We start from the raw sequence: 69,728 nt of genomic DNA on the forward strand, positions 1-69,728 counted from the left end.
TTGTTATTTTTTTTTAATAATTATTATATTTAATGAGAAATCATGATTATAATAATTAATTTCTTGACAGAAAAAATTAAGAATTTTATTTAAGTTTTAAAATACATTTTAGTAATTAATTTGTTGGCCGAAAATGTGCATAAATAATTTATTAATTAACTTCTTGACGGAGAAATTAAGAATTTAGGGACACATTTTTAAATGCAATTTAATAATTAGTCCACAAAAGGAAAATTATAAATATATTTAATTGATTGATTTGGTGACGTTATTTTTATTACATTTAAAAAATTAATTTAATAATGGAAAATTATGAACACAATAAATGTAATAATTACTTTTTTGACGGAAAAAAGTATTGATATAGGGAAAATTTTTAATACATTTTAATAATTAATTTATTGACTTGTGTATGTCGTCTTCTCCGCCAACCTTTATCAACAACACTCATGTACGACGTTTCTTGCAAAAGATCTTTTACATGATTTGGAAGCAGAATAGAGAGAGACAAAACAACCTGAAGATCATGCACTCAACAACCGTACACCTAGAAGCTCTCTCGACCTGGCAGCAACAGCAAAGGGCAGCGAAGCTGGGGACCTAAATTTAAAGTAATCATGTGATTTTAAGAGATGATGACACCAGTTAAATTGAAAATTTTTCTTTGGACTTTTTGATCTTACATGCTAAACATGTTGATCTTTGGCTATGAGATCCTTTGATTTGCCGTCCTCCACATCATACAAATGAAAACATCTCAGTAGATGAAGAAAAACTTAGACGATTCAATTGGCATTTGGATCGGCCAAGAATTGATTTGGGTCTGAATTGACTTCTTAAAAAAACAGTTTTGATGTACAATCATGCATATGCAAACTCACTGGGGATGGCATTTTAGGAAAAACATTCCATTGATGGTGAAATTCCCATGAAATAAATCCCAGAGGTATGCTAGCAATCAGTTGAAAACAAGCATAATTCATGGGAGACTTTTATTTATCGAACTTCGTTTCTGATTGAATATCAAGAACTTGAAAATAGTAGCGTAACACAATTCAAGACATAAAACATAGAAACTCAATAAAATCAACCCAGAGAAACCCAAATCTGAAAGCTAGTCTGCGGCTGCGGGTTGTTATCAGACGCAGATTGACAACAAATTGAGATGCCAAAAGCAATTTTTAACGCACAATTTAGATGGATAAAAGTGAAATTCGAGTAATCATTCACAGCCCATTGGTACTTGGACTGGTTCAACCCCAAGTAGTGCGCAGGATTGCGATTGAGTGTAGCTCTAAAAAAAAAGATATCTGCGCTCGGATAAGGACAAAAGACATGGATCGGGCTAGAAGAATGGAAGATACAATTTTCCCAACGACGATCATCATAGCTGCAAAAAAATTTTCCAATAAAATTAACTTAGAAGATTGGACCGATAGAAGTAAATTAAGAGTAATGACTTGCACTAGTCTTTGTCGTCAGAAAAGTCATTCGCACTATCTCCATCAAACAGCTGAGTATTCTCAGCACATAACCAACACTTGACTATGACCAGGAGCTCAATGCTTTCAATAGTAAGACGTGCCCGCTTGAAAGTGACGATTGCACGTCCTACGGAGAATAAACGTTCTGCTAGGGCACTGGTTGCACATACTGAGAGAAACTCTTACGCAAGGGTAGAAATTCATGGGTAGGTTCGTGCACCTATGTGTGCCCACCATCCCAGTACTGTCTCTATGTCCTTCTGCTTCGTTGATTGTAGATGCGTCTCCAATTCCTCGGATGGAGTTGGTACTCATCATTCCTTCTCTCTAGCTGGCGCTACGACATCGATGAGTTCTGTGAGCCAGTCATCATCCTCGGGGTCGTTACAAATTATGTCTTGCTCACCATGTAGGGGCATAAGTTGACGTACAAATGCCAATGCATCCTGAATGCCACTAGGATCAAGTGATGCTCCCTTGTTGAAAGGGTCAAGAATTTCTGTTGTTGTCGTCGCACGATTCTTCGAAATCATCTTCTCATATTTCAACATATTACACTTCATGCTCTCACAAACTTTACGGAAAGACGCGATTTGAGCATTGGTCATCCTTCTTCTAGATGTGCATATTGTAGACATATCACACTTGAGCAAGATTGTGTCGATATGTCGCATCAGCGCCTTCAAGATGTGAATCACTTCCACAACTCTCACTATCTTCGAGCCACTAACATAGTTTGGCATCCTGTAAAATGGCCCTAGAATGTTGCAGAAGTCTGCCAACATTTCCCACTCTTCACGTGAGAGTCTCATGTCCTTCTCTGTTGCCGACAAGATTTGTAAAGCCATAAAATTTATGACTTCTCGCTTCTCCAACGCGGCATGCAACATGTCATGTGTACTATTCCACCTCGTTGGACAGTCTAATGGGATTTGGTTGTGATTCTTCTGCATGTCTTTGCACGTCTTCACGTACTGATATCGTCGTTGTGTCAATGCTCGGATGTTTGTCACTAAGTGCCTAAGACAGGCAACCGCGTCCCCCAAGGACAAGGCCAGTATCATGAATAACCATTTCTGCATGACTTGCCGTAGCCTCCCGCATGGTGTCCAAATCATCTATATAAGCATCGTAATCAGGATCATATGTTGCGCCCACTGCGCAGTTGTCCGTAGTCCTAGGAGGAGGTGTGATGCAGAATGTCATCGAGGACATCGTCTAATCGGTACCAAGGATGATGGGTCCGTACCTAGATAAGGGTGTCAGACGTCGACAGTGTCATCGTTCGACGGATAAAACCCTAAAGGATAATGTGTAACTACGATGTAATGAGTGATGCGTCCTACATATCGTATGTGCATGCTCCGACTCGAGGGAGGTGCCGAGCTCCGTGCTCCGAAGAGGTCACCGATGACAACAACGGTGGCCTCTTGATAAACCAAAAATAGGGGTGAATTTTACAATTTTAAACCCCTTGTCGTTGTTAATTTTAGCTTATACAATAAAATTTATAAAACCCTAACTTAAGATGTATAGTGATAAGTAAAGGGTATCGTCCAAGGGGAGCTAGTAAGTTAATTCAATTGATGGTCTAATTGAATAATTTGACACTAGTTAAAGTTAATTTGATCTTCAATGAATATCAAAATCCCCCTAATTAAATGAGAAATTTAGAAAGGTATGTAGGAGAGATGAGAGGAATAGAAGAATAGGGGGCTCTAAATTGGCTTCCTCGATCCAAAGAAAAGGGTCTAAGGGGTCAATTAGAGAGGTTGAGAGGAGAATATTTTGATTTGTTTTGGTTGGTTCTGTAGGCTTGATAATTCACAAATAACTACTCCATTGGATAATAAAAAGGGAAACTTAATCTCCTAGAAATTGAAGTTTTTTTTAGTTTTGTTTTAATGTGCACTTGGAATAGCTAGGTAAATCTCTCAATTTCTCCTCTCAATCCTGGCAAGGGCTTGTACATGCCCCTCAAGCCAAGAAATTTAGACGTTCAGACCAGAATCAAGAAGAACAATCAAGAAAATAAACTAACATCATCCAAAATACACCAACAATTCAAATACAAAGAAGGAAAATGTACCAAATAGGTTGATCCAAGCTGGAGCTCCTCTCTATCTTGTAGCTGTGATAGAGCGCCATCAAGAATGAGCTCCTCCTCTTGAAATTCGACTTTTATATTTAGGTTAAATGATAAAAATTATCAATTTACCCCTATTTACTAATTAATTTTTATCCATCAATGTAGGCTTGATATGATGATCCAATCATAAAGATAGAAAGAGGGGATCAAGACGAGCAAATCAATAAAAATGCATTTCTTCCTCAAATAAATCTCAGAAAAATACAATAAAATCCTAACAAATCTTAGAAAATTCTAGAAAATGCTATAATTTTCTAGAAAATTCAGTAATTCATCCCCATACTAATAAAACTTAAAATAAAATATTAAACCTGCCATTTTCATTTAAAAATAATTATTTCATGATCAAATAAATCCATAAAAATTCATAAAATTAGAGAAAAATCAGAAATCACTTGAAAACATGAATTTCATGTAAATATATGATAACAACCCTATTTAATCTAGTTAAATGCATAAAATTGTGCAAAATTACTTGAAATAAAGAAAAAATTTAGGGTGTTATCACCTCTAGATCTTCGTCGGAGGCACGAAGACGTCTACAACCAAACAGAATCAATCTGTATGGCTCACACGTAATGAACAGACTCATCCATAACAGGAAGATGCTCATTTGTGTTCATAGTTTTCTCTCAATTACCTCCTTCTCCTACCTAGCCCGAGCGCAGTGTAGTCAAGACAAAAGTAAACTACGAATGATAATGTAATAAGCAACGAAGAGATGACATACCTCGTATGCGTGCGGCTTACTGTGCAGAAATTTCATCGACGGCGGCAGTCAGAGTGGGTGTGGCGGAGAGGCGCCATCGAGCGACGGCAGCTCAACTAGCGTCAGGTATAGGAGCAGTTGGAGGGGAAGAGAGCAAGGAGGAGAAAGGATGTCAGCCCCGAGGCAGGTCCAGCTTAGACGCTGATAGGTTGCGCAAGACAGGCACAACAATCACCAAGCAATGGCACCAAGCAACGGTGGCACCCACGAACGACACTCGGCTTGGGCACTCCTGATGGATGCTTGCGGAATTGTCCTAGTTCGGGGTACACAGACGTAGTGATCCTAGGCGAGGCAATGTCTTGCGAGCCTGCTGGTATGATTGGACCTCGTACATTCACAACAACGAATTTGTACTGCTGGGCGGCAACCACCCATAGGAACATCGTAGGGGCATCGCTCGGGGCCACAAGGCACCCTTGAGCACCCTCATGGTGATCTAAAAGGCTGGTCGGGGATGCCCTCTTGGTCAACGCGGTGTCCGCGTGTTGACCATGCGGCACTGGCTGACCCAACCGTGAAGCAGAGTCTGCAATCAGTGCAAGCCTCAAGTCTGGGGGGGGTGACCTGGGGGACCCAACAATGACCAGGTGGTGGTGCGGGGATGATCACCAGCCAGCCTAGATCCATGTCGTGGGTCTAGGAGACGGTGTGGGGCGATCCGGAGCGGATGGTGGCCGGGGTGGGAGCCGTGTGGTCGAGCTCGTCAACTGGCAACCATGATCGTTCAAACGCGGCTTCCAGCAAGCGGGATTCCCATCGGTGGCTGGCACAGTGGAGGGGGGGGGGGAGAATAAACCGTTGGTCGAGCCCGCTGCGGATAATTTGACGATGCACGAAACTTCCTTGATCCCTTCCCTGATTCTCGTACGCTCGATCGATCAGACACGGATTCTAGCAAGCGGAATCCATCGGTTGCCAGCATAGTGGAGGAGGGGAAGAAACAGAAAATCAATCCCGCCAGAGGTAGTTAGGCGATGGACGGGTCTTCCTAGATCCCTTCCCCTGGTTCTCGCATGCTCTCCTTGCTTCTCGAACTCCCTCTCCTCCCCTCTAGATCTTCCTTTCTCTCAAGGGGGAGGTGAGACTGAGATAGAACGAACAATGCAACTCAACAATTCTTCCTGGTCTAACCATCTTAGGGCGCCCACTCTTCCCTTATAAAGGGAATTCAATTGGGCCCCCTAATGGGTCAACAAAGAGAGGGTGGGGGTATTGGTCCATTAAGGGGGCCCTTATATAATGGGCCCCCATTACAAAGTAAAGGGGAGAAACAAAGAATAAAAAGAGAAAAAGGGGGGAACAAGGGAGGGGAGTCCAAAATGATTAAGGACCCCCTCCCACATGACGATGAAGATGCACGGACATGCGACGGACGTGTCGTGGCGCGACAAAAATGACTCGACAAGTGCAAAAAACATGAGACGTAACTAACGAAGAAGACAAGAAAACAAAACGCGATAGGCGAGCATAATTCACCCGACCGTCGAGGACGATGGCGTGTGGAGCAAACGACGTCGAAGATGGGACAAGATGGTGTGAACCATCAAGGTGTATTCACCGATACATGTAATGATTTCAATGCAGCCTGGACGATGATGTTCAGCACGTGGGCAGTGCACGGGACATGTCGGTCCTCTGTGGAACGGTCATTCACCAGCTTGAGTTCCTTTGCGAGCAGTGCTATCATCCGCCCGTTACTTGGCGCATTGTCTGTAGTGATAGATCCAACATGCATGCTGAAAACGTTAGTTCTGCGATAAGGTAGTACGAACCAAAATGAAGCCAAATGGGATGTCACCGACCTTTGTCTTCAACCCGAAGTCTTCCAACGCTTGGAGCACTATTGTGCTCATATTCTCGCCATCGTGCTTCCCCACTAGCTCGCGTATAGCAAGTACATGTTTGCATAGTTCCCAACGGTTGTTCACCCAATCAACCGTGATGCCGAGAATACCGCACGAATTCTCAATTGTCCACGCATCCACCGTCAGTGAGACCTTGGGGACATTTGCCAATAACTCTACGAGCCTGCCCTTCATGGCCCGAATAACTTACGCGTCGCAACCTTTATTGCCTTTGAACCTGGTGGGTCAACTGTCATCTCCATAGTGTACTTCCACATAATCTTGAACCCCACATTGTCCACGATGGCCCATGGGGAATCCGTGAGGCAAACAAACTGCGCTATGATCTCCTTTGTCTTCTCTAAACATCTTTGTGACGACATCACCTTGCCCGTACGCCTCAACTATTGTCCGTTGATCGAGATTAGTGTCCTTCAGCTTGTGGTATACTCTGCCATGACTGAACTCCAAGTACCTCCAGAATATGTTTGTCGACTCGCCTTTTTGCCGCTTGACCCTATTCCACAGTGGGTCAACTTTTTGGTCACGCCATAATAGGCATGCCCATATGCCTGACCCAACCTCCGTGAAATATAGCAGTATTTCAGACTTCCCTTTGCATCTGGGATGTGACGGCCCTACCACCAATAGACGAGTTTCTGGAACATCCTCCTTCGATGACCACACTACAAAGTCAACTCACATGTCTCCAATTGGAGTTTCCATCGGCGACTGTGTCATAGAGAATAGGTGAAAACTCTCATTTAATCAAATTCAAAAATTAAACCACTCAATGGATAAATCTCCATAAAATTAAAAAAATGATACTATGAACATTAGAAATAACCCATGCAACTACTAGAGCTACGTCAGCATCACATGAGCACATTTATTTATGAGATTTGGCATAAACATTTTTAAAATTTTAAGACTTCTATTTGTTTTTTGAGAATTTGGGGAGTGAAGAAAATCATCCCATGTGAAATACTGAAGGGGAAAATCACTAAGACTCTGAATATATGAAGAGCGTAACCATCATTCTAAACTAAAAAAGAATCAAAACAATGAAAACATGCAAATGATGACTGGTTACAGATCAAAAAATAGACATTAGAAATATGAAGCTATGTATGTAATTTTGCCTTCAAGCATACCTCGTTTAGGGGGCACCCAAAGTTTGACATTGAAACTTTCGTACTATGAATGGCAACTCGAACGGAATGTCAGAATTTTTGGTCTCCGAATGACTTCTCCTTCCTTGATGAGATTGATAGACAGATGGATATCTGGATTGGAGGATTGAGAAACAAACATAAATTAATTAATATTTATGAAACTAGATCAGTATACATGTAGATTGAAAAAGAAACTAAACATAGGAAGGAAAACTAAAAAGATGTATGCAGCCAGGTAATTAAATTCAAAGAGAAGTGATAGAGATAGTAAAATAGAGACATTGAAATAAGAAGATAGAGAATAGATGGATTACAGAAGAATGGAGGTCAGGAGATAGAGAAATAGAGAGAGTAGAGAGGGATGGAGATAGGGAGATAGAGAAATAGAGAGAGTAGAGAGGGATGGAGGTAGGGAGATAGAGAATTTGAGATAGGGAGATAGAGAAATTGAGACCAGAGAGTGATTGAGATAGGGAGATAGAATATTAGAGATAGGGAGATAGAGAAATAGGGAGAGCAGAGAGGGATGGAGATAAGGAGATAGAGAAATCAGAAGAGCAGAGAGGGATGGAGATAAGGACATACAGAAATTGAGATAGGGAGATAGAGAAATAGGGAGAGCAGAGAGGGATGGAGATAGGGAGATGGAGAGATAAAAATAGGGAGAGAGTGAGAGTGAGAGGAGAGAGTGATAAAGATAGGGAGATAGAGAGATTGAATTAGGGAGATAGAGAAATGGGGAAATTCAATGTCGCCAACATTGCAAACGCGGATCAAGTTCAAAATATCATCATTTGCAAAAAAAGATGGAGAATCAATGGAGAAGATGACTTACTGCTTGACGGAGAAGATCTGATGGAGAATCAATGGAGAAGACGAAGGAGAAGCTCCTCTTGGCGGAAGCGGTCCCGGACTGACAGAGAATCATTGGAGAAGAAGGAACTCAAAGAAGAGCTCGATCTGGCAAGAGCTCTCTTGCCTGGCAAGAGCTCGACAGAAAATCTCGCTATCTCCCTGTTTCTATCTTGCTATCTCGCTATCGACGGAAACTTCGACCTGAAGGGGAATCCAGAGAAGGTAAGCTCTTAGAAGTTAGAACTTCTAATTTAGAAATTACTTTCCATTACCAGTGATGGTGACGCCGCCACGGTGATGGTGATGTGACAGGACGACGCTGGAGGGACGCGTGACTGGTATGGGACGGTTTTTTTGTAAAACCTGGGACGCGTGATGTGACTGTGACGTGACTAACATATCGTCATGTCACCGTTCGTCAATAGTCATCATCCGTTCCGTCACGTCCGAGACGTCACGTCCCCGACGGCCCGTTCCCTATTAGTGACCACCAAACACATGATTGACTTAAACTGAGTGGAAAATAAATGATCCAGTAAAGTTTCCTTTTGCTAACTTATAAATGAAAAATAAGCCGATCAAGGGGAATACAAGTATAGCATGAAATACGGACCAGCCAGAAAAATGTATGGATTATCCACTAATCGTCACGCGGCAGCAAACTAAGAGGAAATGCAATTTGGGCTGTTACCGGTCATCCAAGTGATTGGATGGCTAACGGAATTGAAAAGACTATGATGGTACACTGTCTGGTAGGCTCTGTCCAAGAGAATTTTATCAAATGGGAAACGTATCCCCCCTTTGCATGTATTTCGACACTCTACAAGTCGAAAAACGTTCATATTTTAATCGTTATTTTCCTGAACAGACGTATCCTCTGTTACTATCATCTCTCTCGCAACGAATCGAGAATACTTTCTTTCAGAGAGTATCACGGAAGCGAATAAGAAACTGGAATCAACGAAATTTTCAAGAAAAAAAAACAACTCAATAATTCTCCTAACACCATTATCTCGGTCGGTGAGGGCCACCATCAACCTCATTATCTGACAATAGTGTTTCCCATGTTAGTATTCAGTATCTATAACGTCGTCGGTCTCTACTTCACGCCCTTCTCTCTCTTATCCTCTCCGACTGGCCTTCATATCTCTCTCTCTCTCTCTCTCTCTCTCTCTCTCTCTCTATCTCTATCGTTATCTCTTTCTCTCTCTCTCTCTATTAATATCGGCATCTGGAGAAGGCCCGTACTGCAATCGGTACCTTCCTAGTTTGCCAGCTAATAACGTGGCACCAGCGATGACGACGGCAGGCTTGATAGCAGACGATTTAACGCTCGCTGCCGATAAATACCGCTGCCAAAAAGCTACGAACAGTAAATATTTCAATGGTTTCATGATCCTTGACCATAAAAAATCCGTTTTTCTTCGAGTTCGAGTCGGCGAAAAGAATGGAGAAGCGGAAGGAAATTACAAGTACTCGCGGAATAGCGACAGAGGGGTAGTGGTGGAGGAAAACTCAGAAAAAAAAAAGGAAGAATTCGTGATAAAAATCTAGTCTTTTTGTATTTTGACTGGTCCTTCGGCCAGGCGGCGTTCAAGGGCAGGATTCCTTGCTCACGGAAGTCATCTGCTTGCCCTTTTTAGTCTCCCACCGGCTACTGCCAAAATTTATTAATTTCCAGAGGGGCCTCCGATTGGGTGAGTTGGAAGAACATGCCCTCTTGGTGAGACCCTTCGTCTTCTTCCTCTTCCCCACTTCGCCATAGACAATCTCTATCTCAATCTCAATCTCAGTCTCAATCTCAAGTTCTAGACTGTGTCTGTAATGGGCGACGGCGGGGCGACGCCGGAGATACCCGAGTTCGTTGAGATCGATCCTACAGGGAGATACGGCCGGGTACTTAGTTTTTTTCCGCCCAAAGTTCTGATCTTTCTCCTTTTACTGTTCGATTGAATGGGTTTCTGGGTTTTCCTTTGCAGTATAGCGAGATTCTCGGCAAAGGGTCGTCGAAGACGGTGTAGGTTACTCTTTTTTATTGCGCCATTGCGGTGATCTGTGGTCTTGTTTAGTCTTTTTACGGCGATTTTCTGGCGCAGTTACAGGGCTTTTGACGAGTACGAAGGGATCGAGGTGGCGTGGAATCAGGTGAAGCTCCATGACTTCCTTCAGAGCCCAGAGGAGCTTGAGCGGCTCTACTGCGAGATTCATCTCCTCAAGACCCTCAAGCATAGGAACATCATGAAGTTCTACTCCTCGTGGGTCGATATCTCCAAGAGAAACATCAATTTCGTCACCGAGATGTTCACCTCTGGAACCCTGCGGCAGTAATAATTTTGGGGATCTTTTCTTCTCCTTTCTTATTCCTCTTCATCTTCCTCTAATTATATTCTTATTACTAGTCTGTAATATCTTCTTCTTCTTCCACTAACTCATCATCATCGTCATCTTCTTCTTTTTTTAAAAAACATTCTTCTTCTTATTCTTCTAATTATTATTATTCATTGTTAATAGTTTTCAGTAAATTGTTCTTCGTCATATTCTTCACTGCTTGCTGCTTCTTGGGCGAAATGGGTAACGCTTAGGATTGATTCAGGTACAGGGAGAAGCATAGGAGGGTCAGTCTAAGGGCAGTGAAGCTCTGGTGCCGTCAAATTTTGAAGGGCCTCGTCTATCTCCATAGCCACGATCCGCCAGTCATCCACAGGGACCTCAAGTGTGACAACATATTCATCAATGGCAACCAGGGAGAGGTCAAGATCGGCGATCTCGGCCTCGCTGCCTTCCTCAGGAAATCCTCCCATGCAGCCCACTGCGTAGGTAAACCCCTCAATGGTGTTCTTTGTCTCTGATATTTGTCCATGGAAAGGAATTGAAGAAGATTTAGGAGATGGTGTCTCTGTTAGTTTCCTTGCTATCAGCTATAGCTAGACATGGTTGTTCTGTTCTCTTTGTGCGAATTTGTGCGAATAGTTCGTTCTGTTCGGTTATCCGAACAGAACAAAAATGAATTCGCACAGAACATCGCACAGACCCGTGTGCGGCTCGGATTATGCGAATTGTGCAAATTCTGTGCGAATTTTAAACACTGCGAAATTTTGTTCGAATTGTACGAATGTGCGAATTTATGCGAATTTTGTTCGAACTGTGCGAACTTGTGCGAATTTTGTCCGAATTGTGCGAATGTGCGAATTTGTGAGAATTGTGCAAATTTTGTTCGAATTGTAAGCGAACAGAACAGAACGACCATGTCTAGCTATAGCTTTTTGGACAGTGACAGGCACTTGAATCTTAACATGGTATCATAATCTCTTATTGAGGGTCAGAAACCTAGACACAACATGATGAACCTCAGTGGTACGTGTTAAGGAGGATTATTGAAGTTGCCCTTGAGTTATCAGATAAAGATTTTAGCACAGTGTTAGGCACTTGAATCTTAACATGGTATTAGACACGAGTTTAAGGATTAGAATCCTACTCGCAACACTGTGAGCTTCAGTAATAGGTGTGAGGGGGAACGCTGAAGTAGTGTGCATGTTATCAGCTATAGCTTTTAGCACTATGGTGGGCATTTCAATCTTAACTTAGTATGGACACAGCGAGATTCAGTGAAAGGTGTTTAGGGGAATACCAAAAGGAGTGGCCTTGATAAATTAACTATAGCTTTTATCACAGTGGTAGGCACTTGAATGTTAACAGCTCTGGGGCTGCCTCAGGAACGCCGGAATTCATGGCGCCAGAGGTTTACGACGAGGAGTATAACGAGCTGGCAGACATCTACTCCTTTGGTATGTGCGTTCTAGAAATGGTAACACTCGAGTATCCTTATACGGAATGCACCAACCCAGTACAAATCTACAAGAAGGTCATCTCTGTAAGTCCCTCTACTATCTTACTGCCTCTCTCTCTCGTTCGATCTCTCTCTCTCTCTCTCTCGCTCGCTCGATCTCTCTCTGTCTCTCTCTCTCTCTCTATCTCTCGCTCGATCTCTCTCTCTCTTGCTCAATCTCTCGCTCGATCTCTCTCTCTCTCGCTCAATCTCTCTCTCTGTCTCTCTCTCGCTTGCTCTCTCGATCTCTCTCTCTCTCTCTTTCTATCTCTCTCTCACTCGCTCTCTCGATCTATCTCTCTCTCGCGCGCGCGCGCTCGCTCGCTCTCTCTCTCTCTATCTCTCTCGCTATCTCTCTCTCGCTTGCTCTCTCTCTCTCGCGCGCGCGCGCTCGCTCGCTCGATCTCTCTCTCTCTCTCGATCTCTCACTCTATAGTTCTGTCGGCTTATCTCTCTAGAAACTCAAGAGCTCATGGCAGGGAACGATGCCAGAGGCGCTGTACAAGGTGAAAGAGCCGGAGGTGAGGCGGTTTGTGGAGAAATGCCTGGTTGCAGCTGCTCAGAGGCTGCCAGCGAGTGAGCTGCTGAAAGACCCGTTTCTCCAAATCGACGGCTGTGGATTGGAAGCGGCAGAGATGGACGGCGGGGATATGGGTTTGCATTTGAGGCGGCCTTTCTTCAGCCCGAGTTACAGCGAGAGCTCGTTTGTCCCCGACGCTGCTGAAGAGGAGGAGGCCGACTGGGCCTACGATCACGCCGAGCTGGGTCACCGCGGAATCCACCTCTTCAACTCTCCCGACGACGAACCTTCCTCTGAGCTTGGTATCTCCATCTGCGGTCGCATGAGCGAAGATGGCGAAATCTTCCTTCGTCTCCGAATCGCCGACAAAGAAGGTCTCTTATCTCTCTCTCTCTCTATCTCTCTATCTCTCGCTCTACCCACACACCCATCTATCTATCTATCTTTCTCTCTCTCTCTCTCTACCCACCCACCCATCTATCTATCTCTCTCTCCCTCTCTGCCCGCCCATCCGTTCACCTATCTATCTTTCTGTCCCTCTCTACCCACCCAACCATCCATCTATCTTTCTCTCTCTCTACTCACCCATCCATCCATCCATCCATCCACATCTTTTTGGCTCTCTCTACCTATCTATCTTTCTCTCTCTGTCTCTACCCGTCCATCCATCCACCTATCTATCTTTCTCTCTGTCTCTACCCATCCATCCATCCACCTATCTATCTTTCTCTCTGTCTCTACCCAATCATCCATCCATCTATTTATCTTTCTCTCTCTACCCAACAATCAATTCACCTATCTTTCTCTCTCTACCCGCCTATCAATCCACCTTCTATCTTTCTCTCTCTCTCTTCCCGCCCATCCATCCACCTATCTCTCTCTACCCACCCACCCATCCATCTATCTCTCTCTCTCCCATCCATCCATCAATCCATTTCTCTGCCTCTCTCCCTACTCGTCCATCCATCCATCCCTCTCTCTGTCTCTCTCCCCACCTGTCCATCCATCTCTCTCTCTTCTCCGACCCATCCATTTATCCATATCTCTCTCTTCTCCGACCCATCCATTTATCCATACCTCTCTCTCTTCTCCGACCCATCCATTTATCCATATCTCTCTCTCTTCTCTGACCCATCCATTTATCCATATCTCTCTCTCTTCTCTGACCCATCCATTTATCCATCTCTCTTTCTCTCCCCGCCCTTCCATCCATCCATCTATCTTTCTATCTCTCCTTGCACCCACCCATCCATTCGTCTATCCATGGTTCTCTCCCTCTATCTACCCAACCTTCCATCTATGTATGATCTATTTCTCTCTCTTCTCTCTGTTTCTTTCTCCCCTTTTTTATTCTCTTTTTTCCTCCCTCTGTATATCTTATCCATCCATCTTCCATCCATAAATATTATCGACGACTCTCTCGATACATCTGCCTTCCCATCTTTCATCTCTCTCTCTTGATCTATTAAGCCAACCCACTACATCTCTATCAATCTTTCCACACGTCTGACGATCAACCAATATATCAATCCACCCAACTATCATCGATATGATGGATGTGGGCATGCAGGGCGGGTGAGGAAGATATACTTCCACTTCGACGTCGAGGCGGACACGGCGCTGAGCGTGGCGACGGAGATGGTGGGCGAGCTGGACTTGACAGACCACGACGTGATGGCGATAGCGGACATGATAGACAGCGAGATGGTCGCTCTCGTGCCCGACTGGCGGCCCGGCGTCGCCATATCCGACGATGATCCAGAGGCCACGTATGAATCAGCCGCCATGCATGGCCGCTTCGAGGAGATCACGTCACACCGTAGGACGCCCTCTGGGCGAATCGCGGACGTCGGAGATGGTGACGTGGCTTGCTCTCGGCCGCTGATGCCGCTGGCGGAGACTCTGGACGAGTCGCTTTACCTTGACGAGAGGCTGCTGCCCAGAAAGAGCTTTGCCAGATGCGAGGGGGGGAAGAGTTTCTTCGGCGGCGTGCTCCGTCGTGGGCTTCATCAGACTAAGTCCTTCCCCATTGACGCCGTTGACGCCTGAATCGACGGCGGATGTGAACGTCTGCTTCTTCTTCGTTGGCAAAGGTCATAACGCTATCCTTCTGCTATTCTTCTCTCTGGCACTGATGGGTATAGTTCCGGATCGTCCCGAACATGGACGATGAACGGGACGGGACGAATTTCGCCTCGTCTGACGCCCAGAGAAGTTTCAGGGATGAAAGATGGGACAGTTTTTCGTCCAATGATAAAAAAACCATCCCGTTCAATCATACCGGGACGATTTTTCGTCCCGTCCAGTCCTGGAGCGAATTTTTGTCCCGAAATTCATCCCGGATGTAAAAAACCCATTTTATGTTTTTAGTATATTAATATAGATTTTTTGAAGTTTTTTAGGGAAGAGATAGAATGCAAAGGGACATATTTACTATTATTTCTGAGTGACGTGCGTTTGCACGCACATAAAAATACAGGGACTTTGATGCAAATTGTCATAGCGAGGCCACATGGCAACATCTCAACCCTTGGATGTCTATCTGGCGGTTTTCCATCCAGATTCGTCTGTCCATCGTCCGAGACCTCCGGTCAGACAGTATTTTCGTCCCATGGGAGGAAAACCGTCCCGTCTGGTAGTACCCAGGATGAATTTTGCCCCGAAATTCGTAGATATCCTGGGACGAGACGATTTTTTTCGTCCCGGGACAAAAAAATCATCCTGTCCGCGTCCCTGCAATGTACTGATGGGATTTATTTGCCATGGCTTACACCAGCTGACAATCTCACTGTCGCTGATGTTTAGAGATTTGCCTACTGTGGATAAAGATTAGCTCACTGAGTTCCCGGCCTGGGAATGCTTTAGTGTGATTAGGGAAGGACACGGTCTGACCGAAGTTTGTTCAGCCTTTTTAGGGTAACGTTAATATTATACATTAATGTTAATATTATATAATATATTGTGGGAGAGTAAAGGGTCAGCCACTACTGCCATCTCATCTGCGACCAACAGTCAGACACCACTGCCTTTCTCCTTCTCACCATCTGCAACCCTCTTTCACTCTCTCCCCCTCATTTGTCACTCTCTCCTTCTCTCCCTTTTGCACTCTCAGTCTCACTCTCTCACTCTTTCCCTCTCTTATTATCTCCCTCTCTCCCTCTCCTTTCACTCTCTCCCTCTCTCCTTTCACTCTTTCCCTCTCTCATTCTCCCTCTCTTCTTTCACTCTTTCCCTCTCGCATTCTCACTTTCTCCATCTCTCCCTCTCTCCCTCTTTCACTCTCCCACTATTTCACTCTCCCTCTCTCCTTTCACTCTCTCCCTTTCTCGCTCTCATTATGTATTGGGACTGATAAGGTCATTATGAAAATTTATTATTCTCATTATGTATTGGGACTAATAATTATTCTGTACATCATGTTTTATTCCACCATTTTGATGGCCTTAAACTTAAAGGCATTACTATGTATTTGGAGTAATAAGGTCATTATGAAAGTTTCTTTTACTCAAATGATTTAACCTCGAGTATAGCTGTGAAGTGATAAATTTAGATATAAAGAATAAGAAAATCATAAAAAATCCAAGGTCAACAAGGAGAACTATAAAATTTCTAGTTATGCATAGGGACACTCAAAAGGCTGAATGCACAGAATTTGATAACGAAAAATAGATGATGTTGAGAAAATATCACAATAGCAAAAGATGTTGAAATCTTTATTTGGATTATTTGGCCTGGACAAACTTGAAAGACCTTATAAAAAACTTGAAATCGATCACAAAACATAAAATTTCCACAATGACAGTGCGAAAACTAAGCTAGGGATACCTTTTAATGATGCCTAATTATTATCATGTTGAACTCTCACGTTGATAACAAGATACATCCACCAGTTTGTCAGTATGGAACCGTGAAATATTGTGAAATTTATGAGATCCTAATAATTAGCTCAATTATTTCAATCAACGATTTTCAGCTTGATTCTGAGCTTAATCAGATGTATGGCATCTGCCAAGGATTTGGTCTTTTAGCAATAACCATTAAATGACAAGATTTTAAGGCATCGGATAAGTCAAGAACTGAGGCATGTGGCCATGCAATACTTTATCAAACTAACATATTGACAAAAATATTAAAGAACCGACAATAATATTACTATTGACAAATTGTATTGACAATTCGTTAGATACAGATGAATTGATATTGATCCAAATGGGGAAAACGTATCATCAGAAGTGGACAAACATGTAAAAATCTTAAAATATTAGTAAAAGAACATTTGACCATATTAATTCATGAATTAAAACTGAGAAATGCTTTCCACACTACAAACTTAAGACTTTGGACGTAGATTCATCCGACAAATTAATACTCTCAGAGACTAGAAGGCCTTCAAGACACTCTTGGCTTTAGGTACATTTAGTTTTCAAGCCAAGCTTGAGTTTAATTTGTCTTACACTTTATGCAGCTTGTTTATCTTGGAGGATTCATATTATATAATTTTACAAGTTCTTATTAAATTTCTCCATTCCTCGGCATTTAACTGATTCCATGTGATTCAATATAAACCGATACTCAATATCCTTCTTGAATTAGAAGAAAATTCAACTTAATACCATGTGTTGTTGTGCAAAAGTAAAATTTAGATCAAATCTCATCTTCCAGAGGTATTCAGAGTTATCAGCTAAAAATCGATTCAAATTAATAATATTGACATTAAAAGGAAACCCAGGTCATTGACAGTGCCAAGAAAAGGCAGAGAACTAACCTTATTCACACAGCAGGATCATGTGAAAGCTCCAGTCGAAGGCAAGTTGAGGAGCAGTTTGTCCTCCTCTTCAACAGCTCTTCTACTGAAGCAGAGGATCGATGATAACTTGCGGGATAAAACCCGGCTTCAGATACTGACGTAACAAGTTGGCATACATTTGATAGCGCGCCGTCATCCGGAACCCCCACTTATCCTTGAGCTGCCGGCAAAGATTCAGGTCCATGTCGGCAACCAAAAGCCCGTCCTTGCACCGGGACAGCGACGGCGAGCAAGACGCATCGGGAGCCGAGAAATGGCTCGATCCATAGAAGTGGCCAAAGTCCCTGTGCTCAGGTTTGCCGTCTCCAGACGTGAATGGGTTTGGAAAGACTTCTGTTCCCACTCTATTGATTGAACCGACAAAAAAACTATTTGCAATTGCCGCATTCCTGGCCTGTAACAATGATGGAAGGGAGCAGAAACAGAGAGGAAGTATGAGCAGGAAGTTGGATATATTCTCTTTTGTGGGCATGCAATTAATAATGCTATGATGTATCACACACATATACCTCCTTCAGCTAAAACTAGCCGTTGGACCATGTATCTTTATATAAGTCATATTTCACGTTAATGGAAAATTTTCACTTTTTGCCCTAAAAGAATCGTCTTCTTTCCTTTGCATCTCTCGATCTTGTCTCTCTCTCTCTCTCGGAAACTGATATGAAGCTTGATCTAGGTTTGTATTGGGAGGGAAATATAGGGCAAAGCAATGTAGAAGTTCCCTGGGGGGTAGAGAGGAGAAACGGGAAAGACCCGAGAGGAGGCCGAGTAGAGGGGTAGGGATCAGCAGAGGATGAGCCGCCTGATGACGCGGTGAAGGGGTGACAGTCGTGAGGCGGGAATCGTCGGAGACGAGAAGAGAACCTAACAGCAAGGGTAGGGATCAGATTGGAGGGGAGCCGGCTGAAGATCCGGTGAGGCGATCACGGGGATAGGGGACTGTTGGACGGTCAAGGGGACGGGACCGAGACAGGGAGGATTGAGATAGATAGCCAAGAGGCTGATCTTACATTGAGTTTTGAATGCCCTCCTCAAGGGAGGGCTACACATATTTATAAGAAAAGGAAGCAATCTACCCTAAACATGAGATGACTAAAGTGCCCCTAGTGGGCTAAAATGACTAAGATACCCTTGGGGGTAGAGGATCGTATCAGAAACCTAGGCGACACTCCATTTCGTAAAAATATGATTTGTATGTTAGTTGCTGCGTTAGAGTATAATCCCTCCTCAAAGGGATACATAGAAGGTGTGGTTGTGGGTAAAGAGCAATGGGCAAAATTAGAATTTCATGAGGACCTGAAACCCTATTAATATCAGGCCAAGACATTCATCAATTGGCTTCTTTATGGCAGAAATCACAGGATGTTTCATACATTCTGAAAAAACTTCATGTTCACTATTCTCTCACTAACTGGAAAATTGGAATTTCGTGCCAAGGCTTCATCTGTTTGGATCTTCACAATAGAAAATTGCAGGTAGGTCTCATAAATTCAGAAAATTCTCATTCCGGTTGGACTAACACCTAGGTTAACTCATCAGCATAAGCTATTACGGATTTGAAGTTCTCTGAAAGGAGAGACGGTTACCTCAATGGGCCACATAGGCTCGCTCAGTTCTCCAACAGTGGCTGAGGGGTTGAAGACGATCTCAGCTCCATTGAGACCGAAGGCGAGCCAGTTCAACGGGTGGTGTCTCCCATAGCAAATGTTCACCGCAATCTTCCCATAGGCAGTCTCAAACACAGGGTGCCCCGTGTTTCCTTCCATGTAGTAGCTGCTTTCATTGAAATCTCCAACCCTCGGAATGTGATTCTACTCCAAAATAGACGACCAAGATGAAGAATTTAGAGTAAACAGAAGTTTGATTCAATATTGTACAAGGGATTGACTGACGGTATCTGTTATCTGTATCCATTATCGTCATCCTCGGAATCAATCATCAAAAAATTAAATACGTTCCTGGAACTGCAGGGGATAACGGACACTGATAACAGATATTGGTACGATGAGCAAAGAACTTACCAATTAACCGAGACTGCGGTGCACCTTTCGGTGTTTTCGTTTCAAAAGACAAAAATCACAGGTTAATAAGTTATTTTGATTTTTTTGGATGCAACTAACATACCAAATAACTTATTAACAATGCTCATAACGACATCGGTACCATGAAACGCGATGTTTTGGTGTAACTTTCGATGCTTCCAGATGATGCTGCCATGGTGGTTTCCGATGAAGAATTTAGAGTAAATGGAGGTTTGATTCAATAAGGTACACAAGTATTTGACTGAAAAACTGAAATGTATCCCAAACTGTTGAGCATAATGGAATCTGTCATTTGGAACGATGCCAGGACTAGGTGTTCTAATTATATTATTGTTACTGTTAGTTTGGGAGAAATAGAGAGATGTTGAGGAGGGGAGAAGCTCCAGCCAAGGGCGGCGCCTGAGACAAAGTCTTGTAGACAAAAAGAACAAAAACAAAGAAGTGTTCTATTGACGGCTAGGGCTTGGGGCCTTTTAAGAGGCCCCATTACAAGGTCCCACGTGTGAGTCACTTAAAGGCTCACACGTGGGATTTTACTTAAGTGAAATTCGAATAAAAAAGAACTCCCACGTGGGCCACTTATAGAACGTGGCCCACTCACAATGGAGAAAGAAATAAAGTGAAAAAAAAAGAGAAAGAGAGAGAGAGAGAGAGAGAGAGAGAGAGAGAGAGAGCCTCGGTTCAACACCCCCCTGCAAGCTAGGTGTGGATGTTGACCATGCCTAGCTTGGACACCAACTGTTGAACTCTCGGACCAGGCAGAGGCTTGGTGAAGATGTCTGCTTTTTGGTCGACGGATGGAATGTACTCTGGTCGAATGATTCCCCGATCAATGTTCTCCGAAAGATAATGCCGATTAATGGCCATATGCTTGGTCCTGTCATGTTGAACAGGATTTCTGGCAATTGCAAGGGCAGACTGATTGTCACAGTAGAGTTTGATTCCTTCACCATCATATAATCCAATATCCTCCAACAAATGCTTCAACCAGCGACATTCTGAGACACCCCGCTTAAGTGCTCGAAGTTCAGCTTCCGCACTAGACAGAGAGACTTCCTTCTGCTTCTTACTCCTCCAAGTGACCAAACTACCACCCAAGAGTGTACAGTAACCGGATGTAGAGCGACGATTCAATCACCGACCCGGCCCAATCAGAGTCAGTGTAGGCTTCTAACGTCAGACCTCCTTCACGAGTGAATAGAAGTCCTTGTCCAACAGTGAATTTCAAATATGCCAGAATCCTGTAAGCTGCTCGCAAATGAATTTCATATGGCTCACTCATGAACTGACTCAATAGGCTGACAGCATACGAGATATCTGGTCTTGTATGGTTGAGGTAAATCAGTTTCCCAATCAACCTTTGATAAAGATGTTTGTCTACCGCCGCTCCATCATCTCCTTTTCCAATCTTTACATTAATATCAAGGGGGGTTGTCGCTGGCTTACACCCCAATTGCCCAGTTTCCTGCAGTAGATCCAACGTATACTTATGTTGGCTGAGAGAAATACCTTCGTTGGAGTATGCGACCTCAATACCCAAAAAATACTTCAATGGTCCAAGTTCCTTCATATCAAATTGTTTGGACAGTGCCTTGGTCAACCGATCAATTTCTTCTATATCTCCACCAGTAACAAGTATATCATTCACATAGACTAGTAGAACAGTAACTGCTCCACCTGCTCCCTTCTTGATAAAGAGAGCATGATCTCCTCTAGCTTGATAGTAATTCAATTCTACCATGGCCTTGGTGAAGCGTCCAAACCATGCCCTCGGTGATTGTTTCAACCCATACAGAGCCTTCTTCAGTCGACATACTTGATTTGGTTTTTCTGTCAATCGATATCCTGGGGGAAGCTGCATATAGACTTCTTCTTCCAACTCTCCATGGAGAAATGCGTTCTTCACATCAAACTGAAAAATTTCCCAATCACACTTAGCTGCAAGTGCAATCAAGACTCGGACGGTGTTAAACTTTGCTACTGGCGTGAATGTCTCACCATAATCAATTCCCTCTGTTTGTGTGTAACCCTTTGCCACTAGTCTGGCCTTGAGCCTTTCCAACGTTCTATCTGCCAGAAATTTGGGTGTGAACACCCATCGACATCCCACTGCCTTCTTTCCCTTGGGCAGGGAAGTAATCTCCCAAGTGTCATTCTTCATGAGAGCATACATTTCATCATCCATAGCTGCTTTCCAACCCGGATCTCGGAGGGCATCCTCGACTCTGTCTGGAACAACAATTTCACCCAGCAGAGTGAGAAAACTCCGATACTGACTGCTCAGTCTTTCATATTTCACGTAATGGCTGATCGGGTACTTCGCCTTAGCTCGGCACGACCTTACTCCCTTCCTCAATGCTATAGGCCAATTTGAGTCATCACTGTCCAGAATAAATTGACAACCCAATCATCAACTACTTTTTGTATAGATATCATGTTTGTCCTTAGGCCCTCTACATGTAAGACTTCTTTGAGGAGCCCAAGGGGGGAAACCCGAATCTTTCCAACTCCCTTTACTGACAGATAACCATCTCCAGCTGTTTGGACTCTATGTGTCACTTCAGCAGGGCTATACTCGCTGAATTGCGACGCATCTGGGGACATATGATCTGTTGCCCCAGTATCAGCAATCCAATCATGGGGAGAGGAATTACCTGACTTTACCAATGAGGTAGAGCTGAGTTTTTCTTGCACTTCTTCAACTGCTTGACTCGTCCCGGCTGCTCCAGAGTTTTGTGGTTGGGAAGTAGATACATAAGCCTTCTTCCCTGCGTTTTGATTCTTCCATGCTAGCTTCCAACAATTCTCTTTAGTATGTCGGCGCCTTTTGCAGTAGGCGCAGAACAGTGCATCACGACTATCTTCCCCTTCTGGTGAAGCAGTCGAGTTAGGTGGCGGTGGACGAGTGGGCCAGCTCGTATTTGGAGCCGCTTTAGCCTCTGGCTTCCTTGATAAAAATGCAGCGGAATTTTGAGTCTGAGGATCAGAGGCAACACGCAGTCGACTCTCTGCCTGTCTGATTGCTCCAATAGCTTCTTCCAGACTAGGCAATTTTTCTCTGTGCAGGAGCTGGCTCCTCACAGATTCATACGTGGGATTGAGACCCATCAGAAAAGTAAATAATCTCTGCTTCAGAATATACTGCCGCTCCACTGACTGTGGGTTGTGAGTGGGCCACAAGTAGTCAATTTCTCTCCATACTGCTTTCAGTTTTGAGGAGTACTGAAATATATTGTCCGTCCCTTGACGTGCTTGAGTCGCCTGGACATTTAACTCGTAAATCCTCCAGTCATGACTCTGTTCTTCACTGTATTTCTGAATATCATCCCACATTTCTTTTACTGTATCACAGTTGAGGAAATCTCGCCGCATCTCTAGTGTCATCGATCTGAGCATCCAGCTGAGGATCAGAGATTCCTCAGCCCTCCATTTTTTGTACTCTGGATCCGATGCAGCTCTTGGATCATCTGTCAAGTGGTCTCCCAGCTGGCATCCATACAGAGTGAGAGTGACCATCTTGGACCACTCAAACATATTTCCCCCATCAAACTTGACTTCTGGTGGGGGAAAAATAAAGTTAGGACGACCAGCATCTTGAACTTGAGGCGAGTCAGACTCTCCTTGTCTAACTCCACTCAGTCCTTCATCAACAGTAGCCAAACTTTCATCGCCATTGTTTGCCATTGCAGACAGAGCTTGAGGGAATCTGAGACGAGCTAACAGCAACAGGGAACACCTCCAACAACGACTTGATCTGCTCCAGTTGATGAGCCCTTCGAGGATCAGAGATGCTCTGATACCATGTTAGTTTGGGAGAAATAGAGAGATGTTGAGGAGGGGAGAAGCTCCAGCCAAGGGCGGCGTCTGAGACAAAGTCTTGTAGACAAAAAGAACAAAAACAAAGAAGTGTTCTATTGACGGCTAGGGCTTGGGGCCTTTTAAGAGGCCCCATTACAAGGTCCCACGTGTGAGTCACTTAAAGGCTCACACGTGGCATTTTACTTAAGTGAAATTCGAATAAAAAAGAAGAACTCCCACGTGGGCCACTTATAGAACGTGGCCCACTCACAATGGAGAAAGAAATAAAGTGAAAAAAAAGAGAAAGAGAGAGAGAGAGAGAGAGAGAGAGAGAGAGAGAGAGAGAGAGAGAGAGCCTCGGTTCAACAGTTACCAATAACGATAATGTTTCGGTGTACCTTTCGGTGCTTGCCGATGATGTTGCCATGGTTCCCAATAATCACGGCGGTGTTCCAGATAGTTTCACCATGTTTGACGTCCCGCTCAAGGATTGGACTAACAATCACCATGTTATGATTTCGAGCTAGTTCTTGGAGGAATGCGGTTGATTCCCCATAAATCGGCTCTGCAAACTCACACCATTGTTTCTCCCTGGTGCAGAATGCGAATGGCATCATCCATGCTTCCTGTTTTTTCACGCGATCAATTGATGAAACAAGGTAGCGGATGAAGAATTCGGATCAAGAATTACTTGCAGGCAGAGGATATTGACACCGGAGGCGCCGGCTGCATCGATCAGAGGCCTTAATTTTTCCATGATCGCTTTCTTCTGGTCAGCGAAGGGGGCAGTGGTGGGAAGAACGATTGAATTTTGAATCAGACCGACTCTAACTATCCGAGACTGCCTCATGTCTTCCTTCTCCGCATGAAATCTAAATGCCTGACGAAAATTCGCAAAACCCAGTTCAAAAAATCTGATCTTCAATGGATTATCAGATTACGGCCGAGAAATTCGAAGAATTAGTCTCACCTGGAGGTCGAAATCATGGGTTAACGAGAGATTCTTGGCGAGATCAGGGTAACCGATGCGTTCCAATGGTCTCCCACAGTTCAATCCTATCAGCAAGCGACTAACTTCCTGCAGTAGAAAAAAAACCCTAAAATCGGTGAGAAAAACCAAATCGAATTGCGATAATCGATCCGGAAACAGACCTGGAAGATCTCGGGGCTAAGAGACGCCTCAAGGAGCCGATGCAGCGATTCGAACCCTTTAATCGATCCATCTTTGGGAGGCTGTAATCCTCCATTTTGTGCATTCTTCAACTCTTCCGTGCCTTCCATCGAAGCCTTCTCTCCTGGGACGAGAACTGCAAGTCAACTCCTCTCTCTAAATGGAAAACGATACCAGATATAATCTAAGTTCTTAAAGGTATTCGTTAATGGGTTTTAATGTGGATCCCAATATGAAATTGGGTTAGTTATTATTCGATTACTTTTAGAGTTGTATCATATTTAAATTGCAGTAGAACTTCTTATAAAGTTAGAATCATAGAATCTACTAAATGTAAGCTCTGATCTTTAAATTTTTGAGGGGGTGTGCCTGGACACTGGGGTAATACGTTTCTAACACATTATAAAACTTAAGTTATAAACATCCCTCATCTGGCTATCGAAAAAGAATGACAATAAAGATAACGCAGTCCGGACAGTGACATATAACACGACTAGATAGCGGTTGTTTAATGATGGATAACATTATGAATATTGTTGTGGTTAAGAAGTTTCGATGTTTTAGTTCCATCATTTTAAGATTAAATAACTTGCGTTTACGATAATTTTAAGTGAAAATGTATATTAAATATATGAAACTACTATTAGCATAGGTCAAAGGAACATTTACACAACCATGATGTTAATCGACTTGATTAATAGTTTGCCTCATATAGTTCTTTTCAGTTTTCAACTCCTATAAAAATAATGTATGGAATGATAGATGCCCAGGCATTGAGCAGGAAGGATGCTTCAAGATGTGAACAACCATGGAGAGATATCATATGTGATCCATGGATCTCCATTCTGGAATTCGTATCCAAGCTCCATGACCAGTCTGCACTCTTTGGACTTTCAAAATTTAGGAAAATGAATCATCTCAGTAGATAAAGGAAAGGAAATCAATCGAGACATCGTTAGTCATGGTGAATGAGAGGGGATTGGGTTTTGAATTAAAAAAAAATGTGTTTCAGTTTCATTTGATTTGTTGTGAATTGGGTGATGAAAAACCAACAAGTGCAGGCTATGTTAATGTAGTGTGCTCGACTGAGTTGTACAAAGTCAGTAACTGTAGTGTTAATGTAGCTAACACAGAACTTGTGGGGTGGGCCGTGAAGTGAACTGTAATTGAAAAAGGATGGAAGACCTGGCCAAAGAAGGTGATTATCATTGTAGATGATTTTCTTTCATTTCTTGCATAATGTTGATTCATTGTTTCCGAATTCATAGAGTATTGGTATCACCTACAGGTAACCTTCTTTCTTATATATTTTTTTCTTTTTATCAGAACGCGTTTTTTTCTTGAATCATGTTCTTTTCTCCTAATTCATGATGCCACTTCTTCGCTCTGCTCCAACTCATAAATTTGCGCCATTTTTAACTTGATCTCGCACACATCTTCACACCAATTCCTACCAATAGGACGAGTATATTTGGACCCACTAACCCCCTTTGTGTTCTCTTTAGAGCTGGACTCTTAAAGAAAATTTGTTTTATGATAACCGTAAAGTTTCCGAATAAAAATTGTTCTTGCTCCTCATGCCCACTAGCAAATATAGTAAACTTGTGGTTCTGTGCAGTTTTAGGTCAAAGTGGAAGCTCTAGCTTTCTAAAGGGCTGCTTTTGTGGTATAATGAGGGCCGTATCACAAATCATGATGCTACAGTAGGAATTGCAGAATGTGAAAACACTTGTGCAGTTCAAGGACACTCCTTTCCCTTATTGATTCTATATAACAGCAAGGTAAGGCTTTCATTCGATATTATTCATCTTAGTATTGGAAGTAGCATCACCCAAAAACTTCTTGGGAAGAATGCCCATGCAAGAAATGTGACTTAAGATCAAACAAGGTGCAGCATCGGAACATATGATGAAAAAGGATCATTGAGGTTCATGTGAGACTAAGGTCTGATGCCTCTGTTTTAGGTGGAAAAGAGCATGACCCAGAGTTAATTATCCATTGATCTAGAGGGTGAATTCAATCATAATCCAATCAAACATTACATAGCACAGGCAAGTGCAGATATCAAAATTGGTTGGAGGTTGTTTCTGATTATCACCAAATTCATTCTCAACTTTTGGAAATGAGGGAATTATTGGTGGGTGTGCTATCCTTATTCGCAGAGCTAAATTATGTTTTATAGGAGAAAGGATATAAGGGAGAAAAAGTGACGCGCTAATTTAGGAGCGAGAGCAAAAGTGAGACACTACTTTAGGAGGGGGAAAAAAGTGACACACTACTTTAGGAGCGAGAGAAAAAGTAACTCCATGAGTGAAGTTTATCCAACATATAAATAATGGTAGTGCCTTTCGACGAATGACTAGAAACCATTGTAGGATAGGAGTGAAGTTTATACAGCATATAAATAATGGTAGTGCCTTTAAAAGAATGACTAGAAACCATTATAGGATAGGTTATGAAAAAAAGGTATGGGTGTATGGAAATGATTCAAACATGGAGCCTAATTGCATCATGGTTCCTGGAACATGATCTAAATTTTAAATAGATTGATTCAAATAAACTGATTCATACACATCCATGGAGGTCTTATGCCTAAATTTTAACTAGATAATGATTAAAAGTTTTGTGATGGTTTAATCCTTTGTGAGAGGCAAAAGGTACATGTTACCATAATAGAATCTAACTCACAATAGTTAGTTGACTTATTTTGTACATGTTCTTGCTCTCACAAGTGCCTCTAGTGTGTTTGTGTAGACATCGCACAATGTAGAGTGAGACATACCAGCATCCGTGACCAGTCGTGTGAGGGGGACCATATGGCTGATGTGCTCGCCAACTGCATGGTAAACGCTTGTACTCCGCTCTCTTCTCCATTTTTTCCCCAATGTTTGAGAAATATTTTACGGTGTTTTAGTATCACCTATTAAACATTAGAAGATAAAAGTTTCATAAAGCTTTACATTTTCTTCATTTAAATCTTCCCCAATACGAAACATTCAATGCACCAGGAAAATACAAAGCTGACTATAGATTTTTTACCTCCAAGCACATTTTTGTGCTTTCGAATTAATCACTGGCCGAGGATGGCAGAAATATTTGCCCAACCGCTTGGAGGGCAGACACGTCCCAACTCTCGGTATGCCTGACAATCTAAAGCACAATGTGAAATAAGAAGACTATCAGACATCAACCAGCCAATTTTTTGCTCATCATGGTTTACCTTGAAATTTTCATCTATTTCATATGCAGTCTTCCCACCAATGGAAATGAGGGGTCTCCATGGAAGTCTCAAAAATGTCCTGAAAATCAAATAATAAAATAAAAATAAAAATAAAACTTAGACGGAGAAAAGAAACAGACTGACAGAATTGAGAAAAGATGCTGAAACATAATATAGGAGAAAATCAGTTTTAAAAAGTATATATACCTGAGCTTCCATGTGGCGATGATGATGTCCTTTTTGCTGTCAAGTACCTTCATTTTTGCCAAGATAAGCATCGGATGATAAATCAATGATTGATGAAAATCAATCATACACATAAAATCATAAATTTAACTGAAGGAACAGAAGCATAATGCCAAACCATGAAAAAAGAAAAAAAAAATAAGAAATGCTTGGATGTTGAATAAAGAATTGATGGCATGTACCTTCTCAATATTTTCTAAAACAAGGGACTGTCCCTCAAAGAAAGGAATGAGCAAATCCAAATTCTGGGAGTATTTGTCTCTACCTGAACCAGAGCAAAGCAATAATCAAGATCCATTTGAAGGGATCATGAAGCACAACTATACAAAGATGGGATACCTTAAACACGGAAATTTTCAAATAAAAAAAAAGAAGTATCATCATCTTCCACCACATTAACAACGGGTGATAATATAGACAGATCTATAGCAATTCTATGAAAAACACAGATAATCCGTAGTTCCAAAAAAATCTTTTAGTGTTAAGCTCTGCAAGAAAAAAAAAATCAATCATATTGTTTAGCTGGAAGCTGCTTCGGCTAGAAAAAAAATCACATTGAAGATTTTGGGTGAACAGTGTGTTTGGGTCAGTCGACATGTATTTTATCAGAATTGAAAGTTGATAGGATCTGCAAAAAGGTTCGATGAAGTACCGTAGAACTTGATTGTCGGATCCTCGAATAAACAGTTCTCAGCATAAATTTTGGAAGTGAAGTTTCCTGTTTAGAGCAGGGGAAAAACATTTCTAGGTAAGTTATAAATTCCATAATGGGAAATTAACACGCGTAAAACATGTGGTGAAGGTAAAAATTAGAAAGCAATTGCGATTTCATTTCATCATTAATTAAACTCGTGGTTCCAAAATGGTAAACATAGATAGCTGCAAGGAGGGAAATTTTTGTTTACAAAAAAAGGGAAAGAGAGCGGAAGCCTTCGGATATTTCTCTGTAATCTGCCAAGAAGGGGAGCTCTGTATGCTCCAAACGAACAGTAAAAACATCAGACCATCATAATCAGCCTAGACACTTTCGTTATAGCTTCATTTATATAATCGTCGGACACTTCGGTATTTTTGGATCATAGAAATTCAAATGCCAAAAACTATAGTCTCAGTAGCGGAGCGGTGTAGAATTGAGTACAGTAGGTTCATCAGTAAATCAATAAGCCCACATGATTAAATTTCGAAATTTCACACTATTTGCGGATCCTTTTTTCAAGAGAAAGAGATATCCGAGGGTAAAAAGATGACATATCTACCTTGAGATCCGTTTGCTAATTATCCATGTTTCGTCGATCAACAATCCCCAAAACGATATAAAATCAACAAGTAAAAATAATCGACGGCGAGGAATTATCCTAAATCCGTCAGGCACCTGTAAGAAAGTAAGCCCGATCGAAATCAGACCGCAGAATGGAAACCACGTCCTCCAGATCTCGGACCAGAAAATCGGCCTCCTCCGCTGGACAATCACCAACAGGACTACATAGACACCACATTCAAGCAAATTCGAGCAAGACAGATCAAAAGACACACCATAAACAGACCTTTGCTGCCGAGAAGGAACGGGGAAGATTCTGAGGAGTTCCGTCACACCAGAAACAGCGGCTTTCAAGAACCACTGCGTCTCATCTCTCCGCCGATCTCCGCCGCCGCCGCCGGCGGAGTAGCAACGGCCCGTCATCCATCGCCGCCGGAGACTGGGCGGCAGAAGAACTGCCGCCACGTGGACGCCTGCCATTCGCTGTGTTCTACCGGTTAATTTCTGCCCGTCCATAAGTTTATTTATTCCGCCCAGTCCAGTAAAATAATATTATTTTAAATGTAAGGATTGATATAACTATGGAGCGGCACGTCAGTGACTCCTCCGACGGGACGGGACGGATGACGATCCGTAACGGACGGTGACGGGACGGTAGTTCTGTCGCGTCACCGTCCTGTCACACATCCACGGAATTTGAAAAAATCCATCACGACAGCATCATACTCCCTTGTTGTGGCGTCCCTTCACGTCCACGTCACTGGTCGTCGTCACTGTCAGGTGTGACGAAAATAACAACCCTTGTGGAGGAGAGAGAATCAAAGGGGCATATCTCCAATTATTGTTAAGGGGCATGCTTTTGCGCTCACGAATTAATGCCCGGACTTTTCTGCAAAATGCCAAGAAATAGATCCAGTGATGCCACGTGGCAAAAATCTCAGCTGTCAGAAAGTTTAAATGGAACCGTTTTTAAGCTTTATGGGTGATTTTTAAAGATTCTTAAAAATCCGTTATGCCCGTCATCCGTGATGGCCATCCCATCATGTAGAGAGGGGCGTGCGGTGCGGCGCGAAAATTCGCACCCACTGTGCGAATTTTCGCACGCACCAGAGGGGCAGTGCAGTTTTGTGCGGAAATCCGCACCGCACATCGCACAAATTCTCACAAATCGCTGTCACTCTTTTCGCCGGTGCCGGCGAAGGAGATTGACCGAGAGATCAAAATAGTTGAGAACGGGGAGGAAGCGGAGCTCCGCCAGGATCGTCCCTGTAAGGAGATTGCTCCCAGGTTGAGCTCCGTCAGGCGTCGCCATGAGAGCACGTCTCTGAGGAGCTCGCCAGAGATGGCGTTGCCATGGAGGTTCAGCAATTGGAGCCCGGCCAGCCTCCGATCACCGGCGGCAGCAGCCCAGCAAGGCGGTTCCCGGCGGCGGTGATCTCGAAGAGGCTCTTCAGCGCAACAATCTCACGGAGAACGACGCCGGAGAACTGGTTGTGCGATATGGCGAGGACGGAGAGGTTCCGAGCTCCGGCTATGGAGGGGGAGATCTCGCTGGAGAGAAGGTTCCCTTCGAGGTCCAGCCGGCTGACCCTCGGCAGCGCCCACATCGCCTGTGGGACCTCGCCGGAGAGGGATTTTCCGCTGAGCCGGACCCGCCGGAGCATTCTGCAGCTCGCCAGCCCCTCTTGCAGAGTCCCCGAAAGAGAATTGCCAATGAGCATGAGCTCCTCCAAGGAGCTCCCATAGCAGATCCCCCTCTGAATCTCCCCAGAGAACTGGTTCTGCGAGAGATCCACCACGACGAGGGCGGAGGTCTCGCCCAAGTCCGCAGGAAGCCGCCCGCTCAATTCGTTCCCATGGAGGCGGAGCTCGGCGAGCCAGCGGGCTCTGGTGAGGCTTGCTGGCAACCCGCCAGCGAGCCTGTTCTGGTAAAGACGGAAGCTTTCGAGCAGAGGGAGGTGGAAGAAGGCGGGGGGGATCTCCCCTTGAGGAGATTACCGGAGGCGTTGCAGAATCGAAGAGAGGAGAGGTTGCTGGCCAGTTGGTTTGGGATAGCCCCGGAGAGGCGGTTCCCCTAGAGCTCGATCGTGGCGGCGGAGGAGAGCCTGGCGAGGGTGGCGGGGACCGGCCCACGGAGGTCGTTCTAGGCGAGGTCGAGCCACTCGAGCCGGCGGAGCCAACCCGGGGAAGCGGAGAGAGGGGGGTGGTCGTCAGCGAGAGAGAGAGGGGGGGGGGGTGCGCGCGAGGCGGGGTGGGGGGCGGTGGGTGACGGGCGGTGGGGAGGTGGGGGGGGCGGCAGGGAGGAACGTGGGCGGCCGGGGGAGGAAGGTGGGGGCAGGGAGGGGGGGGGGACCTTCAAAAAATTCACACAGTTGCACATAACCACACCGCACAGACTCCTGTACGGTGTGCGGTGCGGTGTAATATGGTGTGCGGTGCAATGCGTGAAATTTGCACCGCACCGCACCACACAAACGCAAGAAAATATTTTGCTCTCACATTTGGTCCTTCCCTACCATCATGTCCCCCGTCCAATGCCCCCCGTCATCGTCACATCACCGTCACGAACAGGTCGTCATCCATCACCGTCACCGTCACCATCACGTCATTCGTCACGATGCCGTCAACGTGACGCGTGACGTGACGCATGACGTGACGGATGACGTCTGCCGAATCCTAGATATAACTTTGGGTCTTTCGGTTTTTAGCAAGGACCTAAACCTTATCTATACTTCGGTCCGGTTCTGATTCGAATCCAGTCCCCGTTTGGTTGACCCTCGGATCGAATCCAAACAACCAGCCAGTCCACCCTGAAATGGCAGACCAATAGTCGTAAATGGTGAAAGCCTGACATGACTATCTCTTCAAATCTAAGGAATGAGAGAGGATGACCACCAGTAGCCAACGAATGGGGAGACGACGTCGAGGCCATGCATAAGAAGTTATGACTATAATATATATATATATAGAGAGAGAGAGAGAGTGTGTGTGTGTGTGTGTGTGTGACAGCTAGAGTTGCTTATGTCTATTCCTGCAGAGCTTATGAGGTTTATATACCTCCTTAGTGGGACATGCCTCCTGGTTGGGCCGCTAACTCCGAGAGACATTCCTTAATATATATGGATTACCTGAATCGTTAATTGTGATTCTGATATGGTTCCTTGTTGAGAAGATAGAGAAATTGCGGGAGATGAGATAGGTGTTCCCTGGATAAGAGAGAAGAACAGGAATGGGAGAGGATGGCGAAGGATAGTCAATGAAAGGGTCATCGATCTCCAGGGGAACAATGTTACGACAAGACAAGAGAGAGAGAGAGAGACAGCTAAGGTTGCTGTAATATCAATTCCTGCAGAGCTCATTTACCAGGACCGTTTCCTCCATTAGATACTGACTCCAGATCATATCAATTTTCCTTTGGCAATGGAAGGTAATTTAATAAATAAAATGTTTGATTCTATAGGTTAATGATCATTCCCCAAAATGGGTCATGAGCTCCGGACCATCCCAGTCCAACCAACCACAGATAACTTAGCTAGGCTTATGGATATTCCCGAAATCATGTTCAAATACAATATATGAATAAGCACCATCAGTAAGTATATGATTGCGGAAGTAAATCAAGAAGCTCAGGCCAAGACGGGCAACTCGCTGGCGGAAAGCTTCCTCCGAATGGCGGCAAGTTCCTCACCCGCCTCACAAATATAGGCTGCAGCCTGCCTCCCAGATAATGTGGCCCCTTCCATGCTGTCAATGTAATCCTGCCAGGCGAACAAACATGTCAAATCATACGATGTCGGTATACTTAAGAAATCACGAAGTATCGCAAGCATAACAACAGATGGTTTTGGGTTTAGGGTTAAGGGTTAAGGCTTGAATTTACAGTTATCCTTGACAAATTGGAGGATTCTTCTTTCAACTTATGGTACTTTGAATATAAATAAATTAATGAAACTTTGGAATCCTTGGATTTGTTAAGAATGATTCTGATCTAGTTCATAGCCTTTAGTAGTAGACATCTTTACAGTGGAATTGAGATTCTTGCAAAAAGACTAAGAGCTGGTTCTTCAGTTATATTATAATCAACTGACATTGGTTCTTCAGTCGAAATCATGGAATGGTAGGTATTAATGAACAAACCAAGACCCTAAAGTCCAAAGTTACCTGTTTAGTGTAAGAACCAGAGAGGAAGAAATTCTTCACAGGTGTCTTCTGGTCGGGCCTAAATGGATCGTTTCCCGGGCCTTCTCGGTACAACGATTCTGCGATTTTGACCACGGAGGACCAAGTGACTTTCAGACCCCTCGCAGATGGGAACAGCTCCAACACCTGAGAAAATGGTAAGTTTGGTTTTTTCTCAAATGACAGTAAGTCAACTGAGTCTCTGGTTCAGAGTTCCAGCACCTGTTCTTGGACCTTGCTCACAATTTTCTCGTTGACGAGTGGCATGTATGGCTCTCCAGGGGTAAGTACGGCCCTGAACAATGAGAGCACCATGTTAAGACTACGTTTATAGAGTTTCCTTTGAAGAAAATGTTAGTGTTTTTTCTCACTGGATCAAAGATCCTTGTCCTTCAATGTAATAATCCTCTGGAGAAGCGAGGGCGAGGTCCGCAAAACAAGAAAAATCTGCGTCAGGGGTGTAGAGGAGATTATCCAGCCCCGCTGCCCGCATCAACTGCCTGTGATGAGAAGTTAAAATGCGTCAATATTAGGCTATTAATGAATAAAACTTGGGAGTAGGATTTCATAATATATATGACAATGATGAGTGGACGATGATAACAACAAAATTGAATCACTGGTGTCCTCATCATCCTATGGGCAATGGCGAATCTTCATCTTCATTGTCATTCGTTCAAACCCAAATATGGATGATGATGACAATGATGAGATTGTGAGATGGAATGAGGATGAGAAATTCGAGATCCTTCCCCAACACTAGTTCAGCACCAAACATGTGCGGACAACTGGACAATGATGATCACAACAACGGATCATCATCGTCCTAGACCTAGTCACGCATCGGTGGATGATGAATCATCGAGCAAAAACATGGTTCACGATGGGAATGACAAGACGGGGTCCTTTTTTTTTGAAAGGTTTGTGGATCATGACGATGTATTAGTCATTGTCCTCATCCTTGGCATCCATCAGCTGATGATAAAGTTGGGCATCAACGATGATGATGTTGAGTGAGCTATCATAATGATGACGACGACTTTGTCATCATCATCCTCATCCGTGTCATCCGTCGGATGATGACTGATCGCCATTGTCATTCATCTAACCACAAACATGGATGCTGATGATGATCATGAAGATGGGATTTGGAGATACCAAACCTCATAGGAAGTTTAAGAAACCAATGGAGGGAAAGAGTTCACCTTGATAGCTCAAGATCCTGCAACTCAGTAACCCAGCCGTCGTAACGAAGCTGGACAGTGACAACTGGCACTCCCACAAGTTTGTAGATATTATTAAAAGAATCCCACGCCCTCCACTCCGCTGGAAGTAATCGTTTTATCCCTGGCACATCACATGCTGCCCTAAGAAGCATTGACCGTCACCCACAAAAATATGCATCAGACTCAAGTGAACAGGTTCAGAGTTATAAATTTACTAACCTGCAACGTACGCATCAGCTTTGACCACCTTCTTTTCAGTAGCCTGGTCATCCAAAATCACGGATTATTGAAACAAACCTGGGTAGCTGTAACAATGCAGCTAGCAATCTTCTACTCGACATTGCCCAGTACAAAAATGAATGAAATAAAAACTGAACTGCGTCCATAGAATGCGATGAATGTCGATGACGAGATGATGACAACACTATGACAAGGTGATAACGAGACGATGATGAATTCATCATCACATTATTCAGTCCTTTGATGACGATGATGGCTAGTCATCGTCATCGACATAGTCCACTCATCATCGGTATCCTGGACAACAAACCCCAGACAGAGCAGTCAAAACTCAAAACGAAATGAGAATGAACCTTTGACAACGAAATTCCTGTAACGTAGGTTTGGCCATCATCAGATTTCTCATACGAGATCCCTCTGCAGCCCCATCTCTCGTGGAATCTGAAAATGTCAGTGGAAATTATGTAAAAAAGAATTATTTTTCATTTCCAGTGCAATAATATCGGCCAACCTCCCCCCTTTGTCGGCAATGTATTTCCTAATTGGTCCGCTCAAGTAGTTATCAGGTGAACCCTTGAGCATGCGCAAGAGAGAAGCCTCGGTCTTGGTAGCGAAAAGGGCAAATATTGTTAGCATGCAACGGGCGCTGATATTGTCACAGTCAATAAATCCAAGGGCATATGCAACGGGGTCCCACATTCTCTTGATGCTCATACGCGTCCCACCTTTTGAGATGAACCAATCCGAGAAACTAATCTGGGATGCATGAAAAAGACGCGTTAACTTTTTTGAAATTTTGAAAAGAATGATAAAAAGAAAACCAACATGCACATTTATGTGCATTATTAAGAAAATTCCACCCCGAGAACTCAAAATAATGACGGAATAAATGAAATATGAACTTAACACTATCAAGGTCCCGAATTTCCTGCAGAGCGCCATCTGGATCAATGAGAGCCCGCACAACTGGGCTTTGGGCAAGAGCCAGAGCGTTTCTCGCTTTGTCATAAGTCTGAAAGTGGATATATATAAATTTCTTTAATTTGTGGGACTTCTAGAAAATAAAATGAACATGGGCGTAATGGAAACAGTAACAAAAATGGAGAGATATACAGGCAAATTATGATAGAGCGTAAATGGGAAGGTTTTATACTTTTCAGGAACACTCAATTTAAACACAAAAAAAACTTATAAGATTAAAACATGATGGCGAGAAGGAACATTTTGTGTCCACTCAGAGAGCAGAAACAAGTATTCGTGTACCTTTAGCTGATTTGTCTGAAGAAATGCGCGAATGCCATGCAATGGTGCCCCAAACATGAAACGGAAATCGAGTTCTGCATTCCAGGAGCAGATTGCATTCAGAAAAAAAAATTAAATGTAAGATTCTTTGAATAATTCATTTGGGACCAAAAAAGAAAACATTAAACAGCAAAAAAATAAATCAAGATAATACATACCACCAATGTCTCCCCCTTTATTCACAAATGTATGGGTGTGATCCTTCACCAATAAATTGTCCTCCGCCCCAACCTGAATTGTTTTCAAAGGAAAATTATACCAAAATATATTAACTCTAGGCATTATAAAGTTCAATGCACTAGACATGAAAAACAGTGTCACATAGTTAAAGAAAGTAATTTTACCTTTTTCAGAAGACGGAAGAGATTATTGTAGCACCCAAAGAAAACGTGAAGTCCCATTTCGACGTGATTTCCACCCTTATCCACAAAGGAACCGACTTTGCCACCAATAAATTTCCGAGACTCATAAATGTCAACCTGCCAAAATATTATTCAGCAGTCCTTTCTTCTATCTTCCACAAAAAACTCTTAAAAAATCTAAGTAATCACAATTTTGAAGCAGACAATAGAATAGCAGGATAAAAAAAATAGTGTCAGATTTAGATTTAGAGTTGTTATCCCCTTTAACAGGTTGATCGCAATGGATAACGGTGGTTAGTTACACCTCAGGAAAATCTGATAATCATAAGGGCATCGGTAAATGAAGAAAAGACAGAGCTCTCCAATAAAACAAATAAACGAACCAAAATCAATTGAAGGTACAGGAATCAGGCATCCGCACCATTTTCTAGAAATTTGAAAATTATACGGAGGGAAATGCTGGATTCAGTTAACCTCATGGCCTTGATCCAAGAGTTCCACGGCAGTAGACATGCCAGCAAGGCCGGCACCAATAATAGCCACTTTAAGCTTAGGTCCTCTGTACTTTTCTGGTTCCGGGGGAAATAAACCTTTGGGAGCTGCAATGATAGTGATTCGAGGAACATCAAAAAAACTACTAAACTTAAAGTAATTCTGGTAAATATCGTCAGTACATCACATAGTTAATGATTCCAAAGAAACGCTGCGATGGAACACCACTCCAACTCATTAAAGGAAAAAAGAAATACATACGGATTGGTTTCAAGAAAACGTCAAGAGGAGGCCTCTCTAATGGAAAATGAATTAAACCCGTGAAAACTAATGTATGGATAAGAATACTTTGCGAGGAAGTTCAAGCATTTATTGAATAAAAAAAGAGATAGATAGGAAAGGATAGGCTACAAGGAAAACGTCTAGAGGAATCCTCCCTGGATCGAATACAAGTTAAAACCCATTTTTACTAATCTACGGATTAAAAAGCCTGACAAAGAAGTTCAAGAATTTTACTGAAGAAAAAAAGAGACAGATACGGAAAGGCCACAAGAAAAACGTCCAGAGGAAGCCTCTCCGGATCGATAATGAGTTAAAACCCATGCAAACAAATCTACAAACAGAAAACAAGCAACGATCGCAGCTGGATAAATAGAAAAAAAAAGACTCACGATCCAATTTTACAAATAATTGAAATCATACCGTTTGTGCTCATGTCAGCAACACGAGACTCAAGAGAAGACCGCACAGTCCGTTGCCTGCGACGCGATATCGAAGGAAACTTGAACTGATTTCGCCCATTAGAGCTCAGAGGGCATCCAAAAACGTCGCTTTGACCAGAATTCGCAGATCGATGGCTGCAAATGAACGCCGCAGACGAGCAAGAAGCGGCCGCTGACGCGCCAGCCATGAAGAAATCTGAACCCGACAACGTCGCAATTGAAGAACTCTCGATTCAGGCGACGAGAAGAACTGGGCAGGAGTGGAGGCTGCTCAGCCACGGCAGGAGAGAAGGTAGACTGCGTTCTGTCCTTCCACTCCCTTCCCCCTTCTAAGAAAAAGAGAACAATATCCTAATATATAATTCCTTCTTTATCATATTTTTTCAATTTTCTTATGATGGGTATAACACTTTTTAAAAATATCAGGCATGATCTGTTTTTTTTTCTAATTAAGCAAACCTAAAACTATAAAATCTGGTTTGGTTAAAAGCATGAATGAATAATCATGTTTATTCCTTCTTTATCATATTTTTTCAATTTTCTTATGATGGGTATAACACTTTAAAAAAAAATAAGGCATGAACTGTTTCTTTCCCAAAAAATTAAACCTAAAATTGTAGTTTCTAAAATCTAGTTTGGTTAAAAGCATGAATGAATCATCATGTTTGTTGTCATGTTGACCTGATAGGTCCATCCATCTATCATTCATAAGTACATGGTCCATCTGTGATCTGTGCATCCATCACCCTTATTCATCCGTCCATCATGGTAAAACAATGATCGTTTCTAAAATCTTTGGTTAAAAGCATGAATGAATAATCATGTTTGTTGTCATGTTGACCTGATCTGTCCATCCATCTATCATTCATAAGTACATGATCCATCAATGATCTGTGCATCCATCACCCTTACTCATCCATCCATCATGGTAAAACCATGAAAATATAAATTACAACTATCGTTTCTAAAATCTATTTTGGTTAAAAGCACGAATTAATAATCGTGTTTGTTGTCATGTTGACCTGATCTGTCAATCCATCTATCATTCATAAGTAGAGGATCTATCTATGATCTGCGCATCCATCACCCTTATGCATCCATCCATCATGGTAAAACCATAAAAATCTAAATTACAACTATTGTTTCTAAAATCTAGTATGGTTAAAAGCATGAAAGAATAATCATGTTTGTTGTAATGTTGACCTGATCTGTCCATCCATCTATCATTCATAAGTACATGATCCATCTATGATCTGTGCATCCATCACCCTTATTCATCCATCCATCATGGTAAAACCATGAAAATATAAATTACAACTATCGTTTCTAAAATCTATTTTGGTTAAAAGCACGAATTAATAATCGTGTTTGTTGTCATGTTGACCTGATCTGTCAATCCATCTATCATTCATAAGTAGAGGATCTATCTATGATCTGCGCATCCATCACCCTTATGCATCCATCCATCATGGTAAAACCATAAAAATCTAAATTACAACTATTGTTTCTAAAATCTAGTATGGTTAAAAGCATGAAAGAATAATCATGTTTGTTGTCATGTTGACCTGATAGGTCCATCCATCTATCATTCATAAGTACATGATCCATCTATGATCTGTGCATCCATCACCCTTATTCATCCATCCATCATGGTAAAACCATGAAAATATAAATTACAACTATCGTTTCTAAAATCTATTTTGGTTAAAAGCACGAATTAATAATCGTGTTTGTTGTCATGTTGACCTGATCTGTCAATCCATCTATCATTCATAAGTAGAGGATCTATCTATGATCTGCGCATCCATCACCCTTATGCATCCATCCATCATGGTAAAACCATGAAAATATAAATTGTAACGATCATTTCTAGAATCTAGTATGGTTAAAAGCATGAATGAAGAATCATGTTCGTTGTCATGTTGACCTGATATGTCCATCCATCTATCATTCATAAGTGCATGGTCCATCTATGATCTGTGCATCCATCACCAGTTATTCATTCATCCATCCATCATGGTAAAACCATGAAATATAAATTACAATAGACTTACAATTGGACTATAAAAAATAGAACATGATGATATCCTAATCTATGAGTTGATTTTGGACTCTCCATCCATATGAACTCTAGATTTCGAGGTCGTCATCACAAATAAACACAGATTCACATAATAACCTGCCTCATTGTCCTTGGTTGATGCTCTCAATGTAGCCACAGTCTTCTGTTTGTGATTTATTAACATCATCATGTAAATAACAGTCCGCTTAAGTCTTCTGGTTTAAGTGTTTTACATTTGTATGTAACATATTGGTTGTAATGCGGTTGTGATAAGACTCAATTATTGTGTTATTATCATTCCTTTTTCGTATTTATTTTGCATTAGAATGATCATAGATTTTTGCCATCAAGCTTAAAACAATTAAACCTATTTGTAGAATATTATTCTTATTTTTTTGGATTTCGGGAATTTTTTGATTTTTTTGGCATCATATTTGTAAAAAATAATTTTAAGTCAGAATATTCTTTAGAGATGTATTTATTGGTATTCTAAATAAAATGCAATTTATCATAATTTAGCCACATCAATCACTTGTTTTAAATTGATTTGTTCAATCACTTGTTCTAGAATATTATTCTTATTTTTTGGATTTATTTGGTAATTTTTATTTTTTACGACATCATATTTGTAAAAAATAATTCTAAGTCAGAATATTTATATGATATTCTAAATAAAAAAACAATGTATCATGATTTAGAAACATCAATCACTTGTTTTAAATTGATTTATTCAGAGTGCAACCTATCATTGGGTGTAGGCAATCTACGGTTTTTACCAATGATTGACTGCTCCAATCATTGGAAATGTTCTATTATGGCATGCTTATTTGTAATACTATAATGAAACCAACCATGAATGTTTTTCTTTGCTTCTGCATGCGCAAGGACACTTGGTGGATCAAGAAAATTCAGAGATTAAAATCATAATGAATGTAATGCAGAAGGGGGGACACATGGTGGCACTACACAATTTATGATTAATTGTAAGAATTGCCTCACAAGGTGATACATCATTTTCTACAAAGCATAAAACTACATCACTGCGGAATTTGCAAGTCGCATCAGAACAACATGCATTAAATTTTAGAATTGTATTTGATTGCTTAAGTCTTCTATAGGGGAATGGGGGGTAAGAGCTGTCTAATGAGGAAAAAATGTTGAAACTCACTGTTAGGTGCACGATTTAGTAAATCCATGGACACACATCGGATCCACATTAATTGGTGAGAATTCTTACTTCAAACTACATAAATATGGGGAAAAGTAATTGCTAAATCCAAAGATTATGATGAAATGCTAATGATATGATATGCATATTGATAAAGGAGACAGAAAATACTCAGAGGACAAGAAATCATCTTACTTCAATATATGATAGCTACCAATCTAGTAGGAGCTTTGGGTTGAAATTTTGATGACATTGTTTTCTCTATTTCCTCTACCCATATCCTTGGGTCTTTGTATAAACCCCAATATCTATATAAAACATCTTAGAATTTACCTACATTGGTGGTCCTATTCAAAGAGGTCATTTTATGATCCATCCATATTTTTTAATGTTTTCATTTTTTGTTCAAGTTTGAAGATAAAAGATAAGTGGTTGAGCTCTCTTGCAACGACAAGGAAATTTTATATAACTTTATTATTAATGATATAATTTGAGTTGATTCATATTACGATTGTACAAGTGGTTCTTAGACCTAAAACGCCAAAGATATTGTGGATGGATGTTTGTGTTATAACGACGACCTATGAGTTCCTTATCAATAGATAAAAAATAATCTTATCTGGAATGCAGAAAAGAATCCATGAAGATGATTGTGTGCTCCAGATGTGATTAATCAACCCTAGGTCTAAAAGGAGATTGACTCAAGGAAGATGATATTGTATTTTAATTACTGGAGGTTTTTTCTATGGTTTCCATGCATCATTACTAATTAAAATTACTGGTTAGTATTTTATGCTTTACCATACCTTTAATTGTTTTGGGATTAGTCTCGTGAGGATGAGGGATTATACATAGCTGATAACTAATGACAGTAAAGGGCTGTTGCTTTCTAGACCATGTGGAGTAGTTAACATATGGGATAATTATTTGACCTATTTTTAGGTTTAATTAATCGATGACTAATTCATATGTATGTTACATATAGTTAATTAGTTAAGGCCACCCAATAAATTGTGTTCGGTTTTCTAGAGTTCTCTAATATACCGGTACATAGACTTGGAGAACCACATGCAAAGGATTATTCAACATTTGACTATCTGCTTAAATGTTAAGGTGTTGTTTACACAAATTTAATAAGTTTAAATATGAGAAAGCCCTCCAATTTAATAAGCTCAAATGTTAAGGGGTTCTTTGGGTGCCCATTATTTCTTCCTAGTTCCTAGAGTGCTCTCCTCCATCTCCGTGTGAGTGTAATGGTGGGACCTTCATTACCTCCAGCAGTCCTTCGTTAGAAGTAGAGGAGGAAATTCAATGTATCAAGGACCATGTGGTATGTTTTGAGGCTGGAAATTTTAATGGATCAAAGAGAATAAGTTAAGGATTTTTATCACATAGTTGACTTTTTGCCAATTTCACATTGGGATGAATCACTTCAGATTTTCATCAAACATCTTTAGGATATCCTACTCCTTTAACTTAACTTTTTAAAATTATATATTTTCTGAAGACAGGTACTTGTCATATACTCCAACACTTATCTTTAAATGATATCATATGTCGAGTTCCATCTAATCGGTAAATCTTCAATGAGCAAGGGGTTTTTTGCATGCCCATATCATCACATAACATCTTGTATTTCTGAATCCTCTACGTAAAATCATTTTCTTAAAAGACAAGAATGCCACTTTAATGCCACTTTAGATTGCAAAGTTTTGAATGCAGACCATGCACAACACATGGCACTGAGAAGTGAAACTTGAGCTACTGTTCTTTAAGTGTGCCCCCAAGGTTGTGATGATCGTGTTGTTATTACTCGCATTATTATCTATGATAAAAAATTCCTGACAAAACGAAAATTATTGGCACATTTACAGGTACTTAGGAAATGAATAAACAAAATACTAGTTTGTCAGATTATACCCTATTAAAAATGGTTTAGTAAAACCGTCAAGTGAGCATCTATGTAAGAATACACTAACTCCTTGACAGAAAGAACTCATTCACAAAGGTTACATGCATCATCAATAGAATGAGTTATGACCCCAAATATCACCAATATGGTTTGACATTTTCCAAGTGTTTGCTATTAGGGCCATTTGCCCAATGGGATGAAGCAATTTTTGTAGGTTCTCAAGTGATTCTCATAGTTTTTTTCTTTTAACTTGGAACATTTTCTTGACCACACGACTGGTCATCTACAAAAGCAAAATAGTCAAAATTTATCACTCCATGTAGAAACAATATTCTAAAAGAATCGATGCCTGATCAAAAATAATTTGTCTATAACATGCACAATATGACATACTTTCTTCATCATCTTAATAGTTCTGCCCGAAAGTTTACTCTTTGGAAAAAATATAGTTATGGGCATTGGACCAAGGAGTGGTTTCAGCTACCTTATTCCTCAGTGCACTATTAGCAATACTTTCATATCTCAAAAAAAAAAAACTTAACAAATTATGTACAATCCGCCGATTCACAGATACTGTTTATATTGATACCTGATTTGTCATGTTCCATTATCTTTGGGATATAAGTATAATTACCTAAATTTTTAATATTAATATTTCCATCATTTCAATTATTTCTCGCACTTATCTTTCCTTTCATCTATATTTATATATTATGACTATCTCATCTCTATATATTTACTATTTTAAACTTACTCACTATCCCAAGCTTTTTTCAACATATCATTTCTTATTCTTATAATATTCTCCTTCTCATTACCTTTAAATTATGTGCTTATTATCACAAAATTAATATCGTCTAACCTTCATTTTATTATTTCCTCATCTATGATATCATATAAAGATCACAAATTCTCATGTTACCATCATATCAATCAGGATTGGATCGTTAGTCAATGTTTTTTTGCTCTCTTAGCTATTACTCTTTCTTATTATCAAAACCAAATTATTTTGTTGGTCCACTCCTGATATAGATCTCCATTTCTTGAATACCTTTCCAAAGGAAGTTTCTCCTATAATTTCATTTGGTCTTTAAAGTCAAACATAAAATATATGCTATACGTGTCACCTTGTGGGTCAAATTTTTAACCAGCTGTAAATGAAAGCCAATATTACAGATTATATTATTTTCTTTATTTTATGCTTGATAATGAAATATTTTTTTAACATTAAGGGAGGTTTGCTAGCAATGAATTTTATTTTTTATCATTCTGGTGGCGTGGACGCCAATGCTTCGACACCGGACGCGCCGCCGCCATCAACCGAAGTCAACATCTCCACCACGTACACAACGACGCAGTCAACCGAAGTCAACACCTCCGCCACGCACGCGCCGCAACCGTCGTCATGCACATCTCCACCCGCGCACGTCCCTACGTGCGTCATGACACGTCGCCAGAGGCAGATCAATAACTGTCCTTTGGCGTGACACAAAGTACGTCCTTCGTCTTTAATTTTCTCGTCTTTAATTTATCGTCATTTTCTCTTTCCTCCAAGGCCTATATATAGGCCATTGTTTTCAAGAAAAAGTTAGGCAGTCATAATTCAAGAATCGAGTTTTTGTTTTAAACTCTTCTTGGAGGACTGCCCAAGCCTCCCTTCCTATCTCATCAAACCCTAGCCGTCGCCACCGTCATCACATCTCGTCGCCAGCTTTCTCTCTTCCATCCCTCCTCTTCCTCCTTCCCCTCCCTCCTCTCCTTTCTCTTTCTCTCTTCTCGTCCTCCTTGGTTACCCTAGGGCCCCCTGGTCGCCAGTCCAAGATCACCCTAGGGCCACCCAGGACGACCGCCCAAGGTCAGCCCCAGGCCGCCCTAACAAGGCAGCCCCAATCCGCCCAGGCCGCCCCTGCCAGGGCCGTCCAAGACCAGCCTAAGGCCGCCCCAACAAGGCCGCCCAAGGCCGCCCAAGGCCGCCCAGGTTGCCCCTGCCAAGGCCGCCCAAGAACAGCCCTAGGCCTCCCCAACAGGGCCGCCCAAGGACGCCCAGGCCGCCCCAGGCCGCACCTGTCAGGGCCGCCCAAGACCCACCCTAGGCCGCCCCAACAGGGCCGCCCAAGGCCGTCCGAGCCGCCCCTGCCAGGGCCGCCCAAGGTCAACCCCAGGCCGCCCTAGCTGAGATGCCCAAGGCCCGTCTTAGGCCGCCCCTGCCAGGGCCGCCCAAGACCGCCCAGGCCGCCCCAGGCAGCCCCTACCAGGGTCGCCCATGGTCAGCCTCTGGCCACCCCAATAGGACAGTCCCAAGCCACCCAGGCCACCCAGGGTAGCCCACCCCAGGCCGCCCAAGGCTCAACCCCAGGCCACCCTGGACGTTGACCGCACCTGCTATTTCCGTCCGTGCTCATCTGCGTTATCCATTCGTCTCGCCCTCCGTCGGAACCTCACGCAACCGCACATACCCGGAACGCCATGAATTTCCCACAACCTCTTCACGCACCACAGTGCCGAGGTACGCCCGAACTCCCTGGTGTCGAAGTGTTCTCCGCCCATCATTTTCTCGAGAAGTTTCCACCACCGTCAGAATTAGATTTGGTTTGGATTTCCCACTTCCTCTCCCTCTTTCTCGAGTGTTTCTTCGCAATGCGAATTCGGGTATTGATTTTGGTGCTTAGGCATCGTCGCGGTGGGGGAAGACAGTACTCCCGCCCTCGAAAAGGGTCAGAGCTGCACCACCAGATTTTCATCGGTTTTAAAGTCCGAATCCGATTGTGTGAATTTCTGTGGGCTGTTTTATCCCTCCATTATCCGATCCATCCTTTACCGTTCATCCATCCGTAGCCAGCCCGTAAATCCAGTCGTCCATTCCCTAGTCGTCCTACATCCATTCCTTAATCCAGTCGTCCATTCCTTAGCCGTCCTATGTCACATTCATTCATGACTATCTCGACTAGAGAACTCCTCCTACCTCAAGCATTTGTGAGAAGTTCCATCTCCCTCTACTATATCTCTTGCAAGCCCTTTTTCTCCATGATTCTTACTAAACCTCTGTGATGTCAAGGGACAGTCTATTTCAAAAAATCTTTGGAGAAAGATGATATAAATTATAGTCAACGGAATCTTACTGGAGTCCATCTTTTTTGATAGATTGGAGTGAATCTTCTAGGTCACAGCAGTGGAGACTGATTACTTAAATGCAAATGGGGGCTGGAGGGTCTCACGTTCAGCTTAATCCAGGGACCACAACTATTCTCTTATCGGCCTTCATGGGCATATCAGTTTACAAAACCGCCCATTACAGTTATGTAACTGGCCTGGTTCCTACACATATTTGCAATTGTAGCAGTATGAATGATCCCTTAATCTCAAACCTCATAAAACCACATCAAATGCGATAAACAACTTCAATAATAACCATGGATATACAGTACAAAGTATGCAAGCCCACTTTTAGATCCAAGATTACATCCTAAGATGTCCAACTTAAGGTCAAGCTCCACCAACACCGTCAACTATATTTTATTAGTTTGATCTCTATGTCAAAATTGAACTGTTTTCTTAGGAAATTCAATACCTTATTTTTCAAGTCAACTTATCAAAAAAATTGTTAGCACCCCTCCGTTTTCTCTACTTCTCATATTTTGAAGTTCCTGTAAGGTACATTTCCCCCACTTCTTAGCTGTGATTAAATCAAAATTCGAAATTACAAACCCATATTAGTCATGTACATGAATATTCATGGCAGACCGCTGTACAAAAGTGAAAATAGACATAGTCAAGGGTTCCCTAGTAGTGAAAGTCTACATGAATATGCCTCTTATTTGGTGGGTTCTCTAGCAACAATACTGCAACAGAGCAATCAAGTTTTTAAGAATACAATAGACTTTTGAATCATAAAAAAAAATAGTCAGGAAATGAAATAAAATCTGGAGAAGAATCGATGGGTCAAATATGGGTTACGACAGCTAATATTGATGTTGAAGAAGATGACAAGTTTCTGGAGGGTAGACAATAAAGATTACTGTAAATGATGATTTAATCTCAAAGAAAGTGACATATTCTTCCACTGAAAGTGAGGTGAGAGAGAACTTTACTGGAGGGGGAATTCACTGACTCTTTCCATCATGAATCTTCCCTCTTTGTCAGAGCAACCGATTCAGTCAATCCTGATTTGGCCAGACAAATTTGATCATCGTTTGATCTTGAAGCCAAATTAAGGATCACTAAATCCCGGGTTGGACTCATGTTGGTCTCCTCTTAAGTATGAAAGTTGGCTTTTATAGTGATTCGTCAGCTTCCTGCAGAAGTCTAACTATTTATCAAAATGGGTCTGTAGCTGGATAGCAAATTAAGGTTTTTCTACAAGTAGAACAGATTTTAAATTTCACAGAATGTTTTATTTCTTTGAGTCCTATGATTTTACTCCATACTGAATATCCATTTTCGTGACCCCTAACTCCATATTAACCATTGGCCCTTCCATAAGAAGAGCCCTATTCTTAAAAACGAGACTAAAACATATAAGACGTCATCTTCAAGTATTTCTTTCCATGATCGTTGTGCTTCTGTCTCTCTCACTCAAAGGCACGTACAGTTTTGATTCTCCTTGTCTTGTCTGGGGCACGAAGTTTCTCTCTCTCTCTCTACCTCTCTCTCTCTATCTCTATCTCTATCTATCTCCATCTCACTCTCTCTCTCTCTCTATCTCTCTCTCTCTCTCTATCTCTATCTCTATCTCTATCTCTATCTCTATCTCTCTCTCTCTCTCTATCTCTTTCTATCTCTATCGCTCTCTCTCTATATATATATTTCTATCTCTTATCGATATCTATCTCTATGTCTCTCAATTTCTATCTCTACCTCTATCTCCATCTCTATCTCTCTCTCTCTATTTCTATCTCTACCTCTATCTCCATCTCTATCTATCTCTCTACTTCTATCTCTACCTCTGTCTCCATCTCTATCTATCTCTCTATTTCTATCTCTACCTCTGTCTCCATCTCTAGCTATCTCTCTACTTCTATCTCTATCTCCATCTCTATCTCTCTCTCCCCCCTCTAACTATCGATCTATCCATCTCTCTCTCCCCCCTCTCTAGCTATCGATCTATCCATCTCTCTCTCCCCCCTCTCTAGCTATCGATCTATCCATCTCTCTCTTCCCCCTCTCGAGCTATCGATCTATCCATCTCTCTCTCCCCCCTCTTTAACTATCGATCTTTCCATCTCTCTCTCTCACCTCTTTAACTATCGATCTATCCATCTCTCTCCCGCCGCTTTTTAACTATCGATCCATCCATCTCTCTCCCCACACCTCCCTCTTTAACTATCGATCTATCCATCTCACAAGTGAAGAGCAGGAGTCTATTCCTCCACAGACCGATCACACGCCCCTTAGTTAATTTGCGGAGAGCGATTTAACACAGTTTTTTCACAGAACTTCATTTTATAAGTAAATAAAGTTGTAGACACCCGATAAATAACCGCATTAAATCCTCTTGTCGTTCAAATAAAATCAGGGAGCAGACTGAGGTATAAATATGAAAATAGCCCATTAAATCCATCTCTTGTCGTTCAAAAAATAGGGAGTAGAATACCTTTTTTGCCGTTCAAATTTTTTTTAACTCCTACCGTAACCCAAAGATAGCAATGATCAATCTAAGAAAGCGCCCAGAATTTCATTTTCTCCCCTAACTTGTGTACGACAGAATAATCCCTTTCTTTATTTGCGATTCAAAAATCAATTTTCATTTTTTTTTAGTTACACACCAGCAAGCTTTGTGCCCAGAACTTCATTTAATAGTACCCATGCATCTCTCTTTTCTATCTATCTATAAATCTATCTTATCCATCTCTACCTCCCTCACTCTATATAACTATCCATCACTACCTATCCATCGATCTAAGATAAAAAACAGCAAGCTTCGCGCCCAGAACTTCATGCAATCGTACCCATCAATCTCTCTTCACCAACAATCCATCTATCAATCAATCTGTTGTGAATCCATCTCTTCCTCCCGCACTCTATATGAGTATCCATCAATCTTAGATAAGAAACACCAATCTCTCTTATCTAACAATCTATCCATCTATCAATCTCTCCAAGTATCAATCGTCTATGAATCCGTCGCTCTAGGCGGCCTCCACGGAGGAAGAACGCGTCTTGATGGGCTTGAGCTTCAGGCCGAGAGCTTCGGGGGAGAGAAGCTCTGGCGGGATATGGGCCGGCGGCGCTTTCGGCCGCGGCGGCGGCGACCGCCGTGCATGGCCGAGACTCGCCAGAAATCGCTCCACCGCCGGCAGCATCTCCGCCGGCTGCTCCTCCGTCACCAAAGACCCGCATCCATCGATCTGATCCATAATATCAATTTAGCGAGGTTTGTTTAGAGATCTGTCTATCGATACGCGTCATTTTCGACGTAGTAGGAAAGAAAAAGATTGATAAGTTCGTAAAGTATGGAGAAAGAAATTGAGATAGATCCATTAGTTTGTAGAAATATCAAAAGAAACGTAGACAGAAATGTAGAGAAAGGAATCAATTTAGAGAGATTTGTTCAGAGATCTGTCTATAGATACGCGTCATTTTCGATGTAGTAGAGTGAGAAAGAAAGATTGATAAGTTCGTAAAGTATGGAGAAAGAAATTGAGATAGGCCCATAAGTTTGTAGAAATATCAAAAGAAACACAGACAGAAATGTAGAGAAAAAAATCAAGATAGATCGACAGGTGAAGTGAGGGAGAGAAAGATCGATAAGGCTTGGAGATATATAAATATTAACATAGAAATATAGAGAAAAAAATAGAGAGAGAAAGAATGATAAAGAGAGGGAGAGAAGGATCCATAAGTCTGAAGATACATAAATAGAAACATACATAGGAATATAGAGAAAGAAATCGAGAGAGAGGGAGAGATAGATAAGAGAGGGACAGAATGATCTATAAGTCTGTGGATATATAAATATAAATATATAGAAAGAAACCGAGAGGACGAGAGATAGATAATGAGAGGGAGAGCAGGATCCTTAAGTCTGTAGATATACAAATAGAACACACATAAATATATATATATATATATATATATATATATATATATATATATATATATATATATATATATATATATATATATATATATATATATATATATATATATATATATATAGAGAGAGAGAGAGAGAGAGAGAGAGAGAGAGAGAGAGAGAGAGAGAGAGAGAGAGAGAGAGAGAGAGAGAGAGAGAGAGAGAGAGAGAGAGAGAGAGAGAGAGAGAGAGAGAGAGAGAGAGAGAGAGAGAGAGAGAGAGAGAGAGAGAAAAAAAAAGATAAAGAGAAGGAGAGAAAGATCCATAAGTTTGTGGGTATCTAAATAAATATATCGATAGAATTATAAAGAAAGATATCGAGAGAAAGATAGAAACAGGTGTATATGATAGATAAAGATCGATAGATCAGTAGATGGATAGAGAGATGGAGATAAAGGGAAACATGTAACGATAGAAAGAGAGAAATATAGAAAGTTGTATGGATTGAAAGAAAGATATGGTGAGAGAGGAACATAGGAAGTTTGATGGATTGAAACAGAGAAATCGTGAGAGAAAGATAGATAAAGAGAGAGAGATAGATCCATTGAAGGAGAGATAAAGATAGACATTCGTATAAATTTATGTATATAGATATCGAGAGCATAAGTGATGATTAGCATGCGGGTTATTCCATCAAAATCAGAAAAATAAAAAAAAGAAGTTACCTCTACGAGATCAGCGTTGATGCAGTCCATCTTCTCGCTCAAATGAATGGCCTCGCTGTAAAACGGACTGACACTGCCGACAACGATGAGCGCTCTGCAGCGCAGCTCTTTCAGCTCTTCGGCGATACCACGTCTCCTGTTTCCATCAAAATCATGAAAAAAAACCCATTTAATCCCTTCTCTATGCTCAAAAAACCCATTTAATCATTGCCCAAATGCAGCTAAGAATTATCCAACGAAGAGTTTTGTACCCAGAACTTCATCTTCTTCGGAGAATCCCATTAATCCTTTTTTTTGTTGTTCGAAAATTCGTTTTTTTTCTTAGAAACGATCTAAGAACCAGAAGGTTTTGTGCCCCATCAAGAAACCGAGTGAAAAACTTTCCATTTCGTTTATAATTACACACCTGCAACTGAGAACGATCTAAGAAACAGCTAGTTTTTGTGCCCGGAACTTCATTTTCTGCAGTAGATGTAAACTTTTCGGCCTAGTCGCCGTTTGTGAAGGATCATACAACAATCAAACAACTCTTTTTGATCTCGGGAAGAGAGAAAATACCAAAAAATGTTCCGAAATTCGATGGGTTCACCTGTTTATTGCAATTAAATAGCGCATTGCTTTTGATCTCTCGCGATCGTCGAGCAGCTGCATAATTAAATAAAGAACTTAAAGTCGGAACAAAAAACAATAAGAACAGCAAATTTTCTTCTATTTTTTAATTTTAGTTGAGAGGATTCGAACCCTTTGGCAGGCATCCAATGCCTCAGATTTGGGCCCGTCTGCACCCCATCTAACATCCTGACATGATCAAATCAAAACTTAAAAATTTTAAAACTTAAGATTTTGGGTTTGATCTTTATGATTTCGGATTTTAGACGCCCTACCTCGCTGAAAAATCTGAAGAGGAGTAGCTCTTTGAACAGCCCGCAGACGCCGTAGAAATTAAGCAAGCTCAACAACATCTGCGATCAAAATTTTCAGATGAACTCGGCAAAATCAACAGCTTCTTGGATTCAACCGAGGAATTCTCAACCTTATTGTAGATCCATTCAGTCCAAGACGGCGCTCGACACAGAGGAGAGACAAGAATCAAGCCAGCGGATCTCTCCCCGTGCTTGATCTACAGAGAGAAAGTCCGTAAGATAAGAGAGAGAGATAGATGGAGATAGAGAGAGAGATGAACATACAGCGAAGAGGGTGAGGATGTAAGCCCCGGCAAGGGCGCCCATGCAGAATGCCTTCTCCACCCTGAGAAGAGAGAGAGATCACCAATGATGTGATAGAAGATGGTTCATCGCCATTAACTCTTTACCCCAAGAAATCTAAAACTTCTGCGATTTGATCAGCAAGATCATCGACGGAGAGGAAAGGGGGATGCTCTTGCCAGGGCGGATTGATATGGTAAATGCAGAAATTCTGAAGAAGGAAAGAGTCTGAGCCGTGGCAAGAGATTAATCCTCCGAAGCAGGAAGCGTCTGAAGCAAAACCCAGATAAGAAACAGTAAAATCAGACTGATTCTTGAGAGATTTTCATGGCGGAAAGGGGAAGATTGAGAGATCACGCACAATCAAGAGCGATATCGGGGTAAGTTATCAAGGCGGGCATCTCTGGATCGCCGATTACGGACACCGAGACCTGCCCATTGCTCGTTTCCACCGTGAATTCCTGAAGATTTTGGAAGAACGCAAGAACATGATTCAAGATCGAATTTTTTGAAATATTGGGAAGAGAGAAATTAATGGAGAAGTTGGGTTACAAGACCTGGCCGTTGAAGGGGATCGTTTCCATGTTAATGGAGACTGAATCGCAGAGCTCGGCCATGGCTTCATGCGACTCGGCCAGCGGCCGCCCTCTCTCTCTCTTTCTCTCTCTCTCCTTCTTGCTTCTGTAATCTCTCTCTTCTCTCTCTTATCCTCTCTCCTTCTCTCTCCTCCTTGCTTCTGTGATCTCTCTCTTATCCTCTCTCCTTCTCTCTCATCATTCCTTCCGGAACTTCTCTCTACTCCTCTCTGCTACTCTCTTCTCCTTGCTTCCTCAACCTCTCTCTTCTCCTCGCTGCTTCTCTCCTCTTCTTGCTTCTGTAACCTCTCTCTCTTCTCTCTCTCCTCTTCTTGTTTCTGTAACCTCTCTCTTCTCTCTCTTCTCGTCGCTGCTTCTCTCCTTTTCTTGCTTGTTTAACCTCTCTCTTCTCCTCTCTGCTTCTCTCTCTTCCTTACTTCTGCAACCTCTCTCTTCTCTTCGCGGCTTCTCTCTCCTCCTTGCTTCTGGAACCTGTCTCTTCGCTCTCTTCTACTCTCTGCTTCTCTCTCCTCATTGATTCTGCGACCTCTCTCTTCACTTTCTCCCAATCCCTTCTCCTTGCTTCTACAATCTCTCTTCTCTCTCCTCCTTGCTTCTCCAACCTCTCTCTTCTCTCTCTTCTACTCCCTGCTTCTCTCTCCTCCTTGCTTCTGCAACCTCTCTCTTCTCTCTCTTCTACTCCCTGCTTCTCTCTCCTTGCTTCTGCAATCTCTCAGCTTCTCTCTCCTCCTTGCTTCTGCAATCTCTCCGCTTCTCTCTCCTCCTTGCTTCTCTTCTCTCTCTGCTTCTCTCTCCTCCTTGCTTCTGCAACCTCTCTCTTCTCTCTCTGCTTCTCTCTCCTCCTTGCGTCTGCAATCTCTCTCTTTCCCTCTCTTCTTCTCTCTACGCATAAGCTTAGAGAGGGAGAGGGGCTCTAATGCCCGGCGACGGGTTACCGTTACTCATCCGTATCCAACGGTCAAGAAACGCCGTACGGACACGCGGAGTCCACTCATCCATACCCTTGTTAAGAGCGTTTAAACGAACCAACCCCCCGTTATATTTAACAATGACAATAATACCTTTTAATGTTTGTTGCTTCTTCCGTATCCTTAAGGAAGTTCAAATCTCACCCTAGTTAGTGCTCACATTTAGTAATGGTGGTATGGTTGAAATCTAGCTTTATTTATTGAATATCTCTCTTATTAGGTCAAGTAAAATAACCAAGTGAATGGCCCAGTAGCCTTTCCGGATTTGCATTTCCAAAATTGGCATTTTTATTGGATTAATACTTCTTATGGTTGTTATTTATTTTCTGCTCTCAAAGAATGGCCAAGTGAGATACAACTTTTTAAAACAATGAGCTAGATTCCTAAGTCTATTTTTCAAAAATAGAGAAAATTGAGGTTTATTATTTCTTCCATAGCTAAAGTTAAACGGGTTGGTGAGGTTTATTGTTCAGGCGTTGGGCCAGCCATAATAGAGGCCCGCTAGGCCCATGTTTAAAGTAGTCTCCTCTTCAACCTTGGAACCGGGAGGAAAAGCGAGATAGAGGAATGGAGGGGAAGAGATGAGAGGATATGAGAGAGAGATACAAATATATGGAAAGAAAAAAATAATGATGGATGGAGAGAGATATACAAGGGAGAAGAGAGAGAGAGATAAATGTAGTGGAAACAAAAAAAATGATGGATGGAGCGAGACATACAAGGGAGAAAAGATATATATATATATATATATGTATGTATGGAAAGAAAAAAATAATGATGGATGGAGAGAGACATACAAGGGAGAAGAGAGAGAGAGATAAAAATATGGAATGAAAAAAATAATGATGGATGGAGAGAGATATACAAGGGAGAAGAGAGAGAGAGATAAATGTAGTGGAAACAAAAAAAATGATGGATGGAGCGAGACATACAAGGGAGAAAATATATATATATATATATATATGTATGGAAAGAAAAAAATAATGATGGATGGAGAGAGACATACAAGGGAGAAGAGAGAGAGAGATAAAAATATGGAATGAAAAAAATAATGATGGATGGAGAGAGATATACAAGGGAGAAGAGAGAGAGAGATAAATGTAGTGGAAACAAAAAAATAATGATGGATGGAGAGAGATATACGAGGGAGAGAGAGAGAGAGAGATAAATATATGGAAAGAAAAAAATAATGATGGATGGAGAGAGATATACAAGGGAGTAGAGAGACACAGATAAATATATGGAAAGAAAAAAATAATGATGGATGGAGAGAGATATACAAGGGAGTAGAGAGACACAGATAAATATATGGAAAGTAATAAATAATGATGGATGGAGAGAGATATACAAGGGAGAAGAGATAGAGAGATAAATATATGGAAAGAAAAAAATAATGATGGATGGAGAGAGATATACAAGGGAGTAGAGGACATAGATAAATATATGGAAAGTAATAAATAATGATGGATGGAGAGAGATATATAAGGGAGAAGAGAGAGAGAGAGAGAGAGAGAGAGAGAGAGAGAGAGAGAGAGAGAGAGAGAGAGAGAGAGAGAGAGAGAGAGAGAGAGAGAGAGAGAGGGAGAGAGAGAGGGAGCGAGAGAGGGAGCGAGAGAGAGCGAGAGAGAGAGAGAGCGAGAGATAGATAGAGAGATAGAGAGAGAGAGAGAGAGAGAGAGAGAGAGAGAGAGAGAGAGAGAGAGAGAGAGAGAGAGAGAGAGAGAGAGAGAGAGAGAGAGAGAGGAAAAGAGAAACAATGAAGGGGGGGATATATGGAGAAAAAAGGTGAGAAAATATAAATATAGAAACACATAGGTTGACATAGAGATAGATATGTAGATAAAAAGAGAGAGAGGGATAGAATGAGAGATGGGTTGAAGTTGCATGTGAAGATGACCAACCATCTAATTATGCTACCTGGGCTGAGTCAACCTGTTCAGTTCTGCTCCAGGAAACAAGGTTTTTAAGTTTGTTTTACACTCCTGTCGAGATTATAAGCTGGCTTAGCTGAAACCCTAACACAATACATGCACCATTGGCCTGCTACGTGACCCAATGCACAGATCTAATTAACCCATTAATCCTGAAAAAAAATATACATAAATCTTCAAAATATATTTTTATGACTTGGATACAGTATTTAATTATGGGAAAAACCTATAAAGTTATGGATAATTCCTATGTCTAAATAAACCATACAATTTCAGGAAAATTCTCGTATGACTTTCGAGGTGATTTAACACACAATATTTTTAATCACTTAAATGTAAAAACCAGGAAAACACTACGTTAATATGTAACAATGTGATTATGTGTAAAATGTATTATTTCAATCACTGGTGTGCATAAAATTATCATAAAATGGCACATAAAGGCACATAAAGGCACTATATTCAATAGCTATTATTAGTACTTGAGGCCCCTGTATACTAATCATTCCTTGATAAAATATTACATTAGCCTAATCTGTCATCAAAAAATTGGGGAGTCAATTAAATTTTTGATCGCCTACAATGCTATATTAAGGGCGTAACAGTTATGGCTAATTATTACCTAAAAACTCTAGCATTGTTTTAAAATTTTTAGGGTTGCGTATTCTTCAAGAGACACCAAAGATTAGAGGTTCTTAAGAGGACATATAGTCTTCCTTGATCCTAACATTATTTGTTAGAGCTAAACAAATCACTTAATTACTGCACATTCGTTAAAAAACGCATAGTACAAGGCGAGTTGTGAATGTGACAACAAAGGTCATGTTTTTAGAGTCAACTAAATAACTCAAACCCAATTCATTTTGGGATATATGGCTTTGATTGAATAACTGAACTAATATTTCATGTGCTGGAATGAAAATCAATTAATAATTGGTCAAATACACATTAGATAATCTTATCTCCTTGTGTGAAATCGATTCTATTCTCAATTTTCTCCATCAAAGATTTTCTACCAAGGCATTCACATGCCTGGCCTCTAGACATATCCATGCTATCGATGTGATGATGCATCTTCTCTCATACTTGTTCAATCATCCTTAAATATATTGTAAATCTTCTCACCATCCAATCACACTTGGAGTGAGGTTTATAGGAGGCGATAAGGAAAGGGGGAGAGCTAGGTATGGTTAGCATTTGAACATAAAATGAATAGCAGATTATCTTTACTTTTTTTAGGTTTTTTCAAAAAAAAATCTGCATGACTTAAAGTATATCCACCGGTGTCCATTGATCTTATGCATGTGACCCTCTAAGCCTACGTAGTAGTCTAGTTAATAATTTTAATGTCCCAATAATATTTATTGGCATACCTTATTAATGAATGGTATCGACATATAAATTAATTAATCAAGACTAATGTAATCCGATTTGTATTCATTACTGATGCATAATAGAGATAATTGGAGAATGTCTTATCTAATATCCCCACTACCCTTCTGGGACATTCTATGTGTCGTCAATCCACTTGCATATCCATGTTTATTTAACTTGATTAAAATAAATATTTATTGATTGATATTCACGTGTGAGGTTTATAATGAATTCATTGAATATGTACTTGGTGAATTATGATGAGATTTAAATACAATGGCCAATAATCCTTAAATATTCTTATTAAATGGATACTCATTATTTGATACTACTTATACAAACTATCTGAAAATAATAACATTATTTGGTACTACTTATAGAATAATTATGGCTGAATCGTGACTATTATTATAGAGACATTTGGTCAAATGGTGGGTCTTTAGGAAAATAGTTTCCTGAATTTATTTGCACACATTCTTGAATGGTATTATCTGTAAATGGGAATCGAGTTGATTTATATCATGGTCATATAAGTGGTCTTTATACATGAGACACAAAGATATCTTGTAAATGGATGACTATATGATGAGCCCCTAATCACATAATTCAAATGTCTTATCTTAGATATAATAATAAGTGAAAGAAGGTGATTTAGTGGTAAAAATGGGATTGTCCACCCTTGGGATAGGAGGGGATTGATATGAGGAAGAAAATTCATTAAAGTTGTGGCGAGGGTTGTGGAGATATTAGATAAGACATTCACTAATGATCCTTATTGTGCATTAGTACTAATTGGAGTGGTGGGTTAGGGTTTGATGGTTAACCATACCATAAGTCATTAAAAAATTTTGTACAAAAAATGATTATATTGATGGAAATATATGTGATGCTTAATTAAACATATTAATTAAGCATCTCGTTCCGTATTCATTAATTAAACATATTCATTATAGTGCACGTCTAATGCTTATAATGAAGTCCAAGAATATATGATCGGACTTAGTGAATAATGATGAGATCGTAATACGGAGATTACTAGTCTTTAAGCATGTATTCTAAATATTCCTATTCAAAGGATATGCGAGAAGGACATCGAAGTATCTAGATAGAATAGCACTATCCAACCATTAGTGTGGAGACACTAAGGATAGATAGTGGGTGCTCATTAGTGGAAAGAGTTCACTGAATTGATCCGTACGAATGCTTGAATGGTATTATACCGAACTGTCAATCAAGTTGATTCACATCACTGTTGTGTAAGTGGTCGTTAGACTTGAGACACCAAAGACGTCTTGTGGACGGACGGTTGTACTTTGACTATGGCCAACGAGTCTCTAATCATGGGATTCTAAATGGTCTTAGTTTGGGTGCATCAAGAAGTTCACGAAGACGATTGAGGAGTTAAGATGGTATTGTCCACCCTTGGTATAAGAGGTGACAGTTCAAGGAAGACGATGAGATGAAGTCCTTGGTCAAGGCAGTGAAATATCAAGAGAAGAGTTCTCCGATGATTTCTGAATGCATCATTTCTAACTCGGATGACCGATTAGGGTTTGATAGTTGACCATATCCTAAGTAAGCCTAGGAGCATCAAATGTATGAGGGAGTATGCGTACATGATAACTGATGATGAATAGGTTCTATGAGTGAGTCGATACACACTCCTTTGTATCTTCTAGAGTACGAGGTGTAGCTTGACACCTAATGTGTTGGAGACTCAACCTTTCGATTGGGTTAAATCAATCTGACATTAGTTAATATAGATGATGGTATAGTTAATTATATTAGAAGGCCACTAAGGCTATTCGGCCAATGGAGTCATTAACTAGACTGATACATGGGCCTAGAGGGTCACACACAAATGATCTTTTGGACTCCCGAAGATATATTTAAGTTTTGGATATTTTTATGAAAAATACCCACTTAGTATAAATAGGGGAACACCCTTAACGAAATTCACCCGGGTCAGAATTATTCAGGGGCCTTCCCCTTTTTCTCCCTTCTCCCCATGACTCCTCTCCACTCTCGATGTGATCGGGACGGCATAATGACAACGGCGGAGGCTGAACGGGGCTTGTCAATGAGAAGGACGAGATCTGACATGCTGAGGACTGTGTGGATACGTCTAGAGGCTTCACACATGAGAAGCTCGACTCGTCTCACTCAGGGATACAAGAAATCATGGATGCGATGCATGCATAGGTTCTTCGTTCAATGGTTTTATTGATGCCATGATGATTCTGTTATGTGTCATTCGCTGCATGGAATCCTCGTCTTCATCCAAATCTAGGCCTATAGAACCCAACATATGTTATATGTTGGGTTCTAGAGGCCTAGATCTGGATGAACAAATCAAAACGATGCGCAGCGGAAGACTTTTTGCGAATCGAACTGATGTAGGATGACTAGGAAATGGACGACTGAAGGGAAGGAGAAATGATAAGGACAGATGGAAGGCAAGGGATGGATTGGGTAAGGGAGGGATAAAACAGACCACAAAAATCCACACGGTCGAATTCGGAGTTTAAAGCAGATAAAATACTGGTGGTGCAGCTCCGATCCTCGTTGAGGGCGGGAGTACTGTCTTCACCCACCGCGATGATGCCGAAACACCAAAATCAATACCCAAATTCACATCACGATAGGAACTCTCGAAGAGAATTGTAGGAAAAACCAAATCAAAACAAATCTGATGGCAGTGGAGACTTCTCGTGGAATACTGGACGGAGAACACTTCGACGCCAAAGAGTTCAGGTGTACCTCGGCACCGTAGTGCATGAAGAGGCTGCGGGAAATTCTGACCGTGACAAGACTAGGCGTATCCGGGCGTTGAGCAGCCCACTGGACGATGGAATGTGGGTGTTTCAGGCATTGTACGGCCCTAGCAGAGAGCAAGACCGACGAGCGCAGACATGGACGAGACGGGCACGCACAGACAGACAGGGCACGGGCCGCTCCTGGAGCAGTCCTGGGGTGGCCCTGGGCAGGCGGCCTGGGGCGGCCTAGGGGCGGCCTTGGGCAGCCCTAGCAGGGCGGCCTGGGCGACCTTTAGGCGGCCTTGGACGGGCAGCCTGGGCGGCCCTTGAGCGGCCTTGGGCAAGCAGCATGGGGTGGCCTTGGGGCAGCCTTGGCAGCCCTGGTTGGGGCGGCCTGGGCGGCCTTTGGGCGACCCCAAGTGGGCAGCTTGGGAGCAGCCTTGGGCAGCCCTGGCAAGGGCGGCCTGGGCGGCCCTTGGGCGACCCTTGGCGAGCAAACTGGGCAGCCTGGGGGCGGCCCTGGTAGGGGCGCCCTGGGGGCCCTAGGGCAACCTTGGGTGGGCGAGAGAGAGAGAGAGAGAGAGAGAGAGAGAGAGAGAGAGAGAGAGAGAGAGAGAGAGAGAGAGAGAGAGAGAGAGAGAGAGAGAGAGAGAGAGAGAGAGAGAGAGAGAGAGAGAGAGAGAGAGAGAGAGAGAGAGAGAGAGAGAGAGAGAGAGAGAGAGAGAGAGAGAGAGAATGGGAAGAGAGGAGAGAGGTAGGAGGGATGAAGGGGTGGAAGGCCGGCGACGCGAGGCAGCGGTGACGGCGGCGGCGACGGCGGTGGTAGGGTGAGGGAGAGGATAGGGGAGGTTGGGCAGTCCTCCAATAAGAGTTAAACATAAACTCAAAGACGAGAAATAAAAAATGCGAGACGTGCTTCGTGTCACGCCAAGGGGCAGTTGTTGATCTGCCGTTGGCGACGTGTCATGATGCGTGAAGGAGCGTGCGTGCGTGGAGATGTGCGTGGAGACGGTTGCGGCGTGTCCATGGTGGAGGCATTGACGTTTGTTGACTGTGGCGGTGTGTCCGTAGCGGAGACGTTGACTTTGGCTGATGGTGGTGGCGCGTCCGGTGTCGATGCGTTGGCGTCCACGCCACTACGAATGGCATCGACAAAAACCATTGAATGAAGTACCTTTTCACGGATCGCATCAGTGATTTCTTTGGTCCCGGAGTGGGACGAGTCAAGCTTCTCAAGTGTGTAGCCTCTAGACGTATCCACGCGGTCCTTGGCTCATCGGATCTCCTCCTTCTCATTGACGAGCCTTGTTCTTTCTCCGTCGGCGTCGTTACGTCGTCCTGATCACATCAGGGATGGAGAGGGGGTGTGGAGAGAGTGGAGAAGAAGGGGAAAGGCCCCTGAACAATTCTGGCTTGGGTGAATTTCGTTCAGGGCCTTCCCCTATTTATACTAAGTGGGTATTTTTCATAAAACCCCCCAAAACTTAAGTATATCTTCCAACGTCCAAAAGACCATTTGCGTGTGACCCTCTAGGCCCATGTATCAGTCTAGTTAGCGACTCCAACGACCCAATAACCTTTATTGGCCTTCCAAATTAATTAACTATATCATCATATAGATTAATTAACGTTGGATCGATTTAACCCAATCGATAGGTTGAGACTCCGACACGTGGGGTGCCAAGCTACACCTCGTGTCCTAGAAGATACAAAGGAGTGTGTATCGACTCACTCATAGAACATGTTCATCATCGGTTACTGTGTATGTATAATCCCTCATCCACTTGACGCTCCTTGGACGACTTAGGCTATGGTCAACTGTCAAACCCTAATCGGTCATCCGAGTTAGTAATGATGCATTCGGAAATCATCGGAGAACTCTTCTCCGATATTTCACCGCCTTGGCCAAGGACTTCATTGCATCATCTTCCTTGATCTGTCACCTCTTATACCGAGGGTGGATGATCCCATCTTGACCACTCAATCGCTTTCGTGTACTTCTTGATGCACCCAAACTAAGACCGTTTAGAATCCCATGATTACAGACTCGTTGGCCATAGCCCAAGTACAACCGTCCGTCCATAAGACGTCTTTGGTGTCTCAAGTCTAAGGACCACTTACACAACCGTGACGTGAATCAACCTGATTGACTGTTCGGTATAATACCATTCAGGGATTCGTACGGATCAATTCAGTGAACTCTTTCCACTAAAGAGCACCCACTATCTATCCTTAGTGTCGCCACACTAATGGCCACGGGACCGGCCATACTCATCATATGAGTGAGGCTAGATAGTGCTATTCTATCCGGATACTTCGATGTCCTCGCATATCCTTCGAATAGGAATGTTTAGAACACATGCTTAAAGACTAGTGATCTCCGCATTACGATCTCATCATAATTCACTAAGTCCAATCATGTATTCATGGACTTCATTATACGCATCACACGTGCACTATAATGAATATGTTCTATTAATGAATATGGAACGAGATGTGGAATGTGTGATTGGCTTGCCGGCCACATATATTTCCATCAACATATACATAATTGGTAATCAGTACATGTAAAGGTTCCATGAGAGACTGAACCTATTGATTGGGTAAAATTGATTATTGATGATGTGCCCATGCCACCGAAAATGGGGAGTCTCTGCTGTCTTCTATTTATCTTTAATCACTCATTAAACTAATGAAACTAGAAGGTAATAAGATATAAAATATCTTCAAGGAGAATTGAAGAAGGAGAAGAGGAGAGTCATTTTTGCATCGATCACATTGATATATTTGGAGGTTGTACATTGAATAGCTTGAATAAATTCTTCTAGGAACAAAGTCAAGGGTGGAATTTATCAAATCATTTAACTTTTTTATTGATGAATTGAGAATTGATTTATATTTTAAAATGCATGAAATTTGATTTCAGGGACTTAGTCTAAGCCATAGAACCCAAGGATTCCTCAAGACAATTTTCTCTTTTGTCGAGGCCAAGCCATCCCATTTCAAACACTTAAACACCTTTGTGTAATTCTTGTTTTATCCAAACTAACAATAACTTGTATATCATGATTAGGGACTTATAAACCATAGTCAAAAGATAGATGTCTGTGCACATAATGCGTGGTGACTTGGGTCTTAGGACCACTAATAAGATTGAGACATGAGTCAAGCTGATTGGAATTTAGCTATAAATTTTGGGTTGTAGGGCCTTTATTTGGATAAAAAAAGTGATTCATGCAGAAAAAGACTATGAATTTTTTTTGAAATTCAATTCGAAACCTAGTGATTAATCACCTAGGTAGTGATTGGGTCCTTGATTTCTTGAATCCTTGGGTGAGATTCATTGAGTAGATGAAGTGGACAACCTCCAGATGTATCCATATGATCCTCGCCATGTTGAATCACCTCCTTCACCTTGATGAGCCCCATTCAAGCTCCAACGTCATATTACGCCATCTCGATCGCATCAAAAATGGAGAAGAGCTAGAGGGAGAAGGGAGAAGAAAGGGAAGGGCCCTAAAAAATTATGGGTTGAGGAATTCCCTTATTTAACTGAGTAAACTGATTATTTGCTTAAAACACCCAAAGTTTAAGCATATTTTCTGACGTCCAAAATACCATTTGTGTTTGACCCTCTGGGGTCATGCACAAGTCTAGTTAATGACTTGAATAACCCCATAACCTTTAGTGGCCTTCCAAATTAGTTAACTATATCAATTAATTAATGATAGATTGATTTAGTGCAACCTATACTTCATGCTCTAGAAGATACAAAGGGGTGTCATCGGTTACAGTGTATGTATATTCCTTCATACGTTTGATGCTCCTAGAATAATTTAGGGTAAGGTCAACGATCATATGGGTGAGACTAGATATCACTATTTTTTCTAGATTTTTTGATGTCCTTGTCTAGTATCCTTCAAATACGGATATTTAAGACATTGCATAAGAACTAGTAATCTCCATATTATGATCACATCATAATTCATTGAGCTGGATTATGTTATTATATACTTCATTAGAAGCATTAGACATACACTATAATGAATACATTGTATTAATGATCATGGAAAGAGATATGGAACATGTGATTGGTTTGCCAGTCACAATATATTTCACTAAATATCATTTTTCATGTGTGTTTAGTGTCTCAACATTGATGGCCACATCATCATCTATTCTTATCATACTAGTTAGAATGTTACTGTAACAAAAGAGGCATTCATGTATTTTTAAGAAACAAACTTATTCATGTGCTAGACATAAATGGGCCAAGAGTTGGACGTTATGTTGATAGCAAAAAGATAATGGTAAGATTCTGTGATAGGAATATATGGAATTTAAGGGCCAACATATGCTGAAATGAGAGCAAGAGACTCCGTTTGGCTCACAAAGTTTTGATTTGGTTGATTTCTTGCTGTGCTTGGTTGATTTCTTTCTGTTATGTTTGATCGATAAAGGACAACTTGAAGAAGTTGTTCTGTTGCCTCTTGTTTTAGTTTTTTGGTCAAACATATTTCAGTCTTACATATCCACATGTCTGGCTTGTGAGTCATAAAACCATAATTGTGAATTCAATTTCTGAATCTGCTCATTACTATCAAATCTACATTTTCTGTTTTTTTTTCTGATTTACTAAACTCAATTACTGCCTCTCTAAGATCTGATACTTGAAAACATGATTAAATATTTGATTACTTCTTTAGTAAGGTTGGTGATATGCGGCTTATATAAAAATTTATTCACATTGAAATATCAGATTACAGATTATTTTCATCTGAAAAACTCAATGTGAAATATCATATCATAAATTATTTTTATTTGAAACCTTTCTATTTGAAATGTCAGATCAGAAGTTATTTTTACATGAAATTCTGTATTTGAAATATTCATACCTGTTGTAAAATATTCTCATGCTTTTTATCTGATAGTTGAATTATCAAATTGATTCTATGTAAGTTAATCTCAGATTACATTGTTTGAGGATTTTGTATTGATTCTTGAGAATCAAAGACATGTTGCTAAATAAACACGGCAAAATAGCCATTAGGTAAATCTATTAGAACTAGTACATAGAATGTTGCATAAATGTCTTTCAAAGTGGATGATTGTGCATCAAACTTGAAGACAACAGTTTACGAGTCGAATTGACTTCTTGCGGCTGCATTAAGGGACACACTGGACTGGTCTGGTGTCCCACAAGCAGACTAAACAATGAATCTCAAACAAAAAAAACCCTTCCTCCTTACTGTACATCATGATCTCATCAATATTTACTGTGTCATTGCATATGTTAAATGACTTCATCGTAAACATCACATGAGATAAAAATGAAGTTTTGTTCCAAGGGGAGAGAAAGGAGAGGAGAGAGAGAGGAGAGAGGAGAGAGGGGAGAGGAGAGAGGAGAGAGGGAGGAACGAGGAGAGAGAGGAGAGAGGAGATAGGGGAGAGAGAGGAGAGGGAGGAGAGAGTGGAGAGAAGAGAGAGGGGAGAGAGAGGAGAGGGAGGAGAGGGAGGAGAGAGAGGAGAGGGAGGAGAGAGAGAGAGAGAGAGAGAGAGAGGGAGGAGAGAGAGAGGAGAGAGAGGAGAGAGAGAGAGAGAGAGAGAGAGAGAGAGAGAGAGAGAGAGAGAGAGAGAGAGAGAGAGAGAGAGAGAGAGAGAGAGAGAGAGAGAGAGAGAGAGAGAGAGAGAGAGAGAGAGAGAGAGAGAGAGAGAGAGAGAGAGAGAGAGAGAGAGAGAGAGAGAGAGAGAGAGAGAGAGAGAGAGAGAGAGAGAGAGAGAGAGAGAGAGAGAGAGAGAGAGAGAGAGAGAGAGAGAGAGATTGGGCAGTGGGAAAGCTTAATGGAGAGGAGCAAGAGAAGAAATCTGAAAGGTAGTTAAGAGACTTCGCATGGATCGCATTAAGACTTTCCCATGGGGCACAGATTCCTCACAGCCCGGCGTTGCCCAGATCATCATACAGGGTTGGACAGGAATTTAATTCTCAAACCATGCGCCTCGCTTTCAGCTTTCTGAAGAAAATACTGTTCATCCGTGAGGGAGGTGGGGCAGATGCCCCTCCAACGACAACGATGCAGACAGCGGGGTAACCCCGAAAGAGAATTTTAGAGAGAGAAATGAAGGTTTGAATCGAATGGCTCTTCTTTCTCAGGCGTTACGCCTCAGGGTGATGACCTAATGATGAAATGTCTTCGAGGATAAGCCCCACCTCAGGGTTACGGCCGAAGCTTTCCTCTTCCACGAAAGCTACAAGAGAGAGAAAGAGACATGGGGGAGGGAGCTCATCCCCACCTCTCCCTCTGGTTCCACTTGCAGATTTTGTTCCCAGCGATAATGGCGCTAGAGAGAGAAAGCGATGGAGAGATGAAGATTTTAACATGTGAGGTCAGTGGGGGTAACCAAAGGTCGAGGTTTCTCCCACAAGGGAATTCCAACCTACTCGATTTAGTCGTTTACGCATCGTCCACTGCCCAACACCCCGTCCCTTTCATGGGTTTAATCCCAGTTCTCTGATTAAAATATAGGAGGGAGAGAGAGAGGGAGAGATAGAGAGAGAGAGATAGATAGATAGATAGAGAGAGAAAGATAGATAAATAGAGAGAGATAGAAAGATAGACAGAGAGAGAAAGAGATGGAGAGAGATGGAAAGATAGAGATATATAGATAGATAGACAGAGAGAGATAGAGATAGATGGAAAGATAGAGATATAGGTAGATAGATAGAGAGAGATAGACAGAGATGGAAAGATAGAGCTATATAGATAGATAGATAGAGAGAGATAGATGAAGATAGATTATAAGGAGATAAGATAGATAGATAGGTAGAGAGATAGAGAAAGACAGATTTATAGTGAGATAGATAGAGAGATAGGTAGAGAGATAGAGATCGATAGAGAGAGAGATAGAGAAAGAGACAGATAGATCAAGAGAGAGGGAGAGAGTCTCCGTCATCCGCGGTGGCGGTCGGCAAGGCGGTGGCCTCTAGCGAATTATTGCGATTTGGAGTCCAATAAACGCCACGAGGCAGCGAGCGAACGGTACTCTATCCATTTGCCTCACGTTTCAAAATGAGCGCTGTAGATATTCCCCCTTCCCCATAAATCTTCATCTGCAGCTGACTTTCGATTCGTTTCGAGCCCTAGTTTAAATTTTCATTTCTAGTATTTTTTCTCCAGGCTCAGAGTCAACGTCGCCTTGAACAGGAGCAGATTCCACATCACTCAACTTGGCCAACTCCTCCCTCGCTGGCAACTTCGGCTTTAGACTGCAACGCCAGACAACAATGCAAAACTCCAATTATTTCGTAAATTGTGATCCGGCTGGCGATAATTCTATTCCTCGACCCATCTCCAACAGCTGGAAGAAGAATCGGCGGAGGCGATTCTTCTAATTATTCCGATAATTATCATACGGCTGGCGATAAATTTACTCTTTTCTAACTCGTTCCCACCGTCAGAAGAGGAACTCGAGTAGTAACATTGCCGATTGCGTCCATGGAAAACGCTCGCTCGTCGTTTTCTGATCTAAACGGAAGAAATGAAACGCCCGGCCGAGATGGGTCGGTTCAAAAGAGTCGGAAGGAACGGAAAGCGTGAATCTTTAGCGTTTAGGGTTCGATTTCCAGCGTGCCCACCAAGAGGATGAAGAGAAGAAGAAGAAGACGGAGAAGGCGTCTAGGGTTCCGACTTCCGACATTTCGTGTTCCCAACGCGGCAGGCTTCCGTTGGACTCTTCTAGGGTTAAAAAGCTGTCACCCAGAAGAGAGATTCATCTCGCACTCTCGGGAGTTTCATGCCCAGTAAAAGCAAAAGCCCGGTTTCATGCCCCGGAGACAGAAAGTTGGCAATTTCACACAGTATTTCAGCACCCCGAGAGACGGTTGAGAGAGAGATATATATAAAGAGAGAGATAGATAGATAGTGAGAGAGATAGATATATAGATAGATAGTGAGAGAGAGATAGAGAGAGACAGTGAGAGAGAGATAGGGATAGATAGATAGATCGATAGTGAGAGAGAGATAATGAGAGATAGATAGATAGTGAGAGAGAGATAGTGAGAGATAGATAGAGATAGAGAGAGATCGAGAGATAGATTGAGATAGATATAGAGACAGAGAGATAGATGGAGAGAGAAATCGAGAGATAGATAGATATAGAGCGAGATAGAGAGATAGATAGATAGAGATTGTTAGATATAGAGATAGAGAGAGAGAGATGGAGAGAGATGGAGAGAGATAGAGAGAGAGATAGAGAGAAAGGAGAGAGAGAGAGATAGAGAGAGGAGAGAGAGAGAGAGGAGAAAGAGAAGAGAGATCTATCCTCCATTTCCTGAAGACACCCACTCGGGTCCTTCTGTTTCTATCTCTCTCTCTCTCTCTATCTCCAAGAGCAATGTCACGCAGCACATCAGCAGCCCGAGAGAGGGTAGAGAGAGAAACAGGGCCAAACTCCATTTTCTGAAGACGCCCTTCTGGGTCCTGTTCCTCCCTCTTTCGCTAAGGTCACACAATAAATCTGCATCTTGAGAGAGGGTAGAGAGAGAAATAGAGCCAACCTCCATTTCCTGAAGACGCCCATCTGGGTCCTTCTGTTTTTCTCTATTTCCAGGGCAATTTCACACGATACATCTGCACCCAAAGAGAGGGTAGAGAGAGAAAGAAACCACCCTCCATTTCCTAAGAAACCCATCTGGATTTGAGGATCCTTCGGCTTCTCTCTATCTCCAAGGGCAATTTCTATTTTCTCACAGTATATTTGCACCCAAAGGGTAGAGTGTAGAGAGAGAAAGACAGCCATCCTCCATTTCACACAATACACCCATCGGGCTCCTTTTTCTCTCTCTATCTTTAAGCCCAATTTCACATAATATACCAAGGACCCGAAGGGTAGAAAATAGAGAGAGAAAGACAGCTACTCTCCGTCCCCTTCCCTTTCTCTCTCTCTCTCTATCTATCTATCTATCTGCCCAACTTCGAAGAGGCGTTTTAATGGCGGCAGTGGGTTTCCTGTGGCTGCCCCGCTCCGCTTAGCTAGCCCCCGTTCTGTCTTCCCCTTTCTTCTTCCTCTTCTTTATCTTCTTCTTCCGCAAAAACCATGGAGTGAAGATCTTCCTTCACCGAGGGACGATGAGAGACTTTCCTTCCTGCTTCGGCGAAAACGGCGTCCAAGTGGCGGACTCGTCGTCGGCGGCGGGGAAGAACGGCCAGAACCTGGTGTCCTGCGTGTACCACGCGCGCATCTCAGGCTTATCCTGCTCCATCACTGTCCTCTGGAGCCGAAACCTAATGGGTCAGGGCTTCAGCATAGCAATCGACGACGCCGCGGCTCAAAACCTCTGCCGCGTCGACATCCGGCCATGGCTATTTTCCAAGAGGAAGGGCTCCAAGAGCGCCGATCTCAGCGGCGGCATCGCCAAGATCGACATCTTCTGGGACCTCTCGGCCGCCCGGTTCGGCCCCGGCCCCGAACCCCTCGAGGGCTTCTTCGTCGCTCTCCTCTGCGGCCCTGAAATGGTTCTTCTCCTCGGGGACTTAGCCCGGGAGGCCTACCGCAAGACCAACGCCGCGACCCCGCCTTCCTCCGCCGTCTGCGTCTCCAAGAAGGAGCATCTCTTCGGGAAGAAGGCCTACTCCACGCGAGCGCAGTTCTCCGATCGCGGCCAAGTTCATGATTTGGTGATAGAGTGCGAAACCCTCGGCCTGAAAGACCCCTCCTTGGAGATTATCATCGATCGGAAGAGGGTGATGCAGGTTAAGAGATTGGGGTGGAAGTTTAGGGGCAATCAGACTATTCTTGTCGACGGCGTTCCTGTTGAAGTTCTGTGGGATGTTCATAGCTGGCTCTTCGGCCCCCCCATGGCCAGCGCGGTGTTCATGTTCCAGACCTCGCTCTCTCCTGATAAGCTCGCGTCTCGGTCTTCTTCCGCGCCGGCGGTCGGTTTCTCCCTTGTTCTTCATGCCTGGAAGCACGACTAGGCTGTCGTTCTTCTCCCTCCCTCTTCTTATCTGTGTACATTTCATCGGCGATTCTCATGGAAAGATGGGATCTTGGTTCGTTTGGGATCTTCTTCTTCATTCAGTTTTATACGTTTCTGCAAAGGCCATTCAGAGCGAAAGCCGAAATCTTGTTTAATTACAGATAACAAGGTTCTTCTTTGGAATCTAATTGGAGGGATTTTCTGCGGCGTCTCAGATTGACAGGTGGGGCCGTGTTCTGTGACAGAGTTGTTCCTATTCCTCTTTTTAATGTACATTCCCCGGTCGATGCAAATCGAAAGGCAGAATCTTGTTTAATTTCGGGTTTGTTTCTTCCTCTCCGTTTAATCGTTTG

General features: G+C 42.1%; 6 protein-coding genes across 11 annotated transcripts; 2 read left to right on the forward strand and 4 right to left on the reverse strand.

The window, feature by feature from the left end:
• Window positions 1-9,855: 9,855 nt before the first annotated feature.
• WNK1 (WNK family serine/threonine-protein kinase 1) lies at window positions 9,856-15,031 on the forward strand. 4 transcript variants are annotated; one of them, XM_078573830.1, is made up of 8 exons: window positions 9,856-10,002; window positions 10,086-10,175; window positions 10,259-10,296; window positions 10,376-10,603; window positions 10,873-11,096; window positions 11,993-12,150; window positions 12,564-12,999; window positions 14,196-15,031. In XM_078573830.1, exons 2-8 carry the CDS (start codon window positions 10,104-10,106, stop codon window positions 14,672-14,674), a joined length of 1,635 nt encoding a protein of 544 aa, XP_078429956.1. In that variant the 5' UTR covers window positions 9,856-10,002; window positions 10,086-10,103; the 3' UTR covers window positions 14,675-15,031. The 4 variants fall into 4 exon arrangements, with proteins under 4 accessions (XP_078429956.1, XP_078429955.1, XP_078429957.1 ...); XM_078573829.1 differs by having other exon boundaries at window positions 9,891-10,175; XM_078573831.1 differs by having other exon boundaries at window positions 9,892-10,175; window positions 12,573-12,999.
• A 2,268-nt stretch (window positions 15,032-17,299) lies between these two features.
• On the reverse strand, window positions 17,300-24,613 carry BETA-UP (beta-ureidopropionase). 2 transcript variants are annotated; one of them, XM_078573834.1, is made up of 6 exons: window positions 24,425-24,612; window positions 24,243-24,350; window positions 23,964-24,152; window positions 23,671-23,898; window positions 19,019-19,243; window positions 17,300-17,826 (listed from the first exon to the last, which is right to left on the reverse strand). In XM_078573834.1, exons 1-6 carry the CDS (start codon window positions 24,551-24,553, stop codon window positions 17,473-17,475), a joined length of 1,233 nt encoding a protein of 410 aa, XP_078429960.1. In that variant the 5' UTR covers window positions 24,554-24,612; the 3' UTR covers window positions 17,300-17,472. The 2 variants fall into 2 exon arrangements, with proteins under 2 accessions (XP_078429960.1, XP_078429961.1); XM_078573835.1 differs by lacking the exon at window positions 19,019-19,243 and having other exon boundaries at window positions 24,425-24,613.
• Window positions 24,614-27,083: 2,470 nt separating this feature from the next.
• Window positions 27,084-29,679, reverse strand: LOC144701994 (adenine phosphoribosyltransferase-like protein, putative (DUF2358)). The gene is made up of 8 exons (XM_078573836.1): window positions 29,454-29,679; window positions 29,282-29,388; window positions 28,562-28,627; window positions 28,092-28,174; window positions 27,871-27,917; window positions 27,664-27,742; window positions 27,483-27,593; window positions 27,084-27,363 (listed from the first exon to the last, which is right to left on the reverse strand). The coding sequence occupies exons 1-7, from the start codon at window positions 29,645-29,647 to the stop codon at window positions 27,510-27,512; spliced, it is 660 nt and encodes a 219-aa protein (XP_078429962.1). The 5' UTR covers window positions 29,648-29,679; the 3' UTR covers window positions 27,084-27,363; window positions 27,483-27,509.
• A 3,012-nt stretch (window positions 29,680-32,691) lies between these two features.
• ZDS (zeta-carotene desaturase) lies at window positions 32,692-38,015 on the reverse strand. The gene is made up of 14 exons (XM_078573837.1): window positions 37,671-38,015; window positions 36,951-37,075; window positions 36,459-36,593; window positions 36,273-36,345; window positions 36,076-36,149; window positions 35,720-35,824; window positions 35,324-35,568; window positions 35,166-35,253; window positions 34,792-34,834; window positions 34,552-34,708; window positions 33,718-33,846; window positions 33,569-33,641; window positions 33,329-33,493; window positions 32,692-32,925 (listed from the first exon to the last, which is right to left on the reverse strand). Exons 1-14 carry the CDS (start codon window positions 37,876-37,878, stop codon window positions 32,794-32,796), a joined length of 1,752 nt encoding a protein of 583 aa, XP_078429963.1. The 5' UTR covers window positions 37,879-38,015; the 3' UTR covers window positions 32,692-32,793.
• A 10,759-nt stretch (window positions 38,016-48,774) lies between these two features.
• On the reverse strand, window positions 48,775-53,267 carry LOC144701996 (protein NDL2-like). 2 transcript variants are annotated; one of them, XM_078573839.1, is made up of 10 exons: window positions 52,332-53,267; window positions 52,136-52,235; window positions 51,954-52,044; window positions 51,757-51,817; window positions 51,603-51,689; window positions 51,454-51,531; window positions 51,311-51,367; window positions 51,159-51,214; window positions 50,570-50,705; window positions 48,775-49,176 (listed from the first exon to the last, which is right to left on the reverse strand). In XM_078573839.1, the coding sequence occupies exons 1-10, from the start codon at window positions 52,389-52,391 to the stop codon at window positions 48,958-48,960; spliced, it is 945 nt and encodes a 314-aa protein (XP_078429965.1). In that variant the 5' UTR covers window positions 52,392-53,267; the 3' UTR covers window positions 48,775-48,957. The 2 variants fall into 2 exon arrangements, with proteins under 2 accessions (XP_078429965.1, XP_078429964.1); XM_078573838.1 differs by having other exon boundaries at window positions 51,882-52,044.
• Window positions 53,268-67,921: 14,654 nt separating this feature from the next.
• Window positions 67,922-69,472, forward strand: LOC144701998 (uncharacterized). The gene has a single exon (XM_078573842.1). The coding sequence runs from the start codon at window positions 68,525-68,527 to the stop codon at window positions 69,371-69,373; it is 849 nt and encodes a 282-aa protein (XP_078429968.1). The 5' UTR covers window positions 67,922-68,524; the 3' UTR covers window positions 69,374-69,472.
• The last annotated feature ends 256 nt before the right edge of the window (window positions 69,473-69,728 follow it).

The sequence above is a fragment of the Wolffia australiana genome, chromosome 4 (genome assembly GCF_029677425.1).
Source record: "Wolffia australiana isolate 7733 chromosome 4, ASM2967742v1".
Lineage (NCBI taxonomy): Eukaryota > Viridiplantae > Streptophyta > Magnoliopsida > Alismatales > Araceae > Wolffia > Wolffia australiana.

Bases quoted from the DNA above. Each gene is read 5' to 3' on its own strand.
- WNK1 (XM_078573830.1), top strand. From the start codon at position 10,104: ATGGGCGACGGCGGGGCGACGCCGGAGATACCCGAGTTCGTTGAGATC. The intron at 10,297-10,375 runs GTAGGTTACTCT...TTTCTGGCGCAG, and splicing joins AAAGGGTCGTCGAAGACGGT to TTACAGGGCTTTTGACGAGT. The intron at 13,000-14,195 runs GTCTCTTATCTC...GTGGGCATGCAG, and splicing joins CCGAATCGCCGACAAAGAAG to GGCGGGTGAGGAAGATATAC.
- BETA-UP (XM_078573834.1), bottom strand. From the start codon at position 24,553: ATGGAAGGCACGGAAGAGTTGAAGAATGCACAAAATGGAGGATTACAG. The intron at 24,351-24,424 runs GTCTGTTTCCGG...TTTCTACTGCAG, and splicing joins TTAGCCCCGAGATCTTCCAG to GAAGTTAGTCGCTTGCTGAT. The intron at 17,827-19,018 runs GTAACCGTCTCT...TCATTGTTACAG, and splicing joins AGCCTATGTGGCCCATTGAG to GCCAGGAATGCGGCAATTGC.
- LOC144701994 (XM_078573836.1), bottom strand. From the start codon at position 29,647: ATGGCAGGCGTCCACGTGGCGGCAGTTCTTCTGCCGCCCAGTCTCCGG. The intron at 29,389-29,453 runs GTCTGTTTATGG...GTGTCTATGTAG, and splicing joins GTTCCTTCTCGGCAGCAAAG to TCCTGTTGGTGATTGTCCAG. The intron at 27,594-27,663 runs GTAAACCATGAT...ATTGTGCTTTAG, and splicing joins AAATAGATGAAAATTTCAAG to ATTGTCAGGCATACCGAGAG.
- ZDS (XM_078573837.1), bottom strand. From the start codon at position 37,878: ATGGCTGGCGCGTCAGCGGCCGCTTCTTGCTCGTCTGCGGCGTTCATT. The intron at 36,150-36,272 runs GTATGTATTATC...CCTGGAATGCAG, and splicing joins TAAAGGGGGAGACATTGGTG to AACTCGATTTCCGTTTCATG. The intron at 33,642-33,717 runs GTGAGAAAAAAC...CTCATTGTTCAG, and splicing joins GGACAAGGATCTTTGATCCA to GGCCGTACTTACCCCTGGAG.
- LOC144701996 (XM_078573838.1), bottom strand. From the start codon at position 52,391: ATGGCCGAGCTCTGCGATTCAGTCTCCATTAACATGGAAACGATCCCC. The intron at 51,818-51,881 runs GTAAAGAGTTAA...CTCTCTTCTCAG, and splicing joins GAAGTTTTAGATTTCTTGGG to GGTGGAGAAGGCATTCTGCA. The intron at 49,177-50,569 runs GTAACTTCTTTT...ATTATGGATCAG, and splicing joins TCAACGCTGATCTCGTAGAG to ATCGATGGATGCGGGTCTTT.
- LOC144701998 (XM_078573842.1), top strand. From the start codon at position 68,525: ATGAGAGACTTTCCTTCCTGCTTCGGCGAAAACGGCGTCCAAGTGGCG.